This window comes from Lagopus muta, chromosome 3 (assembly GCF_023343835.1).
Source record: "Lagopus muta isolate bLagMut1 chromosome 3, bLagMut1 primary, whole genome shotgun sequence".
NCBI classification, from domain to species: Eukaryota; Metazoa; Chordata; class Aves; order Galliformes; family Phasianidae; genus Lagopus; species Lagopus muta.
The window spans coordinates 68,926,184-68,998,272 of NC_064435.1; the positions used below are offsets into that span (position 1 = coordinate 68,926,184).

The 72,089-nt window shown below is 37.4% G+C and overlaps 2 long non-coding RNA genes across 6 annotated transcripts; one reads left to right on the plus strand and one right to left on the minus strand.

The window, feature by feature from the left end:
* The first annotated feature begins 1,317 nt into the window (after window positions 1-1,317).
* LOC125691026 (uncharacterized) lies at window positions 1,318-30,816 on the plus strand. 2 transcript variants are annotated; one of them, XR_007375882.1, is made up of 4 exons: window positions 1,318-2,330; window positions 11,611-11,796; window positions 24,956-25,068; window positions 26,521-30,816. It is a non-coding gene; the product is annotated as an uncharacterized LOC125691026 (long non-coding RNA). The 2 variants fall into 2 exon arrangements; XR_007375881.1 differs by lacking the exon at window positions 1,318-2,330 and adding an exon at window positions 5,411-5,542.
* An 11,526-nt stretch (window positions 30,817-42,342) lies between these two features.
* Window positions 42,343-55,451, minus strand: LOC125691027 (uncharacterized). Of its 4 annotated transcripts, XR_007375885.1 has the most exons (6): window positions 54,075-55,451; window positions 53,823-53,913; window positions 52,719-52,761; window positions 51,815-51,940; window positions 51,074-51,181; window positions 42,343-49,422 (listed from the first exon to the last, which is right to left on the minus strand). It is a non-coding gene; the product is annotated as an uncharacterized LOC125691027 (long non-coding RNA). The 4 variants fall into 4 exon arrangements; XR_007375886.1 differs by lacking the exon at window positions 53,823-53,913 and having other exon boundaries at window positions 53,944-55,451; XR_007375883.1 differs by having other exon boundaries at window positions 53,823-55,451.
* Between the last annotated feature and the right edge of the window lie 16,638 nt (window positions 55,452-72,089).

The following is a 72,089-nucleotide window of genomic DNA, read 5'->3' on the forward strand; positions in this document are numbered from 1 at the left end:
TTTGTTAGACCTGTAATTCAATGCAAGTGTCTGCTCTTTATGCAGGTTGACTCAGCTTTTTATGCCTATTGAACATGGAAATTTCTTCAGATGAAAGTAATTTATTTATAGCAGTGATTTGCAGTAATTCCCCTCATCTTATCCATTGTTTCTACATAAAAACTTCACTCATTAAGCCAGGAAATATACACACGTAGCAATACAGCTCTATACAGCTGTCTCATACCTCTCCCACATTCAAAATATACAAGTTGTCAGTATATCTGATTTTGAAAGGCCTGTGATTCTGAAATATAAACTCTATCACAGAAGGCTGGATCTAAAATTATGCAAATCATTCTAGTGTCCATATTTCATAAAGATAGCTGAAAAAAATAGAGAAATTTAGAAGAGATACACAAGCACAATTTGAAGTCTAGAGGAAATGACAGCAAATGGCTTAGCTCAGACTTTTTTTTTTATCTTTCAAGAAGATTTAAGTTAACTTGATTTTATTTTATAAGTCACTTCACAGGCAGAAAATAGGAGTTACTGATGTAATTTTTAACTTTTTGGAGGATAGCATTGTGAAAGGCTAAAGTCACTAAATTCAAATCAGAAATATCGTATAGATGTTTAATTGTCCAAAGGAATGCAGTTCTGAAAACTGTGGAGGATTTTCAATCCTTTGAATTCTTTCAGTTGAAATCAGATACCTACCTGGAAGATATGTTTTTGACAGTTTATAACATTCCAGAGGGAGTTAACTGAGGGAAAAGTAATGGATTTTCATTACAGAACATCAAACAATATGACTTAACATGCTCTAAGCTCTTTGAATCTATTTGTTTCTGTTCTGTCATAAAGAGATGCATAAACTCATACCAGAAAATATGACTAAAGCCACTTTGAAATATATTCCCTTACATTTTTTTTTCTGTTGTTAATATACAGAGCCTAGAATTGTAATGGAACTATTGGGCTCACTGACTATAGCTCCCTCTTTTGACATGTCACAGTGTTTTATTATTGGAAATAAACATTCCTTCTCAAAGGCTGATATAGCAGCTCCTTGCTTTGCTGACTGGAATTTCCATCCCATGACAGCTACTTTATATTATATATATAAGCTACTTTATTATTGTATATATACAGAAGGTTGAGTTAGGGCTTAGTTTTGGGATGTGAACTAGATTATAGGCATTTTTGATTCGGGGTTTGTGATAGGGTTTTATTATATGTTAAGGGTTTGTTCTAGAGCTTTTGATTTAAGGTTCAAATTTCATTAGGATTAACAGTCAGAATTAGGTGTTTGTTAAGGGCCTGTGTTTGGTTTTATTTAATCATTACTGTTAGTTTTGGTGTTTAGGCTAAGATTTAAGATGACAATTTGCTAGTTTAGGTTTGGCATTTAAGTTCAGTATTTAAAGTTAGGGTTGAGGTTGAGAGTGAGGTATTCAAGTTTAGGTTTAGGGATTTTCTTGAAGTTATTTTTAGAGTTCAGGGTTAAAGTTAGGAGTTGTGTTAGTATTCAGATTTAGGTTGGGGTTTTAAGTTTTGCTTAGTGTGTTCTGCTAGGGATTAGGATGTTGCATTAGTTCAGGGTATGTTTTGGGATGATGGTGCATGTTACAACTTTTAGGTGTATGGATGAAGTTAAGATTTATAATTAGGATTAAGAATTAAGGGTAGCCCTAGAGTTAGAGTTCAGTATCACAGGTTTGGTTTTATTTTTGTGTTTAATCTTGAGGGCTTGAGTTAGTGCTTCGTTGAGATTAGTTGGGATATGGCAAGACAATCGGGGTTGTTGCTAGTCTTAAATCTAGGGGTTAGAGTTAGGCTTAGAGATTACATTTAAATAATTAGTTTGGCTCTCATCTGTTTCTGTCATGGCTAAGTTAAGACTGAATAACTTTATTTCTGAATTGGTATATAGAAAGATCCAAATGGGCAGTTTAGAGATTCATTATTATAAATAAGAAAACCAGAAGTATGCATTTTTGAAAATGAGAAAATATTTGAAAAATATTATTAGGCTCTGTGAATATTTTTGTCTATACTTTCTCTTCAGGACAGCTGATCAAAAGTTGAAGCAAAAGAAGAATAGAAGTTTTGGAAGTACCATGTACTAAAGAGATGATGGTGTGATAAAAGCACTGTCAACTCACAAAGAGTACAATCAGAAATGCAAGTGATGGCAAAGACACAGAGTATGTGAAGCTCAATCAAGATATTATCCAGACTTCAGAAATCTACGTTAATCATATGAAATCCCTTCTGATTTTAGAAGGAATAGTGCCAGATTACAGAAGAACTGAAATTATGGCCAACGTGAAACATCCAGGGCTAATGTAAGCAGTAAGAATATGCAATTTCTATAGATAATAGAAATGAATAGAGTTTTAATGGGCTTTACAGACTCAATTGTTTTTTATCAATACAGTTTACAGTTTAGATAATAATCTCAAAAAACTCAGCAGCAAACACAAGCAAGACTCTTAATCAGTTAGAGTATATTACTGGAAGACTAGCCATCATTCAGAAAGAGGGATTCCAAAATGGATTAGAATTTTACCTGCTTTAATATTAAGGCCTTATTTCATGCATATCTGGAACTTTCATGTCACCCAAAATATTGCCAAGGAATACTATAAATTGCTTTATTGCTTTTTTTTTTTTTTTTTTTTTTTTTTTTTCTGTGTTAATATGAAGTGCAAATTTAAGAACAGTCACTTAGCAGGCATTGCTATGACCCTCTAAATTTCTGGCTTGACATAGCTTGAGGCAAATGCAAGAAATGCTATGACTTGACAACCATTTATAACTGAACTCTTTTTCACTTCTACATCTCCAGTGAATAGAAATAACGCATTGTGATGTATACAGGAAAAAAATGTCAACTATAAGTACCAAAGTGGAGATTAAGTGCTGGTGTTACCTGTTTTGTACAGATGTTCTTATTTATGCAAAACGCAGATAAAATTTGCCTAGCAGATATATCACAATAAGCACAGATGAAACAAAACCTCAGTAGTGGTATATGGATAACTGAAATTGATATAATTACATTTTGAGAATGTAAATTGAACCACTGTCTTCAGATGCTGATACTACGACGCTTATCCTGATGACAGGCTGAGGCTGAAACAGTGGTGATGATTGGATCCACACCTTTTTGATCTTTTTTCACATAAATTGAGTGTAAATGAGCAAACTGTAGGAAGTTTTTGAAAGCCTTCCTATGCTTCTGAATAGGAGAACACAGTTAATGTAAGACATTGTTTTACAGGAAAGTTTTTAGAATTAAGAATTATTATTGATTTTGATTACTTGTCTGTAGATAATTAACAGTTAAAATTAATTCTGACTACTTACCAGAGAATTTCTGGTTAGAAGAGGACTTTCGAATAGCACAGGATCTTTTACATGATTTGAAGATATGTAGCCCAACTATAGTAATTCTGTGTTTTTGTTCAGCTTGTCAGTCCTGGTGTACCAACACGGGAGCTTGGTGAAAGAGAACTACTTTCATGTAGGTTTTTATACACATTCTGCTAGAATTACAGGAATGGAAACAGTTCTGAAATTACCAAATTCACAGAAATTTTCTCAGGCTGATATTCACTTGATCACATGTAGACTTTTGCAACATTACAATCTACATTGCTATAATGCAGCACAGACATTGCTCAGTAGTTGTCCTGTTGCACTGTAGTTGTACTGTTAGTTGTCCACACTTCTTTTACTGTGAACACAGAGAGAATCTCAGAATTAGATACATCTTCTCTGCATCTTATCTAATACAGATCAGCTGTCCCATTACCTTTGATGAATCTCGGCCCTGATGCTTCCAGGAATTTAGTTTATGCTATAGATTTTTTTCTTTTATGAGGAGTAGCGTGACTGGAGTTTTCTACGATAAAACAAATTTCTCTGCTTTTGTGACATCTTGTACTTTCCCTGCATTAAATGACATGGAAAACTATAAAAATGACAAGTAAGAAACCATGATTTTTAATATGTTTTGCTTTTTCTGTTGAAAGTATTATTTTTTAAAGGCATATTTCAAATTCAGATACAAACAGTTGCATTTCATCACTTCCATCCTTTGTATAATAGGTTGTGTGTTAGACAGGCCATCACTCATGAATCACATTTCTACCTACATGCCATTTTCCACCTATCACCATATCAATGACATCATCATAGGCTACTTTATGAATTTAATGTTTATAAATTGATTATTTACCTTATTCAACAAATAATAATTCTACCTCCAACTGATTTGCAGCTTGCTTTCTATGTCAGTACACATCTCTTAGCAATATTCCAAGGACCATATTCCATCCAATTTGATAAAGGTTCATCATCCAAGAAATTTTTTATGCCAGTGCTTATATTAAGTATCATTTCTTATTTTAGCCAGAGTACTGCATAAAAGTTACTACCAAAACTAGGAACTCTAACGACAATTTATCAGGATTCTAGTCTGATAGAGTTTTAACTGCAAATTTAGGAAAAAGCCCTCAAGGAATGACAGTCAATTATACTTTATTTGTCCAAGATTTCTTACTACAATATACTCATGGTCAATTTTGTAAACATTTGTTTTACTGGATTAGAATCGAAAAGCTTTTCTGTCTGGATGAAATTTAATTTTCTGTTTCAACTGTGTGCTGAAGTAAGTACCTTCTTCAAATTTAGTTGTGTGAATGTCGGGCTAATTCTATAATAATTATTTTCAGGTGTGCTTAGTTAATCTCCTGTTTCTGCTGGTTGGGATCAATGCTTTAATCAAAGCTTCAGTGGTTTCAAAGTTTTGATGTTGTACTCCCATAACAGCCACGTGTGAACTTAGAACTGATAAAAAGGATTTTCTTTTTTCTGTTATTAACCTGAAGTGGAATACTGAAGTAACTGCTGGATGGATTCAGCATTCATTGACCTGTGCTGTAGCTGTTGAACTGCAAACCTGCTTAAGCAGCCTGGTCTGGGGAGAAAAGAGAAGAGAAAAGGGCACTTATGCCCATTATTTATATGCTTCTCTTATATCACGGGGCCAGATTTACCCCATCAACAACAGTGTGATATCATTGGAAGGAGTACTTTGCTACATATGCTATTTTATTTCTTAAGTGTTTATTTTTCTCAAAGATAAGCAATTTCATATTTACAACCTTCTACCTGAACTGAATACAATTGGAAATTACATAATGAAAGCATATAAAGTTAAAATATGCTACATTGCTTTCATTATATCTACACCAACATCACAAAGCCAACTAACACTGAGAGTGTTTTCTGACTTTTCTCTACTGAGGATCAGTGTCCTTCACACCTGTATGGGAACTGCTGAATCACGGCCTGAAACTCTGATTGATCACCTGAGGCAAGAAATGAGTCAACCACAGGAGCACAGGTGAAGGTAATTCACTTGTGCTACCAGAGGGGTGGAACCTGGCTCCACCTCTCCTAGATCCCATTTAAATGCTGACCGCCACTGAGGAAGGCTCTCTTCCTGCTGATCACTCCTTATGGAGAATGTTGTGAGCCTACAACATCAGTAAGCATTTTCCCTTTATTATCTTTGTGTTGCAATAGCTTTACTTAGCCTAAAACTCTGTATACTTATTGATTGTACAACACCATATTTCTCTTCACATTCTTTTTATCTGCATTACTTAGTGAAGAATCCAAATTTGACATGGAGAAGTTTAGCCTTTGTATTTTTTTAATGAATAGCCTATAGATGAGATTTGTAAGTGCACAATACATAACTCAGTATCTGTTCATGCACTGCCTGTAAGTTCTGTGAATATTTGTTTTCTGTGGTGAGATAGACTCAGGGCTTTTACTAGAGTTCTTTCTTTGCCTGCTTGGGTTAAGCTTTGAGAAACAAGGACGAGTAGAACACAGTGGAATATCTGTCTTACAGTTGTGTCTTTCAGAGAAAGCATGATGTTGAAGGTTTCGAAAAATCACAAGCTCCTCAGTTCTATATATTGTACTAAATAGGTAAACAATCATTTAACTGAACTTTGCCTGGTTCAAAGCATAGTCTCAGGCATTTTTTTTTTTCATTAAATCACTGGAATCACTGAAATCATATGTCACTGAAATAGTTCTAAAGATGAAGGCATTTTGAACAAGCAGGATATGATATGATGCTTTTTTAGAGTATCACACATTTCCTTAATCTTGCAAACACTTTAAAATAAGCAGCCAGGCATTCAGTCTGAATAGTATGGGACCTTCATGTTACTTTTGTATTAATCAAGGAGACAGCCCCTCATCCTGCCTAGTCTAGATATTTTGTTTAGGATAGGAAACATCTTCTCTGGAATAAAGCTTTCACTGACAGCGAAAGCTTCCCAGATGACACACTAAAGAGTGAATGCTTTTAGACAGATAAAACTAGGCAAGATGAATCTCAACTTGTTATGATCCAAGGAATTCCCAAGATATATTTGTTTTATAGGACTTCAGCAACTTCAGTGACTCTATGCCAGTATTGTCCAGTGCTCGCTGTTGGAAAGGATTCTTTTTTTCACAACACATGTTTTGAATCCCCCTTTGTTTCAATGTTAGGCTCCTAGCTTATTCAGCTAGTCAATAGGGACATTATTCTTATATGTTTAGGACTTTGAAAACATTTTTCCCATTTTCATCTCTCTTTTCTTCATTAGTCTAAGCTAAATGAGTTTCCTCAGTCTGGCTAGAACCAGCTCTGCAATATGAGCACTGTTCTGGTTGCAGCCTTGTTACTGTATCTCTATTAAAGTGCAGTAGAAGGACTGCTCACTATTCTTACAGGTTTGGTTCCTATTTGTACATTTGCATCTTGCAGCATGGTAACTGATTGGCTTTTTTGATATAACAATGCTCAGATCCATTTCTTGTTCCTGCCCTGTATTTGTGCAGTTGTAACCCATTCTAGATGGAACTTAATTGCATTTTTTTTCCTGTTTCTCCTTTTCATCAAGGTCATTTGCTCTTTCAGTGCTCATTCAGTTCTTCCCAGCTTAGTATTTCTCACAGATTGTCACTGTACTCTGCGAAGCTGGAAAGAGTGCAAAGCTACCTGCCTGGGAAGACTGAACAGTAATCCATGCATCTCAGAGTTTCTTTTGTGGTAGCTATTATTTGCTGTCCCTTGCCTTTGCATAACGAATTGGACAATTAAATCACGTGTCCTTTTATATTTCCCGAACCAAGATTGTTTTCATCTATTCCTTTAATTTGATCTTTTGTTATGCTTAGGGGTTCACAGTGTTTCTGAAAATTCGGTTATTTTTACGGAGCATAACTGACTTCTGGATCTAAAGTTTGTTAGCAAGCTTAAAAGACCAATAAATATGACAAGGCAAATGGTTACAGATGGCAGGGTATTATTTATTTAAAGCTGACATTTCAGAGACCCAAAGAAAGCAAGTCATATCAGCAGGAAACATAACATCAGAAGGGATTAATTGTTAATTAATTGTGAATGTGAATGGTGGAAAAAGGTTGCAATATAACTAAAATGTTGTTCATAAGTCTACTTTTTCAGAACACTGAAAAAGCTGAAAGTACATTAAGAGGAACTCTCCTAGATGACAGTTCACCAAGTGTGACAAAACATCCTTTTAAAAATCTATCGAAAGTGAACTAAGAAGAGTGTGTAAGACTCAGAAAAGCTTTACAAGCAAAAAGAGTTCCCTCTAGCATTTGTAAGTGCAAGATGCTGTGGTCTGGACCAGTAACTTATTACATGCAATTACCAGAGCGCTTGCACAGCTATAAATCAAATTGCTGGAAGGCTCTATAGCAATGTATTTCTTGTCTCATATAAAAACACTGCAATCAGTCAGTATTTCTTGAGGCAGCTTTAGAGTGAATAGAAAGAAGCTCAGAGAGTATTTGGAGAAACAAAACCTGATTGGAGCCAGGGCTGAGCTGAGTACCATGGAGCCTATTTAGCAGAAATGTGCACAAAGACATTCACTGGCCAGTGGCAGGCAGGAGCAACTGCAATTCTCTCATCTGTGCCAGCTGCCATTACTTTCTTAAAAACTGACTCACATCCTATTTGACCCATAGCTTGAGATAAGATTAGGAGAATATAGACATCCCTGCACCCATACCAGGAAGAAAAGAGAGCCAGAAGTCTCTGAAAAGAGAAGAAATACTAAAGTATTGCTCACTGTGATACTGCGAAGACTTCCACATGGTTGGATGGGAGTATATGTGTGCATGCTCTTTATAGTACACCTGTCACACTCCATCTAGATTTCTGTGCCCCCAGTGTAGGCTGCCCCATGTTCTGGCTGAAAAACAGTGGCATGCAATTTCATGAGGTTATATATACATGTAGGTCACTCCAAAAATAATGTCTCCTCCTTATTTCCATGGAAATGTCAACAGATACAAAGAGCACAATAACACTATTTGTTAGACCAAATTCTCTACCACAAAACGCTGTTTTTCCACACAGTCACCACCATTGGCTATGCATTTTCACCAGTGATGAACAGGAGTCTGCATGCCATTCTTGTAACAATGTGAACAAGCAGAGGTGACCTGCTGTTGCCACTGCTGGAACTCACGAAACACACCACCCACTGCCTCATTGAGCTCAATACCACTGTTCAGTCTAGAGAAATTTTCAGCAAACATTTATGAATGTGGGTGGGTGCCATTTTTTTTACATATGGAAGAATTCAATGACATCCTTTACTTCATATGTACTTCTACATCAGATGACAATTTATCAGACTGCCCCTTTGCTGTCATCTGTTGCTTGGCAACAAAATGTAATGAAGTGTTGGTGGGAAGGTTCAACCTCTACTGCCATACCACCAACATCTGCCTCTGATGTCACAGTCTAACATAATAAAATATGAGGCATTACTTTTGGATCACCCTCCACAGTTTGGCAGTGATTGATGATTTCTAACAACTAGAAGACGCAAATTGGTACTCAGTATCCATTATTTTCAGCAGACCAAAAATTTTTAACAGCAAAAGTGAAATGAGCCAAGAAAACATACTATTTGAGGAGCGTTGGTACTTGCAGCAAACTCTATCACTTGTTAGCACAACATATATGTATGGAGGTAATATTTTTCAGCAGAAAACTGGCAATTAAAAAAACTATAAACCTTCCTCTGATACATCAGGTTTGATCTACTATATTACATTCAATCATATTGCATAATATTGAAAACTGGTAACCCTTGAACTTTAGCTGCTTTCCCTGAGTGATTTATCCGAGGACTTCAGTCCTAACAAAGGGATATGGGTTTCTTATTTCTAGCCAATATGGTTCAGAAGCAACTGCTCTTCCCTGCAACAAAAGTTTGATTGTCACTTTACCATCTTCTTTTCCACTTCAAAATACTGAATAACACTGAAATATCTTGTAAACAAGTAAAAATGGCTGCTAAACTGTAATCATCGTTTACATCATGCCATGGGGGGAGAAAATTATTCTTTCTACTGTAATATTTAGTTGATATTTTAGAACCTTGAAAGTTGTTTTATCCGGCGTGAAAACTGGAAATGTTTCTAAGGTGCTTTTTTAATTAAGAAACTTCAACATATGTCTGCAGCAAGGGTCAACCTAAATAGTATGCAAATTTGCTTATTTGTGGATGACTACGTGCCAAAGTTCAACTCTGCTAAATTGTCAGCATATCCTGAAACACAAAAATTATTGTTAGGAAGTAGAATGAAAGTTGAAACTTTTGCATTTCAATTGCTAACTAAAAGCAAATTGATTTGTTCTCTATTTGCTATTTTAGTAGTGCTTTACTTATCTCAATTCCTTTACATATCATAATGTTTTCTTCAAAGTGTAAGAGTTAGAGCCTGTTCAAAAAGGCAATCACTAGGGGAAAGCAAGCTTGCAGAATTGCTTCTGTTGTCCCAGAAAGTGCATGTTTGGGCTCCAGAAGAGTTGTGCAGTTCAGAATGGCTGATATTTGTCTGTGAGTCTAGACTGGATCTGTATCCAGGTCATACAGCTTTTGATAAAGAATAGCCTCCATTTCTCAAAACTCAGGCTGTTATGTGTTTCTGTTACACTTGATAATAGCCTAATACAAACTGCTACACTATACAAATAATGAGAACATATTATGCCAGCAATTAGATTGTCTGCAGAAATAGCCCAACTCCATTTGCATGATAATGAAATGGTCCACAAAAAGCAAACACCTCAGAAAATGAGATTGTATGAAAATGGTGTGATACTATGTGCCAGTTAAAGCAAGACTTTTTGGGTTGGTTTTTTTTTTCTTTGGAAAACAGTTAACAACTTTTACCAAGTCAAGGAATGTGGATAAGCATTGCTATGGAAAACAAAATAATATGAAATGAAATTTAATTTTAAATTTTAATGACAATATATTTGTTGTTGTTGTCAGTAATGTTCTGTCTATTAAAGCAGATCCTTTAAGAGGAAAAAATGCACTGACATTTTGCATGTGCACTGGAGGCAGACTGTAGCTGTGCTCTGAACATTTCTGTCACGATGGGTGCAGCACCATCAGTGATATTAGGGAGAGCTAAGTGGCAACAGACTAAATCCCAGGAATGCTTTTCTTCCCCATGATGCATCTATCATGTGTTCTTTAATTCAAGATTTATGGAATCTCACCTCTGAAAGTGTCCTAGCAAAAGAAAACCTTGATGTTTGAAATAAGGGGTCTTTATGAAGTGCCTCCACATTGTTAATTTCGTGGGAAGTACATACTAATCCTATCTCTGGGACCAATAAGTGTTTACCACAACAAAAGAAGAAGCTTGGAACACAAAAGGACTGCTGACTATAAAACATTTGCTCATATTTTTTCCTAAATTTATGGCTGACGTTACTCTCACTACTAGAATCACCAACAAAGAATGGACATTATAAATGCATCTAATGCAACTCTTGTCTGAAAAATTTTAACTGTATATGAATATGAACTTGGACACAAACCTGAAAAAGTACTGTGCTGAAAAATGAACCAAAAAGCTAGATCTTGTCTGAATGTTGCTTTGCTATGTACATGCCACAGACGTAGTGGCTAAGCACTGAAACAGCCTGCCTGGGGGGTTAAAGATGTTGGTAATTTTAAAGACTCAAGTGGAAAAGGTCCTGAGCAACCTGTTCTAGCATTGAAGTTGGCCATGCTTTGAGCAGGAGTTTGGACTCAGGACCTCCAGATGTCCCTCCCCGCGATTCAAATTATTATGTGTTTTTTTTTCTACTTCTGTGAGTATGTGCTGGAAGAATTTAAATATGATTCTCTGCCCATTTTGGAGCAGATGTCTTCCTCACCAAGAGCCTAGTCCACAGCTGACTGCTGTTAGCTGGAACCTTTTAGTTGCAATCACTAACTTTGGATCAAGGCCTTGCAACACAGTATTGATAGTGCTCGGGGGAGGAACCAGCTGCCCTATATGTCTTTCTTATACTCATACAGTGTGTGGCTGCATGCTTTGTTTACTGAATGAAATCCAAATCCCTCTCTGACAGTAATACTAATGTCTTCATGGCTGTTTTTGTTTGTTTTGTTTTTTGTTTTTTGCATACTTATCACTATAATGTTCAAATGCTTAATGAATTTATCATTATAAACAGTGACTTTTTTTTTTTTGCAATAGGGAATAGCAGCAGTGCTTCTCAATTTTTTTTATGATAAGTGCTGAAGACAACAAGACAACTTGCAAACATGAAGGATCTGTTCCAAACCTTTACTGAGTGTGGACTTCAGTACGCGTCCATCAAGTTAGGATAAGCAGCTTTGGGAACAAATGCCATATCTAATCCCAGGATGTGCAAACTACAAGGTACATTCTGCCTCTTTTCCAGTAGAGTATAGAAATGTTCTGAACTGGATCTGTGTAGAAAGCTTGTGCCATTCTAATCACATCGTTGAAATTGTTTTAGCCATCTGCTAAGTAGCAGAGGAAGATCTGTGAATGGCTTTCTGAAAATTACAAGAAACTGTTATAATTCAAAGTGGGATGATATTTGGATTATTTGATAAGTTAATGTTATTCATATAGGGTGGCTCAGAGGTTACGAAAATAGAACACTGCAGAAGGAAGTGTGCAATTTTTCCTTCAGTTCGTGAATATAAAAGTCTGAAACAGTACCCATGTTACTAAGAAGCAAAGGTATGTGAGAGCCAGTCCTTATCTTAATAGTCTGAGAAGTAGTATTTTGTTTTCAGGTTTAACTGAAAGATATATGCCAACTAAAAAGATGTTCAAACTGCTTAAATCTTTTTCATGCTAAAGTCGCATCTGTTCTAACTCACGAAAATGAACAAACAAAAAGCCACCACAGGGGTATTAACTACATGCATTTGCTTTGGAACCTGAACTCTCAGATCACAGTCATAGTGCAGTGTGGCTCAATATCTAATGTAAGTGCAAGTGCCTCAGTAATTTGTGTTTATTTTGGCAACTGCATGTGGGCTGATTTGCCTAATTGCAGACATTTAACTTTTTCAGATTCATGCTTTACCACTGGAAAAAAAAATAAATTGAAGGGAATGTGAACAATCCTCTCAGTCACTCCCTGTCCTTCCCTTTCCCTTATGATGTTGGTCTGTTCTGTTTCACTAGGAAATGTTGGCTTATATCGTAAAGTACTGAAATATGGAAGAAGAATAGCTCCTTAGAGTTTCCCCCACCAGCAGTCACTACTGACTAGCAGAGGTTCCTGTTCATCACTCTTGCAGAACCTTGAAGGGTTACTTTGGCTATGGAGAGAAACAAACATTGTTAACAGGAAAATAAGACAACTGGGAGCATTATACTGAGCTAAATCATCCTGTTATAACATTACTATAGTACTGCAATTCAGCACCAAAAATAATGAGGACATTATTTCATCTAGTTTACTTTATTTTCCACCAACATTGGGCGTTTTTATTTCTGCGCTGAGTCTAAATTTGATCAAGCAAAAAAGTATGTAATCTACCTGGTTCTTGTTTACCCCCCTTTCCCCATCCCCCCTCCCCCCCCCCCAAAAAAAAAAAAGAGAAAAGAGAGAGGAAAAAGAAAAAAAATACAAATAGGGATATATTTCTGTACCTTACCATCCCAAATAAAACATTTCTATGTCTCTGCTGTTGACAGCATTTGCCTTATAAATGCCGACAGCTTTTTCTGCTGCCCCTCAAGACTGGTCATGTTTTCAGTGACATCTATATCAATCGAAGCACTCTAGAGAGATGTTCTGTGTCCCTATTGCATCACACTTGGAGGGATACCTTTCTTACAAAATTCCAAAGAGCTCTGTGCCAATCTGTCTGGGCACCTCTCTAGCACAGCACACAACACGCTTAGGATTTATTAGCCCCTGGCTGACACATGGCACCTAAGTAGGCTCCATTAACAGGGCACAGGCAGGCAGTCTTTATTTGCTGCCCACAGTAAACAGGCTGCTTACTGCCTCTTCAGTTGCTCTGCAGGTTCTAAGTACTACTGATACTTTGGCCATGGCAGCGTTTTATCGGAAAGATTTGGCAGTTCATTGGCAGGCCTTTTGCTCTCTGCAGTGGCAGCTGGCAAGCTGCTTGCTATTCAATAGAACACTACGTAAATAAGTCATTCAATAGCTGTGGGCCAGCCACATAGACTACTAGAAATGCAGTGTGCCACTTCTGGTCAATGGAATCAGTCACATGGTCTGCCTGAGCTGCTCTGGCCAACAATCTTTCCATAGTGGGCAGAGAAACTAGAAAACCTGTTTCCACTGTTCAGCACATGGGATAGGCTGAATGTGTTCTGAGGATTCTTATGTGGGCATCCCTGGTGGACCACTGAGGAGACCTTGTACACACCAGAACTCAAAATTTCTACACAGACACAATATAGTTTGGGCCCTGAAATCTGGAAAGCTGTCTGAAGGTGACAAATGGTAAGGAGAGGTTGGGCATCGAGATTTCTAGGATTGTAAATAGTACTGGCTGGATTTGATAGATTTGATGTGTGAATGCTACTGCCTTTCTGTATGGAGCAATTGCTGCAGAATTGGGCCTTACAGCTCTTGTGTGCCCAGCCACAAACTGCTACCATGACTAGATGTGCACCAGAGAAGACAAACAAACATAAAAGGTTTTCCATATGTGAGTATGTGGCTATAGGAGATTGATCTCCCAGTGTCACAGCAGGGTCTGAAGAGAGAAGCCTATTCACTGAGTCTGTCAGGTCCCCAGAAGGCCTACGATATAACCTTTAATGCAGGAAAAACTGTACCATTCACAGTCTAGAGGTCACAGGACACATAAAGTCCTATCATTTCACACATTATATCCCGGACTTCATCAGCAGACCATTCATGTTGATCAGTCTTTGCAAGGGCATGCATGATGTGAGAGCATTTATTTAATTTAGTTACTTGATTAAGAATTATTCATTATGCATTAAATACCAAATAAGAAGAAAGGTGAATAATTAAACACACAGATGCAGAAACCTGGCCAGAAACCAGGTGATAATGGAGTCAGGAACAAAGACTAAAAGACCAAAACAGCTTAGCCACTGGATGACAGGCCATTAAAAATCTGCTAAGGCACAGTCTGGAAGAGGGTCAACCTGAATCTTGCAATTGATAAGAAGATGTAAACAACACTGTGATGAGTACTGTGGGGTATTTGAAGGCCCCTGTAGACTTTGTGGAATTTATTATGAAATGTCATGGGGACAGGCCAAAATTGGAGATAATGAGGCCAATTTGGATCAGGGAGGAACAGCATTGAGAAAATATAAAAAAAGGTGATAAAGGAGTCCTGTTGCACATAAGCAAGTTATCAGCCATTAAGGCTATCTGACTGAGCTCATGATCACTCCAGTCTATCCTATCTGTGTATTATATCATTTTTCTCAACTGTTTTTCCTTTGGAAACCCACTTTCTATCCTATGTGTGAGTGCTGCAAAATCTGTATTGGAAATCTGGGTTGAAAAGGATCCCTGGAGATGATTCAGGCTAAGCCCCTTGGTCAAAACAAGGACATGTGGGGAAGGCTTAGGTTGCTGCAGAGGGTCAGTGGTTGGTGGAGCTTGTGATGCTACCGTAGGAGCTCCAGGAGGGTCACAGGTGAGAAATGGTACAGCTTTAAATTGGAAATGAAGCAATTCAGGGAGCAGAGATGGTATCCAGGCACCTGGCCTCCTTACAAAACTGGAGAACTCCACTTTTGATATTGCTCAGTGTTGGAATGTGTAGCCTTTCAAAAGCTCTGATGTAGCTTAGGACATATTTCCTTGCTGTATCAGGGCACCCTTTCATACCAAGAATTTCATCTTTAAACCAGCAGATGCTCTGCTTAGTGATGTGAGAGTGGCAAACCAGTGTACCAGACAAGCAGTAAAGGCCATGGGCAACTTGTCTGTGGGTAGAAACCTTTCCAAGTCAGGATATTCCATAATTCTATGATTCTATGAAATCTGTATTTTGGAATATATGAAGCTCCTTTTTCTACAGTCTTCCAAGTTTGGTTATCCCACAAGGAACTGGTTAGGTCACTCCAGGGCACGGCACAGGAGCAATTTAAAAGTGTGAAAAGCTATGAGTCTTATATTTGCATTTGCTTCCAGGCACTTGCTTAGCCAATAGTATGCACACAGCCTTTGTTTGCAAGTGAAGGTTATCAGCAGTTTGTTGAAATGACATCTGAAATTTTACTTTAGACAGAGATGTTTTAAAGTAAAATACGTTTTTAAAGGCTAGAAGTAATAACCATATTTCTAATAATGTAAAAAGTTATTTACAAGTATAGCTGTACTGATAAGCCAGAATAATGCTGCATGACACTGACATATATGCCACCTCATTTTAATAGCTGCCATGAACAGGCCCATTGAAGTAAATGGTGGATGCAGCTTGGCATTTCTAGCTTGAAAAGCCATGATGAAGGATTTATAACTACTGAAATTTTCTAATGCTTCTCTGGGATGAGGAAACAAAAATAATGGCTTAAATAACAACGTAGTGGAAGTATTCTGTAAAAGGAAATAAGATCATTAACCCATTCAGTCTTCTCAAAGATTGTGGCAGTGTAAGTCTGATCTTATCATATGGTCTGCATTTAGTGTGCAATAACTCTTGGAAACCATTAAGAAAATGAGCAAGGTGTACCATGCACTTCAAAAGACTCCTTGGGAACAGATAGCACAAAATGTAACAGTTTAAACTAGTTCAGTGCCATTTGTTCAGAGTAATAAATTCAGAATCCTTCACACAAACAACGATTTCTTAATACTTGTGCCAAAAATAAAAGCCAATTCTTATAAATAGTCACTTGAATAAAAGTAGCGTATTTTTAGAAATAGTGTCTTAAAAGTACCAGATAGCGTGAAGAGATCTGTTTTTTACCAATGCTGTTGTGGGGTCATTTGCCATCCACTCATTTTTGTAGAGTCTAGATCCAGACAGTATTTGTCCAGTCACACTCAGAACTGGGTCCTGATTGTAATATACCTGATATAAACTGATTGTAATATACCTCCAGGATGTGTTACATTCCTTCCAGTACCCGAAGGGGGCCTACAGGAAAGCTGTCGAGGGACTGTTTACAAAACCATATAATGACAGAATTAAGGGAAATGTCTTTAAACTGGAAGAGGGTAGAATTAGATGTTAAGAAGAAATTCTTTACTGTGAGGATGGTGAGACACTGGAACATGTTGCCCAGTGAGGTTGTGGATGCCCCCTTTCTGGAAGCATTCAAGGCCAGGCTGGATGGGGCTTTGAGCAACCTGATCCAGTAGGAGGTGTTGCTGTCTATGACAGGGAAGTTGGAACTAGAAGATCTAGGATCCCCTCCAACCCAAACCATTCTCTGATTCAATGATACATTGAGGTGAGTAACTCAACTTTTAGCAGCTCTCAGCTAATACAGAGGCAGACCATCGGTAAGACCTCTTCCAGCTTTTTCCATCTAGGTCATCAACTTCATTCTCTCTATTTCAGTTCTGAGCCTAGGTAGAAAAACCCCAGGAGGGCAGGGATGTGCTCAAGACTCTGAAAGTCAGACATTATATCAATTACTCATTTGTCAGAAGCATATGTAAAAACATAGATCTTGTTTCCTTAAGTCATTGGTCTCTGATTGCACCACAGATGAAGCCTACAGGTTTGATGCTTCTATGGATAATAAAGATGGCTAGTGATAATGCCTCAAATGACTGTATACCCACAACCCTCTTTTATCCTCATGATTCACGCACAATTATTGTACATGATGCTCTGCAAACAAGAACTAGCACACTGCTGCTATCTTCAAAAATACTTCTATTAGCAACGATGTAAAACCTTTGAGTCTAAACACGGGGAAGCTAAAGTATAGCAGGAAAACTCTTCTAAGTCCATGTATAGACAGACTTGCAGAGTTGCCTAAGCTTTGGAGAACAGAAAATCCAAACCCCCATCGCAAAAGCTGCTTCTCTATAATTTTATATTAGCAATTAAGTTGCATTATGGATGATGTATTTTACAGAATTACTTTTTATGGAAGTTGGATGTTTGATGGTACTTGGAACTAAGTTTCTCTCTACAAAGTGTGTACTATACTCTCAGCTAGGCTTGATCTTATTGTCCTTGTGGAGCAGTACTGCATGCAAAACAGACTTCTTGGGCAGTTACCAGCACCCTAAGAAACAGTCTCCTTTCATAGCTCATACTTGTCTGTCTTTTGTAGATAATGACTTCTCATTGTTGTGATCCTGGCTTGAATTCAAAGCAGTGATCTAGAAATGAAAGACTGTTTCCGCTTATCAGAACCAGAATTCAGCCAGCCTTCACCTCGGCGATGATGATGCTCAGTAGTAATCATTTAATTTTTAGATTTCTACAAACAACCTTAATGATATAATTAGAATTCTCAAGGATAAAATGTAGTACTTCCATTTCAAATTGTCACGCTAAATATGCATGGCCTGTTTCAACTAATTGAATTAATTTATTGTTTCATGGGAAAACAGAAAAGATCTGAGACCTGAGATTATTATGATGCTACTATCTTTAGTCTGGATTTCAGAACCAGATGATCCTGCCAATTATTCTGACTAAACTTGCTCTTCTCCCTTGACAAATACTAAGTTAAATGAAATTAATTTTTTTCTGTCATGGCCCAACCTCTTAGTAAACTTAAGCCAAGTTCACTGTATATTTTTAATTGGGATATATTTTTTTAAATAATGGAGTGAAGAAGTTGCTAGAGGTGGACACTGAGGGATATTAAATTCCATATAGTGTTTTGGGCTCACAACTCTGAAACTGTTTCACTGGTTTGGGACAATAAGAAAAGGAAGAAAGATTTTACCTTGTTAATGAATTTTCATTAACTCTTGTTAATTAGTTTTAAAAGAGACTTTCAAAAGAGCAAGCATGCTTCCTTCATTTTCCTGACAAGCGCGCAAAAAAGACCATCCACCTCCCTTTAAAGTCAATCACAGAATCACAGAATTGTAGGGGTTGGAAGGGACCTCCAGAGATCATCGAGTCCAACCCCCCTGCCAAAGCAGGTTCCCTACACCAGGTAGCACAGGTAGGCATCCAGGCAGGTCTTGAACATCTCCAGAGAAGGAGACTCCACCACCTCCCTGGGCAGCCTGTTCCAGTGCTCCGTCACCTCACTGTAAAGAAGTTCTTGCGCATGTTTGTGCAGAACTTCCTATGCTGCAGATAAGTATGCTTCTCTTATATGAACTACTACCACTGCAAGATGTGCCTAGTTCTAACACCCTGTACAGATGGAACCTTAGGGCTCCAGGAAATGTGGAATTTAAACCTGTGTTTATCATTGTATTGCTACTCAGAAAATCTAAAGAAGTGTAATGGTCCTCTGATGCCTATATTAACCTTTACGAATACCTTAATCATTTCAGTTTATTCAATACTATTACTCTTTAAACTCATCATGCTGCTTTTGTGATAAAATTGAATTTTATCAAGATGTGTGGAGTAAACCATGGTACTGCAAATTCATAAGATTGCTGCAGTTCCTATTTAATTTCTTAAGATAACCATCAAATCGAGTATTAATTACATTGTAGTTAGTCTGCCAAAGAATAAGCAAATGAACAAAAACATTTTTTTGGACAAACTTTGATACAATCTTAGAAATAAATTTTCAGTAGAATAAGGGAGTCAAATACGTTAACATGCAGTGATTCAACAGTAGATTTTAAAACACTTTGATTTTAAAATGAAATAGATTTTAGTTTGTGTCTGTATTTCAGGATAGAAAAATAGAGCTGTGGGTCTTTGTTTTATTTCCCCAGAGCTAGCCTTGAAAATAAACTGCATTGCAGATGAGGAGTTTTAAAATAGGATCAGTAGACAATTATTGAACTATACAATTAGATCTGTGAGCAAAAATAAATTTTATGTAAAAAATAATCATTACTAAATTGCACTGAACCTCTTGAGCTTGGTCAATTAATTGTTCAGGTAAAATAAATTAGTTTATGACCCTTGAAGGTATTAATTTTATAGCAGTCAACAACTTCCACATTTGTTGTCAGTCCCAGCAGATCAAGGTACAGTTCTTCTTGGCTGAAAAGAGAAGCATTTACTTCATGCTTTAAAAGGTATTACTAGAGGCCATTAAATGAGTGGCTTTCATCTTGCATTACTAAATCTGCAGTTCCAGCAAAGCATTTCTAGTGCATAAGTTATTTCCAAGGCAGTTTCAAGCTGGTGCAACAGTACTAACTTGGATCACCCCAGCGATGCCACAGAGTTTTCCAGTGCATGACAAGTTTGCTTCCTTTTCTCCCCATACCACTCAGGATTTCAATGTTCAGACTGTAACTGGAGAGACTTGATTTACCATAATGTCTATCCTGGAGGAGACATCTATTGATCTGACTCTGGTCAAGGCTGAAATCTGATGATGATAAACTTCTTGGTGCTACGTATGAAAGTTAAAAAGACAACACATTGATCACTGTCAACTGATGCTAATAGTCTTAGCACTGTTTGAGCAGTCTCCATCAGTTGGCCTGCCCTGTTTATTCAGGTTCTTGTGCTGACTTAGGTTAAACGTCTTTTGGGCCAGTTATGGCCATTCTGTATATGGTTAGCTGAGTATCAGTCCACAATTACACTACAAATAAATGTGAACAAGGAGGTGGACCAAATGACTTGAGAGGTTCCTTTCAGTTCAAATTATGCTATGATTCCATTATCTAGAGTATTCTTGTCTCAATTTTATATTTATTTGTCCATAATTATATTTATTCCCATGAAATTAAATTCATATCACTGCACTATAGTTTTAAAGAGCTGTTAAAAGCTCTTCACTATCTATTAACTGTATTGTTTCCTCCATAAAAAAATTAAAGGTATCTTACCTTCTGGTAGAACAAACTAACAAAAAACCTGATTCTTTTTCTGTATTCTCTGTACTTATTACTAATAATAAAGCCATATCTGAAATTTGGAGAACTGATTAAGATCTCAGTCTTGTCAAAGGATACCACAGATATCTCAAGTGTCTAAATAACACTTTTCTTCTTTTATACCAAGTGAAGTCATTTTACTTTATTCTCTAACACTGGACATTAGTAACTGATGTTGGTGAACTGTGTTGGTGAACACTACAGAATCTGCCAGTCATATTAGTCAGAACTTCTGAATATATTATATTTGGTTACTTCCTTTCACACATAGTTTCTGTGAGCAGTAGTAGTACTGTACATAATGTATCAGACTCCTTGAGGTCAGTTATGTGACATCACCATCAGGAGTACTTCAAGTACTTAGCTTTGTTATAACCAATAAGACTGCTTAAGAGGAACCAATAAAACAGTGGTATATCATTATGATTTTTATCTTAAGTTATTCTTGGGTTTTTGATATTCTCAGTAGAAAATAATTCATAATTCTCATATAGGTAAAAGAATTGTTATCATGTGCTTGAATGTGTGCACAGATCGGCAGTAACTTTTTAATGTTTCAATGTCCAACTACACGTAAATATTCCTCAAAGAAATTGATTGTTTTCATTTTTAAAATATATCTTAGTACGCCAAAAATATTATGAGGACTCATGTCTATTTTGAAAGAGTGAGGTAAAACCCAGAGAAAGTATCTGTTGCAGGTATATTAGTTGCAAGATCTTGGTAGAAAAACAAGCAGCTTTTAAACCGATCTGATTTTTCATGTAGAGAAGTTGCTGCTTTTTATTGTTTGGCAAAATAATCTGAATCACTTCATGGTTTATTTTTGGAATTCTTCATTCATGCAACAATCTTCTACTTGAGATCCCTAACTGATGAAAAAACAGAAAGATTATCACTCTTTCATGGAGCCCCATTGAAAGTCATATGCCAAATTGTTCAGCTGTGGCACAGGAAGAAAACAAGATCCTGAAGTGTTGAATCAGTGCTATATGGTGCAGTATCCTATGTAGATCCCCAGGGAAACTTACTGCCCACAGAATAGAGAAAAGAGATACTAGAAAATTAGTTTTTATTAGAAAATTGTCACACTCAGTTCAAAAACCGTATTGTCTATGTAATTTGTTTCTAGAAAACACTGAAAAAAAAGGAATCCATGTTTCCATTAAGAAAATATAAAATTATAAACGGCTGCTCTTGGAAATTTAGTGAATGTGTGCATTTTTTGGGTGTAACAAATGCATTAAGAGAACAGCAGTAATATTTGAAGGAGATTTGGATTTTTGCAAAGAGGCTAGAAAGATTTTCCTGGTTCACATAAATTTGTGGTCAGACTCCAGTAAAACATTTTGTCCATGAAATTTCACATATGAGCTAATAATCTGATTTGATACGCTTGCAGCCAAAAAGCAGTATTTTTATTTTGTAGGTAACCAGTTCATGTTTATTTGGATTTCCTTTATTGCTGTTTGTACAGATGATTTTAATTAGACATGAAAAGAGTCTGACTTGATATAAAAGCAAACATAAAAAAACTAAAAGTCTTATAGGGAATGTAGGAAATGTGTGATTTTCTTTTGGCATAGCATTTTTTTTTTTTTTTTACTAATTGAGGAGCTGGACCATAAACCTTGTGATGTGCCAGGTTGTAAGGCCTGTAATTGCTCTGTGGTACAACAGCTCAGCAGTAGAGAAAAAGAAAGAGAGCGAACAACCATTTGTAGCAGGTGACATCTAGTGAAAGAATAGCTTTTTTGATATTAGATAATTTGGACAGGGTTAAGTACCGTAGTGATTTAATGCCTCTAACATACAAATAAGGATGAAATAGTGTTGAGGCATTTGTTGACTAGTGGTAATGCAATTAAAATGAAGGTAAAGCTGTTAATGAATTGCTTCCTGAATATATTTCCAAGATTATAGCAATGTTTGCTCCATCTTATGTTGTTGTTCTGTCACACCTGAACTATTTTTATTGCTGAAATCACAGTAATTCAAGTTCAGCCTTTTTTTTTATTACAAATACCTTACCTCTGCAGTATTTTTTACAATTTTTGGAACAAAATCTAATAAACCAGATGAATCTTATAATAAATCTCCACTAAACAGTCCTGTCGTAAAAAAAAAAAAAAAAAAAAAAAAAGCATTTTCCCTATTTATTGATATTTATTTATATGTATTTAATTAATTTATTTAAGCACTAGACATAAAAGGTTATTACCCTCAGTTTTAAAATCAGTTGTTAGCACCACTCTTCTATCAGTTTGTTAAAAAGATAAAAGTAGCAGGGAGATTGTTTGAAGTCTCTTCATTGCAGAATATCAATATTTCAGAACCATACTTTAGAAAGGGATGTAATTTTTAAACAGCAATCGTTCTTCAATTTACCATGCTTTCCTTATGGAAATATTTTTAGTAGCAATTTTCATGTTTATACATCCGTATCCCAGAAATTACCTACTCCAGATACATTTGTAGACATCGTACTTAATTCCTAACATTGGAATAAATTGACAGATATTTTAATGCTCCAGTAATCCATGTTTCAATGATTTACATAACCACAGTACTATTTTCCCTTGCCAGTAAGCACAGCAACCAAGTAGCTAACTCTGAAGAAGAAAAATACTTGGGCTTTTTGAAGGAATTTTGTTTTGTAGGTAAGAAATTTCAAAGTACCCAGGAGACTGACAGGGAACATAACAGGATTTCTCTTTACCAGTAGCTGCTCACTGTGAGAGTTTCATGGGTCAATAAATAATAAAAGAATTTGTATCCAGATGTGAACTCAGAACACAGGAAATAATCTTAGTGTAGCTTCTAGTTTATGACTTCAGGGAAAAGCAACAGATACCCGAGGTAAAACAGCATAACAAACTGTGAAACGTTCTCACAATTCACAGCACCTATGAAAACAGAAATTACAATGGAAAGCTCTCATTAAACCAACGCTTAGATCATAATTATGTCTTAGACTTCCCGGGTGTGTTAATAAAGAAAAATTCCCTGTCAGTCTGCCCACTGATGAATGTCTTGAACCTGAAAGCAGAGGCTGTGAGGGTATCATCACAGATTGTAATGCCACCTAAAGTCACCTTACAACGTAATTCCAGTTCTCATAATCACATGCATTTCAGAGGGAGCAAAAAAATGTCACCATGAAGCGAAGCAGTATTTTCTATTATCTCACTAGCAAATAGAGGAACCCTAAAGTGGGATTAACACCAGTGTAAGTACAGTGCAAGAATTAACAGTTCTTTATCTCATTGGAGATGCTAACACATCACGTACTCAAGGATTAAAACCATGCTTAACTTTCTGTATGCAGCAATTCTCTTTTGCCAAATGGTGTCTACTTCCTCAGTCTGGGAAAATATAAAAAGAGTCCTTCACCCTGTTCTTACAGCAGCATGAGGAGCAGCTGGGTATCCTTCAGTCTGGTATTGATGTATTTGGATGTTTACTTGAGAATCTACAGCACTTGGTAGAACAGCTTTTGAAAAAAAGCTTTATACTTTTAATAATTTCAAGTGGGATTTTAGATTCTGTGTTGATCTAAATCCAATTTATAGACTGACTGGATTCTTTTTATTTTTTTCTTTTTTTTATGTATTTTCTCAGCAACAGCAAGGATCACTTCTTCGACTAATATCTCAATAGTGTTAATTATTTTTGTTTTCTTACAATATTAATCCAACACTGTCATATTTCTTACTAATGGGAAATATTTCAACCCTCATTAGACAAGATTACTTTTCATTTTAATAGCTGTAGAGACTGAGAAGCAGATATGAGATTGTTTGGATATATTTCCAACTCTAAGCAGAACAGAGTTTGCAAAGAGATTATCAGAAGGGATTTGGAAGACAGCTAAAAATCAAGACTCTTGTTGTGTTCCCTGGCATGTTCAAACAGGAGTAGTTTTTCCACATAAAAGCACTGAGAAATATTTGAGAAATTGTCAGAAAAGGCAAAGCAAACTAAGAAGAACTAGGATGATACCTTCTTCTGAGACATAGTATTTCTCAAGCCATATAATTCTGCATTAGATTATGCCTAATCTTGTATAAGTACAAGTGATAGAAATTTTCTTGAAAGTGACATTAATATGAAATATTACTTGATGGTGGAGCTAACTGCAAGAGACTAACCACAGAAGACATACATCATATATGTTTAAAATAGGTTTCAAAAACGTGGCTGCAAATCTCGAAGTCTCCATCAAATACCTAGGTATACCAGTGAACAGTGCCAAGAAAGCTCTCAGTGGAGCTTGAATACTTACTCATTCAGTAGCTTAATGCTTTAAATAACTAAGGATGAAATATGACATGTTTATTCCAGCCATCATCTCAGAAGATAGGAAAACATCTCCTCTTTCCTTATTTGTCTGACTATTCCACAGTTTAATGGTTAAATAGCTGATTTATTAAGAATTTTCCTTTGATTTTCATTTCTTGTGCAAAGATTTTATTTTATTTTCCATTAATTTGCATCATCGTCATTTGCCTTGCTCTTGTACTCTCACTTAAAAGCAGAAGACAACACATGATTCTGTGCATTTTTAATCTTTGTTTTGTCACACAGGAACAAGCACTCAATACAACCACATAGGAAGTATTTGGATGAAACTCCAGGCAACCTAACTGAAAACGTCAGATGAATGCATCAACATTCCACAGCTATCTTCTTCTATGAAGGTATCTTCATGTTTAAACAAACACTGTCATCATTTAAAACTCTGTTAACGTTTGCAGCCCAAACTCTGCTTTGGATGAATAACCTTATGAAAATTCAGGAAAATTCTTACTGAAGGGAACCACAGATTGACATGAAAATAATCGAGTGACTTGGTACAGTCAGAACTATGTATACATCTATATTACTATAAATCACACCATACTTTTCAGTGTAATATGCTGTTTTGATTGAGGCCATAGTAGAAGCTTATCTTCCAGCTATGAAGACATTGACACAATCAGCCTATGACTGTATGTCCATGTGCTGCTTTCAATTTTTTTGTGAGCATTACATTGTTGATCTTGATGTTGATCACGAACCGACAGCTGAGAAAAACTTACATGATAAAAATCTTCATATAAAATATCTTAGCAAAGCAGTATTCATTCATGCTCATCTTGAAAATTTGGATTGAGAAGGGAGGTGTTCAAGAGCCATTTGGATGTTGTGCTGAAGGACATGGTTTAGTGGGGAAGTATTGGTGGTAAGTGGATGGTTGGACTGGATGGTCTTGGAGGTCTTTTCCAACCGTGGTGGTTCTGTGATTCTATAACTCTCTGAAATAAGGCTGTGGTGAGGTGGGGGTCAGCCTCTTCTCTCACATAACAGTGACAGGACAAGTTAGATAACTTGAACCTGCCCTGGAGCAATTTGAGCTGGGTATTAGGAAAAATGAGAATTTATTATTGAAAAGAGTGGTCAGGCATTGGAACAGGCTGCTCGAGGAGGTGGAGCACCTGGAGGTGTTCAGGCAATGTGAAGATGTGGCATTTAAGGATGTGGTTTAGTGGTCAGTACTGGTGGTAGGTGGATGGTTGGACTAGATGATCTTAACGGTATTTTACAACATTAATGATTCTATGATTCTATTCTATTAAGTCTATCACTAATACTATTTATTTTATTTATTTGTTAAATTCAAGTCTGATGTCAGTGCCCAAAATTGATACTAGTTCTTCTTCATCACAGACCTGCTCTGAACAGTTTACAGGAGAGTATACTGTCAAGAGTGTTATCGAGGATGGAAAAAAATATCATTGTGTGTGCACTGTCTGTCAAGTCTCCCTCTCTTCCTCATAACACCACTAAGGGCCCCTGTTAAATCCTGCAAGAAGGGAAATATTAATTGTTGTTGTTTAAACAGAAGAAGTGTAATTCCTTAGATTTCTAAATTACATACAACATAGCAAGATTTAGAGCGAGGTCCAGATACAGAAGCCAGTCTATGACTTCATACAGAGAGCTTTTAGTACCAACACTTTCTTATTAAAATATACCCCAAGTGGAGATAAGGCTGTATGCACATCTTCTCCTTGAAACAGAATAAAGATTACAACAATTTATGTAGACAATGAAATTGTCAGTGAATCATTCATGCACTTGTTTTATGTTCTGTAATGTCTTCTTCTTAGATTAATGCCAAACGAACACTAATGAGATGTATCTAAAACAAACTAGGAAGAAGAACGTAAGACAGACGGAACAGAGAAAGGCAAATCAAAAGACAGGTTTGTGGCTTCAGAACTCTGGCTTTCTTGGTTGTCTTTCAGTCCTAAGCTCAAAATAAAATTCATTGCTGGTATACATGTGTTTACTGGGAAAAAAATGAGCAAAAGATTCATTTATATGGGACAGACAGGTCACACATAGTTGAATTCACATGTTTCTGAGTGTTCTTTTTCCAAGAGGAATGAAACATTTTGATAAATCTTCCACAAATCTAGAACAAATTGTTGCCAGTTCAGTTGCTGTAAGCAAAGCTGAGGGAAAAAAATGGGTCTCTTGATTTGTAAGAAATCAGTTATATGTTGATTATACAGGACATGGAAGTTCCCCTCAATCCAGTAAAACTGATGTCTACAAGAAATCGCTGGATTCTCTACACCAGGGTATGGCCTAATATAAAATGGCTGAAAATAGGTGGATAGTTGTACTGGATGATCTCAGAGGTCTTTATCAACTTTGGTGATTCTACGAGATTCTAAAATAGAAACTGAGGTGAGAAGATATAAGAAAGGAAGCCGTCATCCAAAACAGTGACACTAGTTCACTGCCTGTGAAATCCAGCCCATTTGTGTCACACTGGCTTTAGGTACAGATCTTCAGCCACTTGGCTCATTAATACTTTCAAGAAAAGGGAACCCAGGACTTTTATAGAAAGTAAACTTTTGTGAGGAGTAATGGGTTAATTTGTGGTACTGCTTTTGGTATACACAGGGACAGTGAAGAAATCTCCTGAACGATAGCCATAAATGGTTTCAAAAGCCTAACAGGGCAAACAGATTCCTAATCAGATTGCAAAGTGTACGGAACAAGAGGAGGGAGAAATTGTAAAGGCAAATCAGATGAAAGCTTGAGTGGACTGAGAAGCCTGAAAGGGAGAGAGCAATGGCTTGAATTGCATTTGAAATGAAAGGGGAAGTCATTGACGTAGAAAGATGTGAAGAGAAGCTGGCCATGATGACATCAATTAAGCGCTTCTTTCTGTGGAGTTAGTGTCAAACAGCACAATTTAATGGTGTGCCTTTCTGATGAGGAGATAATTTGATGCTTGTGTTAGATGATATCTGTTTGTCTATATTTTACTAGGCATGGTTAATCATAGCTGATTTACAATTAGCTTTATGAGCCCTTCTCAAGGGGTTGGGTGTTGCATGTGCATGTGCTTGTACCTTTCCTGACTATTCAGGCTTGAGTGATGCATATGTAGTGCAGGATGGGATCTATATGGAATGTGAAGGAAATGCAGCAGTAGGAAGCATGCAGTGTGGGAAGGGACTCGACAGAAGTAACTCCTGTGAAGAAGAACATACTAGCACTAGAGTTATTCTAATACTAGAACAAAAACATAAGAATAAATCTAGAATACAAACCTATGCCTCTGTGGATTCAGCCATCCTTACATCCCAGCTTGAGTATCTTTGACATTAACATAACAGACAACAGCGAGCAACCAAATTTTGTACCTCTGTGCTGCTCTTTGGAAGGAAGCTTCTGAAAGAATCTCTGTTGAACAACAGAGAATTTTCTGGTAAACACTGTTGTAAATATATAATTGAATTGCTTTCAGTGGCTGCTTCAAAAGCAATATATGCCTTCAACTTTGAGAATAAAATGTTATTGCAAAATAGTCTAATAAAATGTGTGGCTTCACTGTGATTCTTGTAGCTTTTGTGTGTTCTACTGGGATTATTTTTAAAGAGTGAAACTTCATTACATTTATTAGCTCTTCAGCAAAGTAACAACGGTAATTACAAAGTCCTTCTTAAGTTAGCATGTTATTCTGATTAAATGTGGTAAACCTGCTGAGAATATCTGCTTCCTCAGATTTTCTTTCTACTTTGGCATTCTAATAGAGACCCAGGGTAAAATATCCACAGCTGTGCACGGTTAAATATTTCATGCTGAGTTATGGAGAACTTCCCAGTGCGTGCATTTTCTGAGAATGGTTTGTGTAATGCTTTTGTTCTGTTTGCAAACATTACTATTAGGCTTGTTTTAAGTCTGCTTTGGAAATGAGCTTAAATCTTGACATTCTTTATGATTTTCCCTAGATAGAGAAGAAGAGCTAAAATAGTGCCTGGGGGCTAAAATTTGAAGGGGATAGATTACTACATGAGGTCCTCTTGAAAATATCTAAGTTTTTGGCCATCTCAGGTATTTCATCCTAATATTTATTGGCTTAATCATATGTAATCCTACAATATGTATCCTATGTGTCTTATAGAAATTAAACCATTCACCTCATACAAAGATTTACAGGATTTCACTCTATTTTACTCAGCAGCAACAACTGATATCTGTCCAAGACCCATTTTTGAGTAGCTTTAAATATTTTTTGTGTATTAGCATATGTGAAATTTGTAGCACTGTGAGGTTACCCCAGGGCAATCCTGTATTGTGTTCTAGAAGATATTCTCTGGCTACAGAAATTCTGAAGCTATTTAAACAACTATTATCAGATATGTTATGCACTGTTTAGGTAATTGCATTAATTTGAAACAGTGATTGCATTGGTACATTACATTTACACTATCCCTTTCACTGTTACAAAGCTATCCCACAGAACAACTGTTCCTGTATACACTAATTTACTAGGAGTGGTATTCACTGCCCCTATTAACTTAATTGATTTAACATAATCCTGTGGCTGTCTCTGCTTTTACTGCCCTGCTAAAAGTTACCTTCTGCATGGTGTCTACAACCCAAACCCTCTGGTCATAGAGTTGGTGAGGCAAAGGCTGAAGGCACTGCCAGTATACAGCTGGGTTGAAATGTGGCACATAATATAAAGAATAATTTTGAGGATTAGATTTAAAGAATCTGTCTGAAATTCAGTAGTACAATGAGTAACTTTTATTTAGAACAGAGGAACAAACAACAGTTAAATACTTTTATATGTTACAGGTATTCTCCCCAGTTATTTATTATATTGAACAATGGATATAAAGTAGCTAGGAGCAAATTAAGTTTGGAAATTAGAAGAAGGTTCATTTGAGATAATCTAATTACTTTTATAAAGAGGCATTAATTATGCAGTTCTTATGACAATGCTTACTAATCCAGTAGGCCCTTTCGTAGCAATGTTATTTCTGAAAGAAAGAAGCATTTCATAACATACAGAAAGAAGTTTTTCTGTATTCTGTATTTTCTGTAAATATTCCATAATATGCTTTATAAAATCTTCTGAATATTTCTCCTGTGTGTTTTGAGAAAAGTTCCTATCTTTCTGCCTACATCCTCCTTGGTCATCTCCTACACCCAGAACTCATTCAGGAACCCTCATTGAGGGAGGATGAGAAGTAAAGGAACCAGCTGAGCAGTCCAGAGAGATTCTCCATAGTCCTCCCCCACCTTCTGAATTCTGACAGCCACAATCAACTCCCAGTGGAATACACAAAAGAAAAGTGAGGCAAACTGAGAAATATAGAATGACTCAGTTCTTCAGCTGCTTTTTTTCAGAAAGAAATAGCCAGAGCTATTAGCTAGTGCTAATTTACAGCACTAGAGGTTATGATTAGGAAAGACTAAATATAAAAAAGAAAAAGTGAAGCTCCTAGTGCCTTACCTTGTTATACCATTAGGAACTCTATTCCTGCAAGCGAGGTTTTGCATAACAATCTCACGTCCTATCTGATCTTCACTAAAGATAATCAGTTTATTACATATCCATATTAATCAAAATCTGCCATTTTCACACTTTCACACTTAAAATAATACCTATTTCTGAAATCAGAGAAGGTGTTATAGATGTTATAATGAATTCCATCATGGATTTCCTCTCTGAATAATCATTTTGCTTGCTGTGACAAGTTGCTGTGACATTATACATGACATTTGGATCCCAGCAAAGTAAGACATGTATCTGAAAATTTGGAGTTACAATACCCAAATAATATGAATTTCTGTATCTGATTAAGCAACTGCAAGAAAACCCATAACTTTCAGCAGCTACAGTTCTGGTGCTACTTTCTAAGGCTTATTAACAGTCTATATACATTGAGTGAATTGTATACATCTTTTGATTTAAAAGTTCAAAAATAACCAGGAAAAGACAGATTTTGTGGAATGAAAAATGAATCAGTTTGTCGCTAAATTAGGAAGACGTTGTAATTTGCTAAATTAGGGAAAGAGAAGATACAATAAATGTCTCAGAATCTTTTAAATCTATTAATAAGCGTTGCAGTTTTCTACTCTTTAAAAAAAAAAAAAAAAAAAAAAAAGAATTTATGTCATTTGCCTCTTTTTCTTTTTTTCCTATGTTAGCAATAACTGTAACAGAGGAAGGTAAATTTTCCATGGAGCATGTCCACCTTTTTCACTATCCTTCTTACTTGCATTTATTAATGAGTATATTCAATAAATAACCACGTGGAGATTTTATATATTGTTTATCATCAGTAAATGCCACTGTACTTTCTACATCCAACAGCATTATTATGCCTTAAATAACAGACCCGAGATGATTTGAATAAATTAAAACGAAAAGTTATTGCATCTTTGGTGTAGGAAGCTAATACGCTAGTTGGTATGTGTGCTATAGCAATATACAACATATATTTGATCATTAAAGAATAATGATGAGTAGACTGGACATTGGCAAAGAGAAAGTCAAAAAAGTTCTTCTAAGGTCTCTTTTCCTGCTATGTACAGTCACATGAAAATTTTCACTCAAATCAAAGTTTTGAAACAAACAGAACATGGTTCATCCTGTATTAACTGCAGGGGAAAATACAAATGTTTTAACCAGAAATGCTTGCTCTTAATCAGAAAAAATGTAATTTTGCTTTTGATCAGTCCATGGCTGCTACCGACATGCAAATGCATGAAGTGAGTGACTGTTTCTAAAAAGAAATTATTTTTCTACCATGCCTTTATATCTTATATGTTAGAGACAAAAAGACAGCTTATGCTTGTTCAGGGCTGCTGTCCTGTTTCTCAAAAGGAACTGAGATTATCCTGATTTATCAGGGCTGGATCGAGAAAATTAATTTTGATACTGCTGAATTAAAATAATATATTAATACCAAGGCAAATATTGACAAAGATTATAATTAATTGTTTAATAGATTTATATTAGATCCTCTGTAACACATTAGAAGGTAAAGCAGTAGTTGTCTTCTAGAACCAGTTACATAAAAATATCAACAATTCATGGAACTGGAGCATTAACTATTTATCTCCCAGTGCACTACATGATGTTATGATGTGGAATACTCATAACAAAAATCATAAAATCACGACAGAGGTTTGTTCATGCAGGAGATGTGGCCAGAGAAGGGTGGGAGACAAGTCTGTGGCAAAGATGAAGCACTGTCAAGGTCTGAAGGCCCAAGACCTTCTGAGTACATGGGAAAGATGTATGAACTGGGAGATCCTGGATGAAGCTAATTAAGGTAATTAAGGCCTACTAGTGCATAAAGGGCTCTGACAACATCAATATTTGTTTCCTATAGCTCCTGCACTCTGTCTTGCTTATGAATTTACTGATATTATGACAGCTTGCACCATCTGAGGAATTACCTCTGTATGCAGAAGACATGGTCCATGAATAGTTATGGGTGACTATTATAGCAACACCTTGCATAAATAATTCCAAGACACTTGCTTACCTGAGAAAAAAAAATGGAGTTTAATATTCTTTCTTCTCCACTGCTGTTTTAATTAGAAGTGCTTGCAAAATCATTTAAAACCTCCCTTTATGAGGAGCTGTTCTTCAAAAGCAATTAAGAGAGTTTCTGAAGCAATGGTATAACTATTTTCAGGGCTGTTTATACTTTTTAGACTAACATCTCTATGTACTAGTTTTACTGAAATAATGGGTTTATTGCATTGATGTAATTGTGATTTATGTGAATCAGGTGTGCCATAACTGTTGACCTTTTTTACAGCTACCAAAACTGGTAAGCCTGATGTCCCTTAAGAAAAATAGTTTGAGCTATATTTTTTTGAAGTGGCTAAAACATATTAATACCTCATTAACCTTCACTTCTCCATGCACTCGTTAAATAAAAAAGCCTGTTACCAAGATTATTCAAGGTTTAGTGATAACTACAAGAACATAAATGAGTATAAGAATGCACAAATGAGTTCCAAGTGAGTTAAACAAGAATTCTTTCTAGTTCATTGAGAACTATTCACTATTTCATTGAGAAATAGTGTACATCCCACAGGCAGATTATTTATGGTCTTCCATTGGAGGGTGCCTATCCTACTGCAGTAACAGTAACCACACATGTGACAAGCTTAATAACGTACCTGTCTCTAGGTTGTTAACTGTTATTTTTATTATTTTCATACCTTATTGAAAGATAATTTACATAGGTATACAAGTAGGTGAATAAAGCTTAAATATACTGTGCATCAAGAGGATTTTCATCCCATACATTCTTTTTACCCTATATTTGCTGCATTTACCAAAAGAAAACAGCTGAAAGCTCAGAATGTACTTTGAAAAATGGATATTCAGCAGCACTATCATTTTTCTTACAGTTTTGCAGGGATCACTTCCTACGATTTCCTTAATAGAAGTCATAGAAATAACATCTGGAAGTGACCTTGTCTAGGTTACCTAATTCTAGCCCCAGGCATTGCGTTGGGAAACCATCCTTGACAGATTGGTCTGTCCCAAACACTGAAGAATACTTTCCTTGTGCTTTTTGGTTTTTGTTCCCTACCCTGTGAGCAACTCAAGATGGTGAGGAAAGAAGCAGGAAGGTTCAACACACAGTTGCCTGAAATGTTTATCTTTTTCAGCTATGGTAGCTAGCATCTTAAAAGGTGGTAGAACTCTGTGATGATCACGTTTTCAGTCTCTTTCTTTCCTTCATCTTGGATATTACAGTTTGGTTCACACACACCTTTGTGGAGAAGGGGGGGGTCACTAGGTCACTGGGCAGGTGGAGGAGCCTCCAGGGTGGAACAGTGTGTGCGTGTGTGTGGCGCTGCTGGGAGGAACAGGAGGTGATGCACAGAGCAGGAAGCCACCGAAGTCTGCAAAAATTTGGAGGATCTGAGAGGGGCAGGCAGCCCATGTGCCATCAAAGACAGAAATAAAAAATTTTCTTAGAAATCTTCACAATTAAGTATGTGGTAGATTGTTAATTGAGCACTGAGGGAGAATTTTTGACAGCTCATTTCTGCAGGAAGATCCTGATGTGCCTAGACTATTTTTTGGTGCTAGAATATGGCTACAAAATCTGGCTGTCCCAGAGATTCATGTTCTCATTACTGAAGCGATCACTCTGTGCATAGAGAAAATAGTAGTTCTTACCACTATTGATTCTTTGTCTACTCAGTGCTGCTGCACAGCTTTTTTTTCCCCTCTCTTCACTCTGATCTCCCTGAGGCACATACAGACATTGCTCATGGCACAGCTGTGGCATTGATGGGTCCCGTGAGGAACAACCGGAGCTGCTCTGGTCTGAAATGGAGCAGTGCTGGGTTCTGCTTGCAGAGGCCACCCCTGCAGCACCTTGCTATCAAACCCTTGATGTATAAACTGTACACACTACCACAAATGCAGGTATGCAAGGAAGTGCTGATAAGGCAATACCGTTAGGAAAGTTCTCACACTTTTGTCAGAAAATCAGCCTGATCAAGCTAGAACAGGGAACAAATAAGGGAATTTAGAGGCTAGAATATTTCACAAATGAAGCATTTGAATGAGTATATGAGGGAATACCATAATCTCTGTTTTTTGTAGTGGGACAAGGAAGAATATGGCTTCCAGTATTACCTGAGTTTGACTGTATGGACTGCAGAGGTCCCAGGTTTTAAGAATATTTTAGCTTAGTAGGAAAAAGGGATAACACTAGCATGGAATAAAAATATTATGACCCTATTCTACACAGTAGTAAATGATTTTACCCATCCCATATATTCCTGTAATTTCTCTCTCATCTGCTAGCAAACCTTTTGCTTTTACAACAAAAAAGCAAAGATTATACTGAAAGGAAAAGAAATTGTTCACAATTATGTTCTGTTTAATGTTTCATATGACTCAGCAATAAACACTGTGTCTCCAAAAACAAGATGTTTTCTTTTACAAGAATCAACATTTGACTAATGCTAGATTCAAGTTTCTGAGATGATGTCTCTTTGATAAGGTCATATCACTGGTTGCTTAATATTCTGTTCAACATTTGAGCGGTTTAACTCAATGCTAGGAGTACCAATGTGGGAAACAAGCTGATCACAGATAAGCAAATACCTTGACAAATTTGCTAGATGCTGGCAGATTGGAGACACTTAAGTATGACAAATTTATGACATTTTGAGCATTAACTGGGAAGCCATCTGTATCACTGCAAGAAAAGGTGACTTATGTTGGAAATCAACACCATGTCAACCAAGTTACAAGACAAATTACACTGTTAGAAAACAAATTGCATGTATGATTGAGACAGGAATTGGATGTTTTGGTCTGTTGTCTCAATTTCTTATCAACTGCCTGACAGTCTTCATTTGTGATCAGAATTTCTAGTTTGAAGTCAAACACACTCAGAATTGAGAATTAGCTGGCCATGCCAAAAGTCATATTCTGCCTCTCTTTAAGAAGGATGGCCAGTAAGAAGCAACCAGCTGCCTCCTTAGACAAGTAACTTTATAATGGGGTTAATTCAGTATGAAGTTGTCTTATACATTTGTATACATTCTTATTTCATATCTCAGTGGGGCAGTAAGTTGCTTTCTTACATGTTTGTTTAGTGCCTGTTATCTTTTGGATGTGATTATGCAATGCAAATATATGAATATTTGGCAAGTTGGTCATGCACTCAGATGAAGATGAGGAAAAAAAAAAAAAAATTGTCAGGAGAACAGTTAGACACTGAAAACGCTGCCCAAAGAAGCCATGGAATCCTCATGCTTGTAGATCTTCAAACTACTGAGCAAGACACTGAGCAACCAGAAACATCTTTAAAGTAAGTTCTTGGAATGAGCAATTTGGTTGGAGACCTCCAGAGGAACCATCCTGCCTAACTCCTGCCTAAATTTACTAATTTCAGTTAAAAACAACTGGCAACTGAATGCATGTTACTTTCAGTTGTGTAACATTGTCTCCTACTTCTGAAATTTTCAAATAAATTATGGCAAGTCTAGTCCGTATGTTTGAGAACATCTACGTAAATAGGGATTTCTGAGGACTAAAGAAACTCTACAGCCACTACAAAGCCAGGTTCCACTGTAACAAATCATTAGCAATTTTGGTGAGACACATTTTTCTATTCAAATCTTAAAGTTTAACATCTGAGATAGAAACTGAATTATCCATCAGATTTCAGAACAATTTAAAACTTGTAACCATTTGGAATTACACACAGTTTCACTTCTGACAATATAACTACCCAGCATTTCCAGATCTAGTCAGTCTTATTGATGCTGTAAGGATCATTTGTATGAATAGAAAGTGTAGTGGAAATGCTAAGTCAGGGCTTGAACCAATGATTGAGCACCTGGCCAGAAGGCAGGACAATCCAAGGGAGCTCAGATGCATGCAATGTGCCTGAGTGACCAGAAGGGGTGGAACTGGGATCCACCCCCTCCCAGATATCATTTAAGGGTTTGTAGTGGAGTTGAGGATATCTTTCTGGAAATCCCTACCAACCTGAGTCCTTCCAAAGGTAAGCAGCTGTTTTTCCTTTGTTTCTGTATCTGCAGCTACTGCACTTGGGATTATTCTCACTTGCTGCAGCCTGGGTCTCTGCTAACCTGCTGTTATTGTTGTATTATCCATTGCATTATGGCAAGGCATTACTGTGACAAAATAAACTATATTACTGCATACAGGAAACACTTTTTAATTACTTAATAATTACTTCTTAAATTATTAAGAAAAGACTATGGAAACTTGCTCATGTAACAGGTGTGGACACTTCAGTGAGGTAACTATCTATCTCTTCTGATTATAGCAGTACATTTTAAATCACAAGTATTGGACACAAAATTTTTCGGCACGTAGCTTGCTCCTGATTTTTTTGTGATCCTTGAAAAGATTAGAGGTCTATAGGAGGTTTCTAAGTAATCTGCACTGTTAATGCTTTCTGTAAGATAAAGTTTCTGCACTGCCCCTACCAAGCACAAAACAAAAGGTAAATGTCAACAAGAGTTTGTCGCTGATCCCTGATGTCAGTGCAAACTCAAGCACTGTATGATAGCCCTACTTGACAACAGCAGATGAAAATATTCTCAGGAAATAAAAACTATAACAAATACTCAGTCACTTCTCCTCCTAGAAATGAAAGATGATGAATGTCCCTGTATGGGGACTGCTGAATCAAGGCCTGAACCTCTGATTAATCACCTGGGGTGAGCAATGAGTCAGCCACAGAAGCACAAGTGAAGGCAATTCACCTGTGCTGCCAGAAGGGGTGGAGCCAGGCTCCACCTCTTCTAGACCCATTTAAGAGCTGGCTACCAGTGGGGAAGGATCACTTCTGGAGATCCACTCCACCGGAGTTTACCACGTGAGCCCAGGATAGGGTGAGTGTCCTTCTTTTCTGCTCTAGTATAATAACTACATAAGCCAAGCTCTTGGGTATACTGTATCATCGTTGATTGTACGTTGGTGAGCCAGGCAGGCCAAATATACTTTATATCATAGCCTTTCTATGGAATTTGTATAAATGGGTTAGGGGGGAGAACATCACCCCCTTAAGTAAAATGATCCCCTGGCAGATCTCAGGGTTTCTGGGATTTCTTTATTACCAATTAGTAACTATAGTTGAGAAATGGGGTCCCCTGCATACTATGGGGAATATTTCCCCATTCCGCATGATGGAATGCTTTCAAGGCTTAGACAGAGACATCCTAACTACAAAAGAAAAGCAGTTAGCTGCATCCCCAGTTGCATGGCTACTGTTAAATGCCTTAAATCAAGCTGAGATAAGATCGGACACCTTGGAAAGTGAAAATCAGCTATTAAAAGATCTTATTGAAAAATTGGTACAGGGACTTAATGTATTAACAGGGGAAAGACCAAGTTTACATTCCCTAGGTCAGGTCTGCAGTATTTCAATAGATAATAACCACACCTCTGAAGTAACAGACCTGGTTGAACAGGAAAACAAAAACTCTAAGTCAGATCTAGAGGTTCCACTTATGGCAGATTCCTTGGAACTCCGTCCTATTATAACTCAAAAGACAAAGAAAGTACAAGATAGACTGGCAGGGGTGCCCCTGACCAATGGCCCCTGCCCAAACACATTTACATGTAACAGCTAGGCCATATATACCAACAGAACTAAGGATAGACTCCTGGGTGAGCAGGATGAAATAGCTAAAATGGTGCAGGAATTAGAAAAAGTGGGTATTATAAGACCTGCACACAGCCCATGTAACTCCCTGTATGGGAACTGCTGAGTCACGGCCTGAACCTCTGATTGATCACCTGAGGTGAGCCATGAGTCAGCCAGAGGAGCACAGGTGAAGGCAATTCACCTGTGCTGCCGGAAGGGGTGGAGCCTGGCTCCACCCCTCCTGGACCTATTTAAGAGCTGGCTACCAGAGGGGAAGGATCTCTTCTGGAGATCCTCCTCTTTGATATCTTCTAGTGAGCTCAACCCCAGGGTAAGCTCTTCTACTTATTCTCTTTTGTGATCCTTGTTTGCTTTGCCTCACTCTTTTGATTATATTGCAATTATAACATCTTGGTTATACAGCTTTGCCTTACTCTTTTGATTATATTGCAATTATAACATCTTGGTTATACACTCCCCCATATGGCCAGTGTGATAGTTGGATGGCACATGGAGAATAACAGTGCATGACAGAGAATTAAATAAGGTCATGCCGCCTATTCATGTGGCTGTACCCAATATTGTCTCCCTAATGGACACATTGAGTAGAGAGATAAAAACCTATCGTTGTGTCTTAGATTTAGCAAATGCATTCTTCAGTATCCCAATTCCTGAAGAATCGCAAGATCAGTTTGCGTTTACGTGGGGAGGCACGCAGTGGACCTTTCAGGTCCTGCCACAGGGGTATGTGCATTCACCAACGTATTGTCATAATCTAGCGGTGTGTGACTTGGCTGATTGGAAAAAACCTGATGTTGTTAACTTATATCATTATATTGATCATCTCCTGCTGACATCTGACTCACTGGAGGCGGTAGGACAAGTGGCAGATTCATTAACTGTCTATTTGCAACAGAGAGGATGGGCTATAAATCCTCAAAAGGTGAAAGGTCTGGGCCTGCCTGTAAAATTCCTGGGGGTGTGTCATGGTTCTATGTTTTTTGTTTTTTGGGGGGTTTCAGTATTCCACATCAAAACATCATGTAGTGTACGGGGCATTAAAGTATTAATGCCCCAATTCCAGATCCCGTGACTTCTGTAATGTACAGGGATAGGTACCTGGAATCAGCCAAATCAAGCCAAATCATTCGGGTGCCGTGTAAACTCCTTTCTTGAACCTTGGATTTCAGTCATCTTTAGAGGCCAGCAAGTAGTAATAGAGACTTCCTCTTCATCACTCTCTTCTGCATGTCTCTTATTTTTCCCTTTTGCCTTTCGCGATGGTGGTGGTTCTGAGGAGGGCCCCTCGCCTGGCTCTTCCTCCATCGCCCTTCCTCCCAGAGAGGTTTCATCCTCTTGGCTTGTTTGATGATGGTAATGAAGCTCGCCAACTAGGTGCCATTGCCAGAGATCCAGCTATTGATAGAGGAATTAGTCGATGTTCGGATGAGGCTACCACCCTCTGGGAACGGGTGTTAATAGCCGTGAAGGAAAAGTATCCCTTCAAAAATGGCTTGAAGATTGCGATGAAAAAATGGGATACAGTTGAAAAGGGTATCCAGTATTTGAGGGAAATAGGTGTGGTGGAAATGTTGTATGACCCTAACTTTGTTCCTAACCACCCACACCAAGACCACGACCCTGAAAAAGTTTGGAACACCACCAGAAGAAGCTGTGTTTCAGTACCGATTACTTCAGAAGCAGCCTGAACCCCCTCATACACGGCTAAGATCTCCTCCTCAGTTGGAGTGTAGCCCTCTTCTGACCCCCTGTAGGCTTGACTCCAGAATCCCAGGGGTCAGCCTCGGGTCTCTCCTGAGGCTCTTTGCCACAAACTCCAAGTGGGACCGTTCTCCCCAGCAGCAGTATAGAGGATGTTCTTTATACCCTGTCCTGTCTGTACTGGCCCTAGGGCCACAGCACGGACTATCTCCTGTTTAATCTGTTCTAAAGCCTGCTGCTGCTCAGGGCTCCATGTATACTAGCTTAATTGGGGCGTTAACACTTTAATGCCCGTACACTACGTGATGTTTTGATGTGGAATACTGAAACCCAAAAAAAACTCAAAAAACATAGAACCGTGACAGGGTGGTTTGATCAGGAAAGACCAAAGTACTACCTAGTGCTGTCATAGATAAGGTTCAGGTGTTCCCTGTCCCTACTTCACTGAAGCAGCCTCAAGAGTTCCTAGGTATATTGGGTTATTGGCATTCCTCTATACCTCACCTAGTGCAGCTGCTAAGGCCACTGTACAGACTCATAAAAAAGGGGCAGCTATGGGGCTGGGGAAAAACAGAACAGGATGCTTTCCAACAGGTGAAACTGGCAGTTAAGCCCAGGCATTGGCTACATTTGATCCTACCCTCCCAGCTGAGTTACTCAAGATGACTTTGGTTGGGGCCTGTGTCAACAACAGAGTTCTGTTTGGACCCCATTGGTTTCTGGTCTCAGGTCTGGCATGGAGCAGAAGAAAGATACAGTATGATTGAAAAACAGTTATTGGCTGCCTTTTTGGCAGTAGAGCCAATAACTCAAACGGCTGAAGTTTTAGTTAAGACCACTCTGCCGATTCAGGGGTGGGTGGAAGATCTGACCCACCTTCATAAGACAGGGGTGGCCCAAGCACAAAAAGTGGCACGATGGGTCACCTATCTCAGCCAAAGAGTAGTCTGTCTTCATCACCCTTGAAAGAAGAACTCCAGAAGATCCTAGGCCCAGTAACCTATCACAGTGATTCACCAAAAGAAATACTGGTCACTCCACTAGAGAAGAGTCCCGTTCAGGAGGGAAAATATCCTATCCCTGAAGATGCCTGGTACACGGATGGGTCCAGCAAGGGTAATCCAAGCAAGTAGAGAGCAATAGCATACCATCCTTCCACTGAGACAATCTGGTTTGACGAGGGGGATGGTCAGAGCAGCCAATGGGCAGAACTGTGAGCTGTGTGGATGGTTATAACCAAGGAACCCAGTGATGGTATCTTGAATATCTGCACAGATAGTTGGGCTGTGTACCAGGGGCTCACTCTTTGAATTGCACAGTTGGCCACCTAGGAATGGACTATCCATGGCCGGCTGATCTGGAGCAAGGACATGTGGTTAGAATATGGAGTACAGTCAAACACAGGACTGTACATGTCTACCATGTTTCTGGTCATCAGCCCCTGCAGTAACTGGGAAACGATGAAGCCGACATTGGCCCAAGTTCGATGGATTGAGAATTCACCATCTGAGAACATTGCCCATTAGTTACATCAGAAGCTACGGCACTCGGAACAAAAGACAATGTGGGCAGCTGCTAAAGCATGGGGACTGCCCATACAGCTACCTGATATAGTCCAGGCATGCCAGGATTGTGATGCTTGCTCTAAGATGAGACCAAGATCATTGCCTGAAACAACAGCCCATCTTGCTAGAGGACACAATCCTCTCTAGCTATGACAGATTGATTACATCGGGCCCCTTCCTTGGTCTGAGGGGGCGAGATATGCCCTGACTGGCTTTGACACTGCAAGTGGGCTACTGCAGCCCTACCCAGTATCGAAAGCAAACCAGGCATATACCATCAAGGCACTCGCTAAACTGATGTCTGCCAACGGGACACCTCAAGTCATTAAGAGCGACCAAGGAACTCATTTTACTGGTGCAAAGATACAACGCTGGGCAGAAGAAAATAACACTGAATGGCAATTCCACCTGCCATATAATCCAGTGGGGGCAGGCCTCGTGGAATGTTACAACGGTATTCTGAAGGCTGCCCTGAAGACAAACTCCCAGTTCCTGCAGGGGTGGACAAAAAGACTGTATGAAACCCTGTGGGACGTGAATGAAAGACCCTGAGATGGCATACCCAGTGCCCTGAGAATGTTGCAGACAACATGGCCCCCCTGCTTAGGATCCAAATTATGGGCACTGATCATCAGGTGAGACTCCAGATTGGTAATGAAAATAATCTTCTGCTCCCTGCCCCTGAGAATTTAGATCCTGGCACCTACAGAATAAAATGGCCTTGGAAGGTGCAGGTAGGACCCAAATGGTGTGGCCTACTTGCACCTTGGGGAAGACTGTTGAAGGTGGGAGGCACAGTAGTCCCTCCAGTAATACGTACATGGCCTACTGATATTGTCATCAACGCTTAAATCTTCATTGCTAAAGGGACCCCCATCATGTCCCTATGGCAGATCAGTACACCTCCTTTGGTGCCTGATATCGTTATGCAGCCGCAGACATCTGGCCAGAAGGTGTGGTACAGGCTGCCAGGACGTGCCCCAGTACAGGCGGAAGTGTTGACCCAGGATAGAAATACGGCCTGTATCTTGCCCTGGAGAGCCTTTGAGCCTTCAGGATCACCAGAGGGAACAAAATGTCGTCAAAAGCGTTCCAGTGTTACTGTCAGATCACATGCAACACCCAGTGGTGGTCTACATGGGACTGATGAAATATAGGGAGGACCTGCACCTCATGACTGCATGCTGCCAGTGACATCATCGAGCACTGGCCCATAAAAGAATATCAATGTTCACCGATAGTCATTCATCTTGAATCTTACCAACATGCGTTGTGATGAAATTGTATAAGTGTCACGGTATATCGGATCTCTGTATTTGAAGAAGCTTACTCTTTAGTCAGCCTGATCATTGGTTCATGCTGTGAAAGGGTGGATTGTACGGGGACTGCTGAATCAAGGCCTGAACCTTTGATTGATCACCTGAGGTGAGCAATGAGTCAGCCACAGGAGCACAGGTGAAGGCAATTCACCTGTGCTGCCAGAAGGGGTGGAGCCTGGCTCCACCTCTCCTGGATCCCATTTAAGAGCTGGCTACCAGTGGGGAAGGATCACTTCTGGAGATCCACTCCACTGGATTTTACCACGTGAGCCCAGGATATGGGTGAGTGTCCTTTTCTGCTCTAGTATAATAACTACATAAGCCAAGCTCTTGGATATACTATATCATCTGTATGTTCATTGATTGTACAGTCTCCCGGAAAATATGATAATGGTAGGAAAGAAGTCAGATTCGGTGAGACTGACTAGAAATTATTTTTGGAAAGAAATATCAACTATTTTGGAGAGTGATTGTGTTTAAAATACATAAAATGATGGATATTTCTTCATGATCCTTTATAAAGGCACATCTTTGCATCGGTTCATTTTCCTATGAGGATTCTACATACTGTTAGCACAAGAAAACAGATAGTTGTACTTAATATTTTCTTTTGGAATAAAGAATGAACTGCTCCACATTTCAATCTAATTAGTATTTATATAACTATGCTTTTTGCCATCTGAAATTAATCACTATGAATGGCATAATATACAAGTGTACACTGAAAAAAAGCAATGACAAATAATTTCAATAGCATTTAATACTTCTCTGATAATAAGGGATCTTATAGTTCATCAGTTACCTGATTTTGGATATCTAGGATGTTAAACAGTATTCTCAATAAAAATGAGTAGATCATAGGAGATATTTCTTTTGTAACTGAGTGGGGTAAAGATTCATAGCATGTAGGGTATCAAATATGAGTTTGCCTGCTATTAAAACTAATAGGTGAGATCTAAATTTTCATATGAAAATAAGATTTACTATAAAAGAACAGAACATAAGATCATTTTAGCTTGTAACCTCCCTTGAGAGGTTGATGTTAATATGCTAGATGGAAGTGAACTCTTGGGTAATACAACAACCTATTGTGAGATGACAGACTGTAGTAAAGGGAATTTCCTTCGTGACCTCTACAGCCAATTAGTTTCCTCCCTCCAGCCTGGAGTTTAATAATCTGTGTCATTATATTTCCTTGCATAGCCAGAATGCAAATGTTATTAATATTAAATTCAATCACTGTGTTAAGTTGAAGAACTGCTTCCAACATGTCATGATGTGTTCAGTTCCAGAGATTACTCTGTCAAATTCTATTGATGAGTGAATGGATAACAGCTTCTGCCAACACATGTTGAAGAACATCAAAATAATTTCACAAGAAATTGAAAAATATGCAGTGATTAAAGGGATAAGATGAAATTAATGTTTAATAAGAAGAGCAGTTACCTGCACAATTGCTGGTGGAGAATTATGTGCAGATTTCAGTGAGGTTCTCACTGAAGAAATTTTACAAAGTGATGAAGAAACCCATTTCCTTCATGGTGGAGTGGTAGTACAATGTAATTCTCAATGTCAGTCCTCCCCTCACAAACTGAAAAATGTGTTCTTGCACTGAAGAGTAAAGAAATTGTTCTGGATGTGCTTTAGTACAGCAACAAATGCTTTGACTGGTATATGAAGTAGCAACCACAGCACTGTGATAGTCAAATTTGGAAACAGGCGGGTTTTATTTTTTTTCTCCAGTTTAAGACTTAAGTTTTCTGACATTACTTGCAACTTTTTGTGGATCTAGGCAAGATACAGGCATATTTACCTTCCTTAATATTCTGCTCCCAACAACCAACAGGATACTGGGAGTGGTCTCTGAAACAGTCTTGGTGTTTTTCTGCTGTACTATACTACACGTGCAATCAGTTAAGGCTTTTTCTCACAATATCCTTTCCATCCTTCCACAGCCTGGCACAATTCTCTTGCAGTCTTCTGAGTAGTTACTGTGTTTTAGCACTTACTCCAACAGAGACTTTTTTCAAATCTAATTTCCATTTTTATTGTTTTAATGTTTATTTTTTAAATACGTTGCATGACACCTTGTACTTAGTGATATGAAAGTGCACTAACAAGATGAACCTCTCCTGTGGGTAACAATCCATCCTCTTGCAGTTTTTGACAGAATGCCTTCCTAAAAATACTGTGGAACTTCATCTTAACCATCTATCTATACATATGGAAAAAGAATGTTGTTTCTATCTGCTTTATTATACTTCTAGATGTTGTGTCAACCTGTCAAGTATTGACTATAATCTCTATAAGCCACATTTAACTACTTCCAGGAAGTCAACAGGGTCAAACTGACAGTGTAAGGGGGTGGTATGAACAGACTGTGCTGCATTAACTCCCTTGCTTTTCCTACTGTCAGGCCCTGAAAGAATTTTATGCAAATCTTAGGGAAAAAAGTCTCATCTTCCCAGCGAGACTGCTTTGATAGCAGACCTTTTATGTGCGAAGGAAACCGCACTTGGCTTTCAGTAATGAGAGTATGACCTAGTGGCTAGATCTTATTAAACACACAGAGAAGGAGATGTGATGGGAGCTAGCACCTGTCCTCCATAAATATTTTCCTGAACACTTTCTATGTATATCCCTGTGAGAAGGGATTTAAAATTTAGTTCAGAAGGTAATGTTAATAGCAAAAAACCCTGGACAACATCATCTTAGAGAAAAATCCAGTGGATGTCACTGGCTACAACTATCTGATGTTTTGTGTTTCCTGGAACAGAAGTAAAGCCAGGTCAAATGGGAACAACTGGATATGAAGATAGAAATGTAAATATGACAGAAAGATATTACCATAAGAAAAGCAAAGCAGGGAGGTAAAGAAGAGCATTGCATACCCAAAAATTATGCTTAAGCAACAGCTGCATAAATACTTCTCAGTATTTAAATACCTTAAAGTTACGTACTGATCCAACAAGTTTATTCTTTGTTATTGTGCTTTGATCATTTTGTGAAGCTTAAGTTACATGAAGGTTTCCTTGCAAAGTAACTGGAGATTTGAAACAATACTGCAACTTGCACGTGCCCTAAGAGACTGACATCAAAGATGTGTACCTGTACTTATAAGCTATACTTGCTTAAAAAGTTAACCTAAAATTATCAATACCATAGATGTCTTACAAGATAAAGTATTTTTTAAGAAGTTTGTTTGGTTCTGCTTTATTTCTTTTAATTGTTGTTCCTTTCATGCACTGAGATCTTGTTACATCATCATCATGAAAACTTAAAAAACAAGTCCCCACATCTTCTTCTTAAATATCATAAACAGATTCCCTGACATTGCGCTGTTAGAGAAGAGTAGATGGAATATGTGACCTTTACAGCATCAGTCATTTTTTAACTTAATTAGAAAAATCTCAGAATAGCTCCAGAGGAAAACTCTTTCACATTTTATGACTAGACTCTTAGTATTAAGTCTAGGATATTGAGGTATTTGAAGAAAGAGGTCACGAGTGAAGGAGAATGTACAGATATATAGAAGTGTAGGCAGTAGAGACATTTTATACACTCACATTAATCTTTTCAGGTGATGTGAAGTTATATGAAAATGGTTTTGTAATCATAGTACTGTAGTTCAATAATCAGTAAACATTCTGGGAAATGTTCCTTGTAATGCTGAAGAGCTGAATATACCTCTAGAAAAAAAACTTCAAAACAGCTATAAAAGGCAATGCAAACAAACAAAGGCAAACAAACCAAAGGTACAGAACTGGAAATGTAAGGACAATACTGTTCCCAGTAAGATAAAAGATAACGTTCCCATTGACTTTTTGATTACAGTGGACTTGTACAGACAAAAATCTCTCAGTTATAACAGAGGGCCAGTTACTACCTCCAGCCAGGGAACGGGCATAATGTTTGTTACTTAGAGAGAGACTAACATAAAATATAGTGAATGTTAGTTCAAAGTCATACTGTTGCAACTATGGAATGAAGAAACAGGAAGCACCAAGTGTGGAATACCTAACTTATTGCTCTGACAAATCTATGCTCTCCTTTATAGGTATTATTCTAAAACATCTCATTTAATTTTAATTGTTAAGTTGCTTTGCTGAATATATCTACTTAATTAAAAGTAAAAAATATATCTCTATCTTCTCACCAATGGCAACAGGGCTACTAAGGTTGCTTTCAGCTGTGAACATTTTTTTTTTTTTTTAAGAGGAAAAAGATTTTCTAAAGTATGATAGCTTTATGATTTAGCTCGAGATCAGAGTACAAAACTCTGTCAACTCTGATAGTACCAAATAGTATTGAAATGAGAAGAAAGGAAATGGGTCATAGTTAACTTCTCTGGTAGTCCTGCTTAATTTGACTCCACTGTAAGTACTCAATGGGCCCAAGTAGTCATTTGGAACTGGACTTGGGTGTATGCAAGAGCTTACAAATTTGTGAGAAAGCTGCATTAATCTACGGCTTTTAATCAGAATAACAAAGGTTCCAGTCAACTGCTACATAGCACACTAGGAGTCATTGGAATTACTTGCTGTATGTTATCCACACGGCTGTTATTCCCCCCTCCCCACCCCCAAGACACACACAGGAAACAGCTCATTGACAAGCACATTGTTTAGCAGCTTCGGGTGCCACATCTATATAAACTCGTGCCCATGCCTGTTGCATTGCCTACTACGCTACTAACCCTAACCAGGTCAGGACCAAATAACTGCACGTATACACCAATATGATGAACAGCAAAATGAAGTTTATTACACGTGAACTCTAGCTTATAAACCCTAAGTGCATTGTCTATGCCCCAAAAGCATGTGCTACACATCAATCAAACAGCTTGGGAGGTCCTGCTGCGTCACACACCGAGGGGTGTCACACAGTCACCTGCTGCAATTGCCCCGCTCCAAGCTCAATAAAACATACCCATTACATGGCAATCTGCCAAATAATCCTACTCTAACCAATTAACCTATTGCCTAAATGATCCCAATGTCCTAAATGTGCGATCTACATAAAGTTCGTTGCCCATATGCCCAGCTTTACCAGTGTTAATATTAGACCTAATACAATTATAACTGAACTACAACTAAATGCAGTAGAGTTAAACATCCCTGTTTCTTTGGTGTACCATCCAGGTCCCACCAGTTGTGTTCTCCTTCCTTCTTTACTCTCTCTCTCGGACGTGATGCATCTCACTTTTGCCATGGTCAACCATGATGAATGTTTTCTGTCCACTGCCTCTGATGCAAGTTATCTCATGTTCCAACAGCTTCCTTACCAAAGCAAGATTCATTCCAATTGCAGCTGGTGATAGGTCTTTAATCAGCATATAATTAGCCTGGAATAACTGTTGTGATGTCACCAACACTGAAGAATGAAAGCCACATCCTGGTAAAGTTATAGACAGAGAGATTAGACAATAGAGTGATTGCTGATAGGTCTACTGGCACTGTCTACGAATATGAAATTACAAAGGATCCTTATACAAACAAATCCCTTCCCAATATACACCAACATTGTCTCAGGTACCTCACTGGAGTGTACCTGAAAATGACAAACATTTGTTCAATATCAAGGCAGATGTCTCGAGCTTTCAGAGTATTGCTCTCACAAACAAATCCTTGTTGCTTGTTTTCCAGGCCTCCATCTGGCCACCTGTCCCTGAAGGGAACCCATTCTGATGCCCACAATGTATACTGCAGTGGATTAAGTACAATGCAGATGCGTATAGGCATATAGGCCCATTCTGGGCCTCCGTTATCATTCCCTACTATCAGGAAGGTCTCCAGTACTCTTCCTTCCTCTATCAGGCCACATCTAAACTTCCCACAATCTGTTCGTGCATCCCTCTTAACTCCTAAATGCAAATTCACCTTTCTCCTTCTTTTGCTACCCTTTTCAGTCGCAACAGGAAGCTGCAGGCTCCACATCCCTCCCCCTCTGCCTGTCTCCCTTTGATCAAGCACTGACTGTTGTAGAGGCTTCCAATTGGTTGCATGCGCACTCAATCTTTTAAAAGGATATGTAGGTCAAGTCAATGGGTCCTGATACAGTGGTAGGGAGTGGGTCCAGCAACGATCATCATTTTGTATTTCTCCATTGGGTGCAACCTGAGCAGACGGTGCTGGCCAGATGTTCTCTTTCAGGAACAATCAGGGTGGATGGTGCTGGCTGGACGCTATCACCCGAGCACCTGTAAGTTGCATCGCTTCCCTTTCCTTTCCTACCACCTCCCTAACTTTTGACCAATCTGTACCCAAGCCTTTTCCACAGACCCCACCCCCCTGGGTGTTACCGCGCTTGTTTTCCACCTCTAGAGAGGAGGCTAGCATCCCACCCCTTCTTCCCCAGCTCACTTCTCCCCCTGTCCCCGCAGGTGGTGGTAGATTACACAGAGAAGGATACAACGGTTTCCGTGGATATGGCGGGGGGACCGTATCCCTGTATCCGTATTTCAACGACCTTGGATTCCTGCACTCGGGCAATTTTGCAAGATAAAAGTGTAGACAGTTGAGTGCCGCCTTCTACTTGTTTGTCTGAAGCTGGAGCCGAGGGGGGAGCCGAAGATGCAGATGAGGTGTTAGGCGCCGTAGTTGAGGGCATATTTGCGGTGCTCTCTTCCTCAGGGGACCTGCAAGAAAGTACGCTCCCCGTACCATTTCTCCCAGTGTTAGTAGATTCCAACCCCATCATAACACGCACCGCCTCAGGAATTTTGCCCTCCTCCCTGGCCACTCTGAGAGCTCTGAGTTTTGTCTCAGATAAAACTAGCTATTCCAATTAAAAGAGAGTTCAGTCTTGAGCTCAATGAGTAAAGTGGACAACTGGTGAACCAGAACCAAACCAGAACATAAGAATCTTGGCAAAATAAATGCTCAGTATTGTACTATAGAAAGAGACAACCGTTTTACTGAGCTTCATTTTTTCCTTAGAGAATTCACTGCTTCAAATACACCCTAGGTCAGCTGGAAGAAAAAAAAAAAAAAAAAAAAAAAAAAAAAAGCATAGCACAACTTCTAGCTTTCCATTTACAGACATATCACTGTCTTATTATTACTAACAGTCAGCAAAGGATTAAGTCATAATTCTGCAGATGAAGAAGGATTCATTGCAGTGTTTGCAAAAGCTGTGAAGGCATCCAAAGCATGACAGTTTAGAGAGTTCACATCCTCTGAGACCATAGCCTCAGGGAACACTGCTCTTTTCCTTTGACATTCAGTAAATATTCACAGGAGGCTGGACAAGGGGTGAAAACACATTCTATTTGCACTCGAGAAAACAGTCATAAAAAAAAAAAAAAAAAAAAAAGAGAATCAATAAATAGAATTGTTGACAACTTTTTACTGAAAATTCTCTACCTAAATATCATATTTGCATCTATTATCACTGCTTATTTTACTGTGCAGCATATTTCCCATAGTTGGATTTAACTGTAAGGTTAATAATTCAATGGATATTTTCTTTCAGGTATTACTACCTACTTTGAACACATTAACATTCTGCAGGAACCAAACTGTTAATAGTAAATAAATATACACATATAGGAAAATTCACTGTTGCTCAGAAAGTTACCATTAAGTTCAACATTAAGCAAATTCTCCAGCCATGACTTGGACTGCTGTTTTTAATATTTATTCATTTTCTATAGTGTTGTAGCCTGATATTCTTTCCTCCCTGCTCTAATGCCACAAAGTAAGTGAAATAGAGTTACACATATTTAATAAAACCAGAAATGCGGTCTTGTCCTACTTCTTGCATCTCCCCCACCCCAGTAAGGACAACAGGAGAGTCACTATGGACTTTAAGTTGGAAAAACTTGAAAAAAAGTGATAATAAGTATTAATATCACAAACCTCTTACATAAGTTTACTTAGCTTGAGCTAAATCAAACAGGAATGTAACAGAATTTCTTAGGTTTCACTAATATCATGCTCTTGACACTGATGTATTTTGCTAAGAAAAATATAACAAGAAACTCTCTTGAAAGAAAGTAATCTTTGTTCTTTTTCTCCCTCTGTCCTAGCTATGACTTTCTGTACTCTTGCTATGTTGGATCTAGGTCTGATCTAGAACTTCTGTTTGTTTTCCAATACATTAACTGGCTGACCCTCATTAGTCACAATATGCATAAGCAATATGTGCATTCATAGGTCAGATGAATAGCTATGTTCCCTTAACATATCTTAATCTTTCATTTTAAACAAATGCTTGTGAAGAAGGTACAATTAATAAGATATATAGATGTTAAGGAAGGAGATTCGAGTTGACCTATCAGCTTCATTCACAAATACTTTATGAATACCTACCACACCTTCAACCTACAAGCAATTCAAAGGATGCTGATTCACATGCATGAGACATTTTAACCAGAAAGATGGGAAATCAGGGAGAAATACATGTCAAGATGAGTGCTCTTGGTAATGCTACAGAGAACGAGAAAGGCAAATTGCATTTTTCTGGAGAATAATTCTTAGGGCTAGAGTAAATTGGCAGCTGCAGACTATTCAGCCCTGGGTAGCCCATATACCAGACCTAAATGTTCCAAGAAATCAGAGATCTAGTTGTTAAAGATTATGTAAAAAACAGTAGATGAGACAAAAATATTGTTATACTTACTTGAGTTAGCCATTTACAATTTGATACATTGGAGAGACCCCTCTTGCTCCTCTTCTCCTGTTGTCTTGGTCTTCAGATCATGGATACAGCACCATCTCAAAGCATGATCTGAAGGAAAAGCACCAAGGTTTTCAAAAATAAATCTTTTATGAGGAAATGTGTACACATTTTAACATTAGTTATGGTAATAGCATATATGTTCTCAGGTAATACTAAGACCCTCCAAAAATACATACTGTCCACTACTGTTTATTATTTGCAGTTTAAATTATGATAAATTGTAGAGATCTACGCAAGTAGCATTAAGTGATCAAAACAAATATACTACAGATATGGTTAAGCTCTTTATAGAGATCTGAAAATTATTTTGAATGAATCTTTTGCATCTGTAGTTTAATAGGCTGAAATGAATTGTAGTCATCCTAGATCTATTCAACAGATTTTAATGAATTAATAGTCTAGAATATGTAATATCAAGGATTAAGCTGCGGAGAAAAAACACCCAGAAAAACCTATACAGGAGCATATGTAAGTCACATCACTATTTTCAGAAAATTCATCTAGTTTTTTTGCAAAGTGTTACTAACGAACTTGTTGTGTACAGCATGCTATACCTAGGTTCTACATCAATCATTTCAGCAACCTAAAAAGAAGAATCATTGTGCTATAAAACTAAAGTTCTAGCATAAGGTGCCTATTTCAATAAAGAACTGGGAGAGAAAATTGAACCAAAAATGTTACCAATTTGAATTCAGCATCTTCTTCATGCCACAGTGGATATGCTCAGGTCTCAGGCTGGAAAAAGTGATACTGACTGGTGCAATAGTATAATCTGAATTCAGATTTAAGAGTACTCCAACTGAAATGCTAGAAGAAAGAGACCCAACACTTTTGGGGAGCAGGTACAGACAAATGTCTAGTGTTTTAATATCCTCACTGCTACAATAGAACAACTACTTCAGCTACTTTCTGGCCTGTGTTTTCCAAATGGCAGCTTTCAGCTTTGAGATCCTGCAATTTCTTAAACAAAGAAAAGAATTTTCCCTTTGTATATCAGTAAGGACCATGATCAAGAAAACTATTAAGCTTCTGCTTATTGAATACAGAGTTAAAAAGACATCTTGCAATACAGGCTTTCCAGATCTTTAGTCATTCTCATCTCTTCTTTCCTTATCTAGATCCCATGTATTAACATTCTTGTGCTTTGACTTCATCACTGTGCTCAGCATTTGCTTCAGTGCCAATTTCTGTCTGCCATCTCTTCAGATTTCCATGTTTATTGATCTCACATTATTCCTTTGTGATGATCACTGCACTTAGAACTATAGTCATACTTCTGATGAAATCAATTGCCCTAGAATGACAAAAACAGCAATGTAGTTGTTTTTTTTTTTTTTTAAATATATAGCTATCTTCAATAGAGGTTCAAATAAAGTAATATTGAAGACTATTCCTTAATTATTTTTTAAAGGAAGCAGATGATTTGTCTGCCTCTTAAAATTTATTAAGGGTAGCTATAACTACTTTTTCTGAATTATGAAAAAGTTAACTAAAACTGAGCTGGATTTTATCATCATGATCACTGTTAAACTCAGAACCTGCCTCTTTTAAAATAAATATGCACATAAGGAGAGAACAGTGTTACCTTAGTTATGTATGCAAAGCAGTCCATAGTTCATGTACAACTTCTGTGAAGGAAATAATGTTATTATGAGACCTGTCTTAAGAAGCATACTTATACAGATAAAGAGATGTCAGATGAGTATATCTGCCAAAAGCAGTATTCTAATTAAATGAAGTTTTTGACTGTTTGAGCTAAGTTTTTCATAATAGAACACACAATGTTAGACAAAAAAAGCCTGGAACAAATGAAGAGGGGAAGGAGAAGGATCTTCAGGAATAGAAGAGAAGCAGGAACCAGGACTATATTATTATGTGGAATTAGGTGAAGGCAGTGTAGTATGTACTGTCTTCTGGGTCTTTGTCTTTTTACTCATTCTGAGTGAAGTCGTCCAGAGCTCAGGCTCAGCAACTTTGAAACAAGACTTGTTTCCCCTCAGTGTAGTCAACTTTGTATGGAACTGATGTCAATCAGTAGTTTTTTTTTCCCCCCAGGCAAAAATACCTCACTGTAAAACCTTCCTTTTTAAAGAGCCCAAATAGTACAATTTAAGACATATTGTCATTAAGTTTAACTCACCTTACTGGTTTTAGCATATTTATATTTGACTCTAGTTTTATTTTATGATCAGTACGTTTAGCACCCTTTATGAGCATCATTAATAGGCGTTCATTAGTAGCAAGCATTTTTTCTTGATAAGGAATTTTTTTTAAATCTAGGCATTTGATGTTGCTTGCTCCTGCACTAAGTTATGTTAATATAATCAAAAATACTTGCATTGTCTACCCATAGAAGATCATATTGAACGAATCCTCTGAAAACAGAAACGTGGGCAGTCTCATCCCATTACACTTCCCGCTGCTGTTTCACTGAGCTCACTTTACTCAGAATGGAAAGTTATGTGAATAACCTAAATGCGGAAATAACTAATTATATCAGAGCTGGAATTACAATAGGTCAGTATACCGTAAAGATTTTGAAGTATCACAAATATACCACTCATTGTTTGCCTTATGCTTTTGCAAAATACTCAGGCAAATATTTACACTGTTAATTTATAGTCTGCCTAAACAGGATGTAAGAACTATTTTAATAATATTAAAGCAAATCAGGTTCATCTTTACTCACCCTTGATTGATCAGTGGACTTAATTAACAGATAAAACAAACAATACACTATGAAGAATATGCTTCTTGAGTTTAACGCCCAAATGAAGCAGCTGTAGGTACAAAAACAGAGGAAGAAATACTCAGATATGCAGACATCTCCAGAGAGATATCCTCTGCCTCCACTGCCAACCCTTAAATGAGGTCTGGGAAGGGGTGGATCCTGGCTCCACCTCTTCTGGTCACACAGGTGCATTGCATTGCATGAAATCACCTGGGTTGGCCCTGCCTTCCCACCAGGAGTACAATCACTGTTTCAGGCCGTGACTTAGCATGTCTGTTTCACATTTCTTCGGTCCTCCTGGCAGGCATCCTTCTAAAAAGCACTCACCAGCAATTATTGTATAAATCTGGAAAGCAGAAAGGTGTAATTAGCTGGGTGGAACATAAGCAATCACAGGAACAAAGATAATCAAAGCAAATACTTTGATCTACTGTATCTTTAGTTATTGGTCTTATAAACTACTACAGAGAAAAGAATGTGATAGTGAACAGTGTTGATTTTTTAGTTCTGAACTATAGAAAGAAAAGAACTAAATGTAAAGAAAAAATGGATACGTTTTTTATTAGTGAGATTAAATTTGAAACTTTGTAATGGTTTAAATTCATCATTTTGTTTCATGAGAAAGCTTTCATTTTAAGGGTACATAACTATACACCTACATATGCTTTCTCTCCTACAGTTCTTTTAGCAGACATCAAAATAATAGTTATATTTGGTTATCTGCCAGAGGCGTACTAATAATGTAGTACTTCTCTTCCCTACTATACAGTTAATCAATAGTAGATCTATGATTGCTGCTGAAACAAAGAACTTTAATATCACAAAGAGTTTGAGAGAAAAAAAAAAATTAAAAATGCCTTTTTTTTTTGGTAGAATATATACTAGGAATGAAATCAAAGCACTTTAACTAGTGCTATTCCTCCCAGTGCAAATGTCAACATTTTCTCACATGAATCATAATGTACAGAGATGTGTTTAATGACCTGAAGTTCCTCTGAGATATGAATATCAAGATAGGTTGTATTTGGCCTTTAGGAAAGCCAACCAACAGAAAGAAAGTGATGAAACCTTTTTGATTACTGTACAGCTGCTGATGGATGATCTTAATATCTTCTGTTGCTAGGTATGTTTCATGCATCACCAGTAGAGAGTTTTATTTTTATAGCAAGAATATCTAAAACCAGAGCTAGCTCCTGAAAACAGATAATTTGTGCAAGTTAATAATAATAATAATAATCATCATCATCATCATCTTCTGATTTTTTTTTTTTCCCCACTAAAGAGGGAAGGGAGACTACTAACAAAGTGGATGAAAAGTATAATTCAGATGCAAATGAAGCTAACATTTTTTAATCTGGTTTGGGTCAACTGATTAGTGTTCATATTTGTTTCTTTTCCATTTTTCTTATGGTTCTTTTAAGGTGTTGGATAAGATGGTAAGTAATAGAATATATGTATTCAGTTTTGTTTTCAGTAAGCAACTAGCAAGGATGAGTTGTCTTGACAAACTGTAAATAATGCTTTAGGCTCTGTTATAAAAACAGTAGATCAAGTTCACAGACAAGACAAACATGTAACTCCCTTTGATTTCAGTAAGTTGCATTTAGTTTCATGATCTGAGATAGTGTATTTTTTTTGGGGGGGGGGGGGGGGGGAGTAGAGGGGTGAAGGGGAAGAAGGGCTTCATTGTATTTATCATGACTATTCCAAACTCTTTAAAGATCAGGACAAATGCACAAAAATAACAATGAAGTTAAGACTAATCAAATCTTTTAAAATTTTAAGAAGCACTCTTGTTTTGAGTCAATTCTTGTTTTAGATAAGCCTCTTTACTCATCCCTGTGGCACAGCAAAGCATTAAGCTACATTTAAATGTAAATAACTTCTGAGGTGGATTCAATTTACTTCAGTAAACAAGCAGCACATGATGCATAATAAATGCAACAATACACCAAGCACCAAATTCAGAATTCTTAGCCTCCTAATTACATACAGTTCTTACATGTGATAGTTTCCTTTTTTGATGTTTTTGTATCCAAGTATGTTCAATCTATTTTTAATAAAAAAAAATGAGATTACTTCTGAACTTCAAATGTAAGAAGGAAATAAGGTAATATAAACACAATCTACAGGTAGTAAGAGTCAAGAATATCTACACAAATTATTCAGAAATACAGATACATTCCAGAAGCATGGGAAGGGCTTTGGATTTATCTTTGCTGATCTAAGTTCATCAATAGAATACATTATGCCATATTTGTCTTTCTGAAACTTCTGACTGGCATATAAGTGAATCATTTTCAAATTTAGGCCTCTCTGATAAGACTCCTGACTTCATATTGAAAGTGCAATTATAGTTTACTTTGTTTACTTCTGAAAAGGGGAAATATATTAGTCATTCACTGCCTGGAACAGATGGTGACTCACATTCACCAAGCGTGGGAGACAGAGTTGCTACTGTGGGTCTCAGATTTTGGGCATATGAATTGATAACATCTTGACTTATGAATTTTTTTTTTTTTTTTTTTTTTTTTTAAGTCCATTGGAGTGAAATGCAGAAAAGATAAAAGGAAATTTACAACATTATGAAATTGCCATTCTGAATCTACTTGAATTGCTTGCTTACTGTTGAACAAGGAGAAACATACCGTAAACAGAATTGTTTCCTGCTGGTTGACAAATTTCTGAAAATCTAAGGAATCTATGACTTAAGCAATTTTATCTCAAATATCTTTCTCTATTGCTGGATAACAATGACATGATGTAAAATTTCTTAAAATAATTAATAGCAACCTGATAGTGCCACCAATCCTTTTTCCATCCATCCTGCCAGCACAGTAGGGTAGCCCATAGTGTTGGCGCACTAGCTTAGGATCTGTGAAACCAGATTCTACTTCTAAATGGCTGTATGAACTGAAGTAAGTACTTCAACCTGTTCTGTAGACAGAAAATGCAATGTTTTTGGCAAAATAACTTGCACTTAAATCAGAATCTACTCCCAAAGCAGAGATTTTTACCTTGGACTTAATGAAGTGTTAAAACTCCTTGCATATTTCCACTGTGTTTATTTTTCCACAGAATCACAAGGTTGGAAATGACCCACACGACCATCCAGTCCAATCATCTCCCCATCACTACTGCCACCACTAGCACTAAACCATATCATGCAGCACGTCATCCAGATGCCTCTTGAACACTGCCAGGGACGGCAACTCCAGCACCTCCCTGGGCAGCCATTTCAGTGCCTGACCACTCTCTGAGAGAAGTTCTTCCTTATGTCCAACCTAAACCTCCTCTGATATAACTTGCAGCCATTGCCCTGTGTCCTGCTCACTGCCTGGGAGAAGAGGCCAAATCCCTCTTCATGACAACCTCCCCTCAGGAGGTTGTACAGTGCAATGAGGTCTCCCCTGAGCCTCCTCTTCTCCAGACTGAACAATCCCAGCTCCCTCAGCTGCTCCTCATAAAACTTGTGCTTCAGACCCCTCACCAGTTTTGTTGCCCTTCTATGGACATGCTCCAGGACCTCAGCACCTTTCCTGTAGTGAGGAGCCCAAAACTGAACACAGTACTCGAGGTGCGGCCTCACCAGTGCTGAATAGAGGGGGATGAGCACCTCCCTGCTCCTGCTGGCCACACTGTTTCTAATGCAGGCCAGGATGCTGTTGGCCCTCTTAGCCACCTGAGCACACTGTAGGTTCATGTTCAGCCGAGCATCAACCAACACCCCCATGTCCTTCCCTTCTTCACACTCATCCAGCCACTCATCCCCAAGCCTATAACGCTGCATGGGGTTGTTGTGGCCAAAGTTCAGAACCCGACACTTGGCCCTGTTGAACCTCATCCCATTCCCCTCAGCCCAGCGGTCCAGCCTGTCTAAAAACCTCTGAAGGGCCACTCTACCCTTAGGCAGATCAACACCACCACCCAGCTTGGTGTCATCTGCAAACTTGCTGAGGGTGCACTCATCCCCTCATCTAGGTCATCAATAAAGATATTAAACAGGAAGGGCCCCAGTACTGACCCCTGGAGGACACAACTTTTTATGCACATATGCCTCTATTTTGTAGACTCTTTATGAAGTCTTATGTTATACCGAAGAAACGCACTCTCACTTTGCCATGGTTTCCAAAAAGGGCACCCTGAGACATCCTAGAAGATTATATATTTTGGTCTACAACTTAGGTCAAAAATGTTAAGTAATAGTTACTATTCAATTCTGTGGATACAGCCTTTTAGATAGTTTAGCTATAGATCTATTCACTGTACTTCCAATTTGTTTTTGGATTTATTTATTTATTTTACACTTCCTGTAGTTTTCACAATTCCTTTACAAAACTATCTCACAGCGATTGCTCTGATTTTCAGGTTTCTCCAAATAAAAGTGAAGTATCACCTCTACTACAAATAGGTCTTTTGTTTCTTTTCTCTCCATAAAATAAATGTTGGCCTTCTGGAAGTCTCAGTACCATTAATTAGCAATTGAAAGTAGTAATTGTGCTTACAGCAAATGAATTTTACAGATGATGTGTTTTGTACCTTATGATATCACAAAAACCTCAATCACAAAATGATTACATCATAGATTCCTGTTCCTACTTGTATGGGAACTGCTGAGTCATGGCCTGAACCTCTGATTGATCACCTGAGGTGAGCCATGAGTCAGCCAGAGAAGCACAGGTGAAGGCAATTCACCTGTGCTGCCAGAAGGGGTGGAGCCAGGCTCCACCCCTCCTGGACCTATTTAAGAGCTGGCTACCACAGGGGAAGGATCTCTTCTGGAGATCACCTCTCTTGGTGTCTTCTGGTGAGCTCAGCTGAAGGGTAAGCTCTTCCACTTATTCTCTTTTGTGATCGTTGTTTACCTTGCCTAATTCTCTTGATATCTATTGGTTATACAATTATATTGTGATTATAACATCTTGATTATACACTACTACATTTTTGAAAAAAAAAAAGTATATAAAGCCTATTGTATAATCTAAGAATTTTAGGTTGTTATAATCACAAAATAAATAAGAGAGTTAGGCGAAGCAGGCTATGAAAACAAAGGAGAATAAATAGAAAGGAGAATAAATAGAAAGCTTACCCCTATCCTGGGCTCACTCACAAAACACCAGCAAAGGCAACCTCCAGAAGAGATCCTTCCCCACTGGTAGCCAGCTCTTAAATAGGTCTAGGAGGCTCCACCCCTTCTGGCAGCACAGGGGAATTGCCTTCACCTGTGCTCCTCTGGCTGACTCATTGCTCGCCTCAGGTGATCAATCAGAGGTTCAGGCCATGACTCAGCAGTTCCCATATACCTATCAATAAATAAAATTGCAGTGTGTGCTAAATATTGAAGATTTACAGCATTATGATTTTACTACAGTAAAGCTGCAATACATACTTTTTTTAGCTATTCAGTTTTGAGGTATAGCTCTTGATGGCAAAATCTAAGGGCTCCTTTTACAGACTATAGTAATAATTTGGACAGATATAACTGCTCAGTACAAGAGAAGCTTATTACAGGTATTATGGGAAGAAAATCTTAATTCCTAAAAAACATTCATTTGTAGAGTCAGAAATCATATTTTAGTCAGACTGCTTAGCACTGAAGACAAGTAAATAATTTACTTAGATAAATTATCTTCTTCCATTAACTGAGTGTATGCAAGTAAGATCATACTCTTTTTTTTCTGTAGTTATCCATCATTCATATTCACTCCACTCCATAAGTTTTGAGCTATTTTTCAATTTTTTAAACTGCTCTGTGAACTCTGCAAAGATGCAAGTCTAGTCTGTCAGGAGAAAAATGACTATGATTTTCAGATCATTGCCTGCGTGTGGCTCATTCACAAACAAACAAAAAAAAAAACATTATAAGAAAATATATTTTTCACTTGCTAGATTTCTCTCTACCAATTTCTTTGAGTAGAAGTTCTGTTCTACAAATATCCAAACTAGCAAGATAATATAAAAATGCATTTATCTTATGAAGAAAGATTCATGAATTCCTTTCCCCAAATATTAGGGACAGTTATCCAATATTCGTTATTTTTTATATATCACCTGATCTTTTTCTTTTTATTTTTATTTTGATATACTTCACATTTTGCAAATCCCTTTGGAATAGCTATGTATGGTAGATAAAACTTTTACTTGCTTAATGTAAAATAGTCAGGAGCCAGACAACGCCTACAAATGCAAAGCAAATTCTCTTTTTTTTTTTTCCTAATAAAATATTGTCTATATTCTTTTTCATTTCTTCAGCAAACAATAAGACTGACAAAAAAATTACATCCTATGTACACCTGTGTATAATCAAGATGTTATAATCACAATATAATTGTGTATAATCAATAGATATCAAGATGGTATAATCGCAATATAATCAAGAGAGTAAGGCAAAGCAGACAACAATAACAAAAAGAGAATAAGTGGAAGAGCTTACCCTTCGGTTGAGCTCACCAGAAGACACCAAAAGAGGGGATCTCCAGAAGAGATCCTTCCCCTCTGGTAGCCAGCTCTTAAATAGGTCCAGGAGGGGTGGAGCCTGGCTCCGCCCCTTCCAGCAGCACAGATGAATTGCCTTCACCTGTGCTCCTCTGGCTGACTCATGGCTCACCTCAGGTGATTAATCAGAGGTTCAGGCCATGACTCAGAGTTCCCATACAATCTGCAAATATTTGTGTCAGCACACACAACCTCTGGCCACTCCAGCAGCTCCCAGGACCAGCATGGGCAACTGTGTCCAGTGTAATTCCAAACTGCAATTCACTGACTACAGATCTTGGCAGGTATAACCCTGACCTCTTGCACATCAGAAATTTAAAAAGTACTCCCTGTACTCCCAGGCTTATCTCTCTGGCACTCTGGTCCCTTTACACAGAGTTAGAATAGGTTATTTCATGTACCAAATTTTCCCTAAAAGCAGCTGATACTACAGCAAAATTGAAATATGGTAATCACATATTAAAAAAGTGAACAAACAAACAAAAGCCACCACCACCAACAAAAAGTTACCTATCTTGTATACTTTTTAAGACACAGATTTGAAAACAGCTCTCACTTTGTTTCTCTGCTTTTAACACTGATACTCATTCTGAATGTTACTGTGCTCCTCTTAGAGGTATGGTTGCACGATGACATTGATTTCCACTTGGAGGTAAATTCAGAGATGCAGCATTAACAATATCTCAGTTACATTTACGCTACGGGGGAAAGAATATCATCGGCTGTGCAGTGTAAAAATATCTTCATTCAGGCACGTGGAAGATAATTTTGTATCAATGAGAGTATCAGTTTTGCTCATCTTCAAACCTACAAAAAAATTTTGAACACCACTCTTGGTTTCTTGTAAAATGGTCACAGATATAATGTGTATTCCTAACACTTAAGACTGAGCTGCCAATGATGAACATGGAAAAAGAACACCACCAGATGATGTGTCTTCTATACATAAACTTCCTTCAGAAAAGATGTTTTGCTACAAAAAAAAAAAAAAAGAAAAAAAAGAAAGAAAGAAAAAAAAGAAAAAAGAAATCAAGCATAATCAAGCATGCAAATATAATCATACTTTAAAAGGAAGAGTAATAAGAATCATCTACATCAATTGGAAGAGCTGATTCATTCACTAAGTTCAAGAAGTCATAAATTCTAACCTACCTACACTGAAGAGTGACAGGGAGATTTTGGAGTTCATGGTCTGGTCAAACAGGCTGGATCCCTTGTAACTCACCTCTGTTCTTATTCCCACTATGGTATAAAAAAAGATTTATCAATCACATGTAACCAAAGTACTAATCAGAAAGTAAATGATTTGTCATATGAATGGAAAAAAGAAAAATGACACAACAAAGAGTCAATCACTATGGTATGATTCTATTATTCTGCGAACCACAAGTAAATGTAAAACAACAACAAAAAACATCAACAATAAAAAGCAACCCAACAACCCACAACAATTCAATACCAGTGCAAGTAATGTCAGTCTAATATTTTATCCCACATAGCTTCTGGAAATTACAAAGATACTTTTCATAGTCAATGAAAACTAATCTGAAACAATAATTTGAATAAAAGATGATAGAAATTAAAAATGCATGCTGAGCCATAAAACCAGTGCTAGAATAAATAAATATACTGTTGAAACCTCCCTAGTTCAAACAATGCAGTAACACAGTTTAATGAGAGCAAGCATTTTGTGAAACCTGTGTTTGTTTCTGTGCAAGTGGTAGTGAAACACAACACATAATGGCAGAAGCAAATTAATAAAACCATGGATGCAAGTTTCTTTTATCTTGAGGGTATTGCTATCCAGTTGTTGACAGTGAAACTGACAGACCACAATATTATCAGTGGTTGCTCATCGTTTCTTGAGTAAGAGCTTGGATGCAGTTGGGTGGCTTGAACATTTACCAGAACCCAGGCTTCTGGGAGAAGATTCACTAAGATCAAAACAAAAGAAACAGCAGAGAGAACCTTTTGCATTTAACATAAAAAATTCTAATGAGTCACTTGCATAATGTTTCTCAAAACTGAAATTCGTCTTTCCTCATTTCTTATGTTTGATGAAGAATCTTTAGTTTTCTTCTTTGTGATTTGAAAATACATTCTCTTTATGCAGCTAAATTCTGTGAATACGTAGTATATACAATTAGATTTTGTTGTATCTTATGTTCTTTCCAAGTCTCAAAATAAATAGACATTTATATACAAACTGTTTCTCAGGCCAGATTTGATATGATAAAACATGTTTTTTACTAGTTAATTATATAATTGTCACCAATTCCAAGACTCAGATGCATAATGGCTACTGCAAGAATATCACAAATAAAATCAGTGATTTCAATGCTGCAAAGAAATCTATAAATTTGTTTATCTGATTGTAAAATACATATGCTTAATCAGTATTTAATACATACAGGGCTCACTGAAGAGTTTTTGTAGCCATACATTAAGGAATTGGCTGCATTATTAATTGAATATGAATGTGGGAGTTAAGGATGGAAGACAAATACTTAATAGTCATTTACAAAGATGTATATATTCAATGTTGGTATTGTAAAATAAGAACAGATGAAGACAACTGAGGTTGTAAATAACTTTTTCCACAATTTCATTTACACATCAGGGAACAGACTAAAACAGTGCATTTCCTCAGGTGACCAAAGTACTTATTTGTTTGTTTCAAAGTCCTTATGAATTGATACTTCATAGATGATTGAAATTACATCATTTCAATTATTCAAATGCATACAAAAAATGCCAGGCTTTCCTTCTTTGACTTGCCTATTAATGTGTATTTCTAACACAGCCACTTGTCAACAAATACTGGCAGGAAAAATAATTTCACATATGCTATAAGCTCACTGAATCGTGCACTGTTTTTGATTTTGTTTGTTTGTTTGCTGTTTTTTTTTTTGTTTTTGTTGTTCTGTCTGGTGAACATTTAGGATTGGTTCTCTCTGGTGCTATCCCAGTACAAACATAAAGCAGAATAAACACAAGGGTGACATTTACATTATATGTCAGCATAGAAATGACATTTACATCCTCTCAGAAACCTAACATTCTGCAAGCAGAAGAGATTTTATAAAGAGGATTTGCAGAAAATGGGAACAAAGAAAGAATAATGAGACTGGGGGATTTTGATTATATACGAAATACCTGGAATAAATTTTCATAATGAAATCTGTTTTGTTACCTCATTTGGATGCTGTCCATGTGACCAAACATGAAAAGGTAAGAGAGATACAGATATGTAAGTTCGTGTCCTATTCCCATAGAGTTATGTCATCAATGACTTAAGCAAACTCAGGTAAACTTATCAAGAGGATAAATATCCATCTGGTACTTTGTATAAAAGCATCACAATTTGAGTTAGCTTGTATACATATATGTATTTGTAGTTGTGTTTATTTATACTTACAGAAAGATAAATGAAACACTGAAGACAGTAAGAAAATACACACTGATTCACTAACTAAAAAGAAGGTAGACTAAAGTAACAAGTTGGGTCCATTTCTGACTGTGGGAGAACCTGAAAATTTTGTTTTCAAGTAAAAGTTGAGTTTTGCCAAGATACTGCCACTAACATATTTGGGGTATGGCCAGGATACACTTGCATGAGCATTTTTTTAAGCGTAGCCTACAGGTACTGTACCTAAAAAGGAAAGAAAAAACCGCTTGCTAAGTTCCCAGCTACAAAGCTTGGCAACTATGTAATCTCACTTTTGTTTCCTAGCTTCTCTCTAACAAGTTCAAAAGTTAAACTCGGGGCTCAACTGAAACCTCTCAAGGTCCAGCACCCATATTGATGTATTGCTTCCCTGTGTAGTGTGGATGTTGCAGTGGGACAATGTGATCACATGTCTTTCCTCAAGTTGGTTTCTGCTATCAGATAATTAAGAACGCTGAAATACCCTCTTTGTCTGCAATACATTGTTTACTTAAATGCTGGAAAGTTTTACTGTTAATATTTTTAGTTGTGAGAAAAAAGAAAAGTGCTCTTCTTGTAAACTGAAGATTTTCAGTTAGTAAATGAAACCCATTTTCAATTCTGTACAGAAAGGAAAAACTCCATCACTGAAAGCACAATTTGACTTTAGAGTCATTGTCTGTATTCTGTTAGTCATAGCATTTTAAGTGTACGGTTCAGTAACACTTTGTAGGATAATAATGCATTTGCATACATATGACCCTTCAAAGAAAAATGCCTGAATGGCTTCTAAGCTGTTTGCAAAGTTGGAGCAGAACACTGTAGCAAAGATTTTCCTATGCAGTGTTGCTTATTTTACTTCAGTAGAAACAGCCATTGTTTTACATAATTAATCATTTATTTTAAATCAGTCAGCCTTCTGAATTGAACAAATTAATTTACAGTAACCACTGAAAATTTCTAACAGTTGCAACAGGGGAACCTGGTCAACTGTGCTTTATGTGCCATTAGGCCGCATGGAGATGAGAAGCAGAGAAGGAAGGAGGGAGGTGAATGGAAAATAGTGGAAGATATTTCCTGATAATAGTGATACAAAAACATATATCTGTGGCTTTGAAAGGTTGTCAGGTACACTCTTTCCTTTTACTGGTGAGATGTGCCATCAAAAGCAAAGGAATATGTTCCTTATTCCTACAGCAGAAAATACAGAAGCTTTTCTCCTTTGCAGGCAATTGTGAACTAACTGAATTTCTTTTTACTCTGGAATTCCAGGTTTTGCTTTGAAGCCACCCAGATATCTAAGCCCCTTATAAGGAGATGTCCCAAAGCTTTACAATAAGCCAGTTACTCCGTTCAGACATAGCAGCAGTATTTGTAGCAATGATTAAATTGATCTGCAAAGGAAGCAAAGCACTGTGAAAGGTTAATCCCATACCAAGGATGCTGAAGTTATCTAAATTATCCAAATTCTGTTTCAAGTACAGGGTACTCTTTTTCAATTTTGCATCCTCTACACTAAATTGATGGGAATTAAAAAAACACATAATAATAAAACATATAAATAAAACTCATGCAGTGATGTATCCAATTTTTTCAAGATTTTCTATTAGCTAATAGGTCTGAAGGGCCTTTGTTCCTACTTCATATTTACCACAGGTTTGTGATGAATGAATTAAACACTATATCTGCAAAGTTTTGAAAATACTATTTTTCTATTTGAAAATAGAATAGTTGCAAGTTGTAAGCATGTAAGTTCCATAGAGCATAACCTGATTTATTTATTTTTTTTTCCACTGTATTCTTTTAACATTACTGTAAAGACTGCTGAGGAACATGGGAGTATGCAATCCAAGCTTTTACACTGGAAGATGTCAAAAATAGTCATGCTTACATACTGACCTTGTTTTGATTTTCCTTATGTGGAAGAACATGGGGGCACTGAAGTGTCATTTTCTAGAGCTGCCCTGTTTCTGTGAAGGAATGAGGTGACCAGATTATGGGTTATTTGATCACTTGGGTGAACTTGTTCTGGTGGCAGTGCAAAGTAATCAGAAACTCCTTAAATACAAATTTCTCTAAGAATGTCTTAGAATTTTAAAATATCCATGCTTCTACATTTTCTCTGTAATTCTGTGTCCTCGATGAGGACATGAGAGACAAGATTATAGTAGGATCATTTTCTTCGTCTGCACAGCCTGTGGCTGGCTTGGCAGTATGGAGTCTCTCAGAAAACAGGGAGGAAGCTCACTTCCCCCCCCCCCCGTATGTTTAGAATAGACTGTTGCAGACCAGTTCCAACATGCCAAGGAATGAAGTTGTACCACTCACTACAGAGAGACCTCTGTCACACCCCGTGTTCAGTCAACTGCAAAGCACAGACATATGCAAGTATAGGCTTATCTTTCAAATGCATGGTTTATTACCTGGGAGCAGAATTCAGAAAACTGAATTTTTAGTTCAGAAGTTGCACCAAAAGGCAGCACTGCTTTTCCCTCACATTCTTTACTTTCTACCAGTAGCATTCAGCATAAAAAATGGGCTTCAGATAATGTCCATGTCATTATGAAGCCTCCATGCTTCATAATGAGATGTTAGCCACTAGATGCTGCTCATGCATAGTTACACACTCTCTTACCTCCAACTTTATTGCTTCTCTCTGCTCCAAATGATACTAACTTTTGTACAGTTCTCTATTTCACAAAACTTTGTATTCTTGAATATAAAGAAATGCCAACAAGAGAAGTAAGCTTGCATTAAAAAGTTTATCTGTCAGAATAGAGATGACTCACTTAAAGCCCCTTAGAAAATCCTGTGCACACAGGGAACATTTGACCCAAATGACTGGATTTATTCTACACTTGGACAGTCATGCTTAATTTGTCATTCTCATTAGCAAGATAAAATGTTATTAGTCCTCTTTTATGCTTGCCTTTTTTTTTTTTTTAAGCTCAGCTGCAAGCAGAGAAACTAATTAGATAAACATTTTGACTTCTGAAAGTGAATAATTAGCAAGCAAGTTGTATAAGGATGTTTAAGATAGTACCAGCCTTCTCTTCCTTGATTTTTAAATTTCTTTTTTTATTATTATTATTTTTTCTGTTTTCCTTTTAACATTGCATGCCTCATTCTTTTGGTTTTATACCTACAGCAGCAATCAATTCTGTCATGAAAATGCAGCTATAAACTTCATAATAATAGCCAGGAGTGCACAGAGGAAAGGTTTTAGCATTGTAGATTTATTCTTTTTCTTATCAAATTTTACTACACCTTCTCTCTGAAAATGTAACACCTTAATATTTATTAAATAAAAAAAAAAAAAAGAGGCACAGTGCTTGTTATGTTTCCGTTATAATAAAAGTATTAGTGGAATCCATTCAGTGTGGCAGTCAGTGCAGAGGGAATGTTATTGAAAAATAAATAAGCAATTTCATTCTTCCAGTTAATTCTGATTTTCAAACGATGTTCAGTTATTTTCTCCATGATACAGTTGTACTGTAATAGACCAAGACTTGACTAAGTTGTCTTTTAGCCAATCAATGACAGAATTTCATGCCTAGTGCCTAGTCTCTGTTGTTACATTATCAGTATTTGTTGCTTTCAAATTGGGAAGGTGACTTGCATAAACCAGTAGGGCAGAAGACTATTTGAATTTTAGGCTAAATGCAACTGAAAATTTGCTTAAATTTATAGGTACCTCATAAAATTAAGGACTTATCTGGAAATTGTTTAACTGTTTTTCCAGTACTACTAGCATTGATTTGAAGAGAAGCCTTGAGCCTGTACAAAAACATACCAACTGTAAAAGTTTTCTTACTTGCACAGAATGATAAATAAGCACAATTTTCTGAGTCTGAGTCTCGTTGAGAAGGCTATAGTAAGAGAGCTCAGAGATAATCCTTACAGACTTAGCTAAATACTCCTTTTCTGCATTCTTGTGAGCTTCATAGCCAGGGACACCTATATCACATGCATTAAGGCATAGAGATAATAGGGGAAGAAGATAAATTGAGCACAATATACATAGGTGAGGAATAAACAGTCACAGTAGGGTCAACCACCCTTGCTGTTCGCTATAATTGCTGCCTCGCTGCATAAATGTATTTTTGAGGGAGAATACATTGAGTGGCTTGTGCAGTCCCGCAGTACAGCATGACTTTTAGATGAAGCAGATTTGGCAAGTACTATTAGATTTGGACCTGCTAGCTGACACTGTTTACTTTGCCTAAGTATAGGCAGCTGGAAGCTAACAAACTGCACATGCATTTCATCCATAGAGGGAGAGGGATGGCGGAGAAGTTAAGATAAGCATTGTTACAGAACTGAAGCAAGGCAAACTAATCTGTCAGAAACAGATGGGGATGATTCTCACAGAGCGAGAGACATATATCACCGATCAAAATAGGCTAGGAAAAAGACATGCATAAGAAAAAGCCTTGGAGATGTTTTTCTTATTGTAGGACATTTGGCAAGTCAAAGAGGTATTACAAGGTGTATTCTATGCTCTGATTAGGTCAGGTTGTAAGATAAAGCTTAAATGGGATTGACTCTCTGCAGAAAGTAAAGCCCAATTTAAAAAAGTAAATATGTCTGTGCAGCTAGTGCCCACTGATAGGACAGATTACCAGGAAAGAAAGTACTTCATATCATCTTGTAGTGTATATAAATGGATATAGATATCTAGATGGCATATATAAGTAGATATACTCAGAGCTGCAAATATTTAGCAATATATTTATATGAAAGGAGATCACTCTACATGAGTATATCTAAGAAAGGAAATGAAATTTCACCTGCAGAAGGCCCTGATAAGAAGATCCTTCCCATACCCTACAATATAGCAGCCAAACAAGGTATTCTGGTAAACATAACAAAAAATATCTTGATAAAGGAAGAGGAAATGTCTTATTTTGATGGATATCAAAATCCTAAAAAAAATTATTTTCATTTACCGAAAAAAATCTCTGGAATCACTAAAGTATACGATCACCAAAGGACAATAAAACATGTTATTTATTTATAATATTAAAAGCCATATGTTCCACAACAGAAGTAAAATGAAATGTATAGAAGGACCACACTGAAGGCAGTATCACTTAAAAAGCTGACTAATGAGTTTGGGCTGTTGAGTACAGGGCTGCTTAGAGTATTTTTTTACAATGAAAAAAACAAAGAGTGAAATTAGACTAGGATGAATTTGGAAGCTTCCCAGGGTAATAAAGAGTCGCATACCATCTGTTTGAATGGTGAAAGTAACTGATTCATGTGTATTCTTCATCCAGCTGTGTAATACAGAGGTAAAGGTGTTGGTAGAAAAAAATTGGCACAAATAACATGAGTGGTGACAACTAGAAAGAACATGAAACAAATGCTAACTGGCTCTGAAGACAGCTCAAATACAACCAAAGTTTGGATCAATTTTCCACATAACAGCTGTGAGAATTATTTTTTTGCAATACCCATAAAATTTCTAAAGAAACCTAAGAATATATTTTTCTCATTTAAAGATATCCTAGTGTGAAGAAGTTGACTATTGGGATAGCACAGGAACTAAACAATATTAAGTTATTAAGGGCTATTAAGTGAGCTGGCTAGAATTTTAAATAAAAGTGTTTCTGGTATATCCTGCAAAGAAAACATAAATAAATTTTGAGGAGTTAAATGGATGCATGGAGGCTTTGTTTCTAATTGGAGGCAATAATAATTGCTGGGCATAATTTTTTTTTTTTCTCCTATGTGCCCTTCTTCAGCTTCTCCTGGACAGTGTAATTAATGATGGTGAACAGTATAACACTGTATTTAATGCACATGTTTTGTATTCATGTTTGTGGAGAGCTGGATTGTGCCACACTTGAAATGAAGAATCAACCCAAGTTGCTTGTGCTTACTGACATCCTACATGCTAAATCTCATTGAAAATCTTGAGCTTGCCTCTCATATTCTAAATGCTGTGCTGCTCTGGAAGGGCACATCTGCAGATCTGCTAATTGACAAGTGCCTCTTTCAGCAGCCTACATTTGTCTTCTACGTAGCTTGAGGGCCAATGCTGCCTCCCCCAAGATGCTCTCAGCAGAATTGTTCTGATCCTTCAGATGACCAGGAGAGACCTCTCATCTTTCTCAGGATGCAGAGATATAATTATAAAACTGTAAACTAGATGTGAGACTTAATTATAATGTCAAATAGATTGGATTTTAATCAGCTCTCTGGATATACGTTTAGGAAGGATTTATCAGGGCAATGACCTAATTTTTAAGAGTACGGATTTCAGTTAAACATTCAGAAAACAATTTGGTTCAGTGCCTGTAAAGAAGAGACAGATAGATATAGACCACTGCTTTTTAATGAGTCCATCTCTATCATGGCACAAGCTTTAGGAAACAAATTAATCTCTGATGTAACACTAAAGAGAATTACTGTGTAATGGTAATGATTCCAGTCTTCAGCACAGTGGAAGAAATGCTAAGAGGAGTTTGTATAGGACATGAGAGGACACTATAGCATGTAGACATGTATGTTTGAAGAAAAGTCATTGTAGGCACTCAGAGTGAGGGACAGGTTATTTATGGGGGGTATGGTTCCATCTGGACTCACCGTGTTGAGTGTGGTGGGACACAGAATCAGAAGGGTCTGCCTCACTCTGAGTAGGAGGATGTCACTCCCATGAGTAGCAAGGTCCCACAGTTCCTGCTGAGACAAGAATTCAGGAAGAACTCTGAAAAAGTTCAATCACAATGGTCACAGGAGGCTGTAAGAAGAGAGGGCTGCTGAGAGAAATACTGCATTGATGCTGCATAGTGACCATGGGCTGCAGAAAGATCTTCTCTGTTCCTTAAACAGGCAATGGCCTGGACAGGATCCTTCCTTTTCAGTTGCAGAACTTCTTATTGCAATTTGCTGAGCTCAGTATTAAGAGGGAACAGCCACTTGGAAAGATTCTTCTTTCCAAAGACATTCATCAGTATCCTTTCTGGTCCTCCCTCTTTGGGCTTCTCTGCTTCCCATCTCTCAGTAATTACTTGAAGTAATTACTCTGAATGAAGCAGACAAGTTCAAAAACATCAATTTGATTTTGCCCAGGATTTTTTTTAAAGAAATGATCTGGTTTACAGTAATCTACCAACACTTTTAGGAACCATCTCAAATAAGCAAGCAGTAAAGATTACAAAAATCTGGCCACCACAGTGATTTTAAAGTATGGTAATACAGTAAAACCAAAGAAATGCTGCAGTTAAGGAAGACTGCACAACTGTGTGCTAAATAATTTGTAAAAGAAAAAAAAGCGCAACATCAAGATAACTGCTCTGCTAATGACCATTTGAAAACACAACAAAGACATTCTATAGCAGTGTCATTACAGAATCACAGGATGGCCTGAGTTGAAAGGGACTTCAAGGATCATGAATCTCCAATCCCCCTGCCACATGCAGGGCCACCAACCTCCCCATTTAATATTAGACCAGGTTGCCCTGGTCTAGTGCCCAGGTGGCCATTACATGTTAATTCTGGGGATTACTGTCAGATCCAGTCACAATTTCTGTTGCAGGACTGTTTTCCTTTTGCATTTTTTTTTTTTTTTTTTTTTGTAGTTTTTAAAAGAATTCCGTACAAGACCATAGCATGTTGGTTTGGCAGCCTGTATCTTCCCATTCCATCCAGCTGATGTTCACTTACTTTCTAGTGGGGCAGAGGATATCACATATCTTTGCCAGGTTCTCAGGTTGATCAGACTGATGAATCTTTCTCCTTGGATGATGGGTTTATGCAAACTGCTTTGTGCCCTTCCAATAGCATTTATCTGTTTAAAACAGTTGGCTATGGTATAAATGTGATGTTTCTAATAGAACAAACAAAACAGAAAAGAAAGCAGGGAAGAGAAAAAAAAAAAAAAATAGGAAAGGGAAAAAGTAGATAAGAGGGCACCCCAAGCATTTTAGATACTATATTTTGATATGGGAAAAAATTGATTTTGGATTGTGAGGGAAGCAGAGTTGAGAAGAAATGTCTTTGAAACAGAGAAACTCTAAAGAAGTCAGGATATCTTTAAACTTTTTCTTGTTTCATTTTGTACTTAGACTGCATGCTTAAGTAATCAAGCAGCTGTGGGGCTTTTTGTTTTTTGTTTTCGTGTTTGTTTTTTTTTTTCCTACATGTAAAAACAAAGCTAAAAAAGCATGCTTTTCTGAATAGATTTCAAAGTATAAATGAGCTATGGTCTCTTTTTTGATACTCAGTGAAAATTGTTTCTTCTGTCTAAATTTCTACACTAAAATACATGCAAAAGATCAGAGCTGGACTCCATACAT